Raw genomic sequence first — 72,089 nt, forward strand, 5'->3', positions numbered from 1 at the left:
CCCAAACTTTTGAGCATAAAATGACTGTAAAAATATAATGGAAAGGGCTAGAGGACTGCAAATGGCATCAAAATTTGGTTAAGAGCATGGCAAGTGCTCTGCAAACAAATGTGTATAGGGAAATGACTTTAAATAACATAAAATACGTAAAAATATAAAATAATAATCTAGGAGAACGAGGTCCATATGGAGTAGAAGGTTGAGGAGGCGGTGGATGTGGCGGTGTAGGTGGAAGCGGCTGTGGAGGAGGTAGCCTACACTGCTTTTTGGTTTCAATTTTTATTTTATTTTTTTAATTAGGGTACATCCAAAACATTGGGAAATATAACCTGTGATAACCACCTCCAGTTGTGCTAAACACACGTTCAGACAATACACTGGCTGCAGGGCAGGCCAGCACCTCCAAGGCGTAGAGGGCAAGCTCAGGCCATGTGCCCAATTTGGAGACCCAGAAGTTGAAGGGGACAGACCCATCATTCAGTACGTGTAGGCGTGTGCACCAATACTGCTCCAACATGTCGCACGTCACCTGTGTGAAGTTGGCACCCCATGTTCTTAAATTTTAAAAATAAATACACCATTCGTTTGTGCTGCGTTTGTGCTGGTTTGTGCCGCAAAAATGAACGTTTGTGCCGGTTCGGTTCCTGAGATATTGCGCGTTAGATTTTTATGAAGCCCCGCCCATTTTCCACCCCATGTTCTTAAATTTCAAAAAAAAATACACCATTCGTTTGTGCTGCGTTTGTGCTGGTTTGTGCTGCAAAAATGAACGTTTGCGCCGCTTTGGTTTCCGAGATATTGCGCACTTGATTTGCTGAAACCCCGCCCACTTTCCACCCCATGTTTTTAAATTTCAAAAAGAAATACACCATTCGTTTGTGCTGCGTTTGTGCTGGTTTGTGCCACAAAAATGAACGTTTGTGCCGGTTCGGTTCCTGAGATATTGCGCGTTAGATTTTTATGAAGCCCCGCCCATTTCCACCCCATGTTCTTACATTTCAAAAAAAAATACACCATTCGTTTGTGCTGCGTTTGTGCTGGTTTGTGCTGCAAAAATTAACGTTTGCGCCGCTTTGGTTTCCGAGATATTGCGCACTTGATTTGCTGAAACCCCGCCCACTTTCCACCCCATGTTTTTAAATTTCAAAAAGAAATACACCATTCGTTTGTGCTGCGTTTGTGCTGGTTTGTGCCACAAAAATGAACGTTTGTGCCGGTTCGGTTCCTGAGATATTGCGCGTTAGATTTTTATGAAGCCCCGCCCATTTTCCACCCCATGTTCTTAAATTTCAAAAAAAAATACACCATTCGTTTGTGCTGCGTTTGTGCTGGTTTGTGCTGCAAAAATGAACGTTTGCGCCGCTTTGGTTTCCGAGATATTGCGCTCGATTTGCTGAAACCCCGCCCACTTTCCACCCCATGTTCTTAAATTTCAAAAAGAAATACACCATTCTTTTGTGCTGCATTTGTGCTGGTTTGTGCTGCAAAAATTAACGTTTGCGCCGCTTTCGTTTCCGAGATATTGCGCGCTTGATTTGCTGAAACCCCGCCCACTTTCCACCCCATGTTTTTAAATTTCAAAAAGAAATACACCATTCGTTTGTGCTGCGTTTGTGCTGGTTTGTGCTGCAAAAATTAACGTTTGCGCCGCTTTGGTTTCCGAGATATTGCGCTCGATTTGCTGAAGCCCCGCCCACTTTCCACCCCATATTTTTAAATTTCAAAAATAAATACACCGTTCGTTTGTGCTGCATTTGTGCTGGTTTGTGCTGCAAAAATTAACGTTTGCGCCGCTTTCGTTTCCGAGATATTGCGCGCTTGATTTGCTGAAACCCCGCCCACTTTCCACCCCATGTTTTAAAATTTCTAAAATAAATACACCATTCGTTTGTGCTGCGTTTGTGCTGGTTTGTGCTGCAAAAATGAACGTTTGCGCCGCTTTGGTTTCCGAGATATTGCGCGCTTGATTTGCTGAAACCCCGCCCACTTTCCACCCCATGTTTTAAAATTTCAAAAAGAAATACACCATTCTTTTGTGCTGCATTTGTGCTGGTTTGTGCTGCAAAAATTAACGTTTGCACCGCTTTGGTTTCCGAGATATTGCGTGCTTGATTTGATAAAACCCCTCCCACTTTCCACCCCATGTTTTTAACCCTGACTCTAGACCCCCCAGGTGTGCTGCAGCTTGCCCCCCTCCCGCCCCCTTTCACAACTTTTTTTGGGGCACAAGCATATTATATTTTTTTTTCTGCGTACGCTGACTGTGGCCGGGACTCTTAGCGTCACTGTTAGCGCATCGCACGCCCCACCGCTGATCAACTTCGGATCCCCACACACACCAAATAAAGTTTATCACACACACACACTCCCCTATGGCCTGCCGGATGTTCTAGGCGGCATATGCCCAGCTTGCCTCCGAGTCCGAGAGCCCCAGTGAGGACGAGGATAACCCCACTTTCCTTTTGTCATCCGCGTCTTTCCTTTTGATGATGAGACCCCAAGGCGGCGGAGACGCCGCCAGGTGGAGCAAGGAGACCGCCATGCTAGGGACCCTGTGGCCCACACTAGTACGAGAAGGTCTGGGGCTCGTACTAGTTTTCCGGCCCACCAGTTAAGACCACCGGAGCCCCCTACCGGTGAACTTGTCTGGTATACCCCAGAGCGTTTTGAGCCCGTGATTCCTGATTTTGTAGGCCAACCAGGAATCCAGATTTCCACAGTGGGCTTCACTGAATGCGACTACTTTAGTCTTTTTTTCAGTGACCCCTTTGTGAATCTGATGTTGGAGCAGACGAACCTGTACGCCCCACAGTTCATTGCTCAACATCCGGGCTCCTTTTTGGCTAGGCCTGGTGGCTGGACTCCGGTCTGTGTAGCCAAGATGAGGACGTTTTGGGGCCTCGTGCTGCATATGGGCCTAGTCAAGAAACCTAGTGTCAGGCATTACTGGAGTGGGGACATCCTCTACCAGACCCCACTTTACAATTATGCAGATAATGCAGCATGTCCCCCCCAAGGTGATCCTGCCTATGACCGCCTGTACCAAATCAGGTCGGTCATCGATCACTTTGGGGCCAAATTTGTGCAGGTTTATGTACCTGGAAGGGAAGTCGCGGTTGATGAGTCTCTCATTGCTTTCAAGGGGAGACTCATTATCCGCCAGTATGTTCCCTCTAAGCGGGCGAGGTATGGCGTGAAGCTGTACAAACTTTGTGAGAGTACCTCAGGGTGCACTTACAAGTTTCGTGTGTACGAGGGGCGAGATTCCCGTATTTAACCCCCAGAAGGTTCCCCCAATCTGGGTGTTAGCGGGAAACTTGTGTGGGACCTTATGCACCCACTGCTAGATAAGGGTTACCACCTTTGTGTGGATAACTTTTATACTAGTATCCCCTTGTTCCAGTCTCTCGCCGCCAGATCCACGTTCGCTGAAAAATCAACGCGGCCTCCCTGCCCACCCCCTCCAGGTACCTATCCCTAGGGGTGCGACCCGTGCACTTACCAGTGGAAACCTGTTGCTGGTCAGGTATAAGGACAAGAGGAATGTCCTTGTACTGTCCACAATTCACGGTAACGGCATCACCCCTGTCCCTGTGCGAGGTACCGCAGCAACGGTCCTCAAGCCTGATTGCATCGTCGACTACAATCGATATATGGGAGGAGTTGATCTCCCTGATCAAGTCCTCAAGCCATATAACGCCATGCGCAAAACCCGGGCATGGTATAAAAAAGTTGCGGTCTACTTGGTACAGGTTGCCTTGTACAACTCTTTTGTGCTGTCCCGGAGCGCTGGCAACACAGGGACATTCCTTCAGTTCTATGAGGCAGTCCTCAAGGACCTGATCTTTTCTGACCGGGAAAGAGCAGGCCAGAGTACCTCGGGAACTGGAGGCGCCCAGATCGTCCCTGGCCAACACTTTCCAGGTGTGGTCCCCCATACTGGAAAGAAGGGCGGACCCAAAAAAGGTGCAGAGTGTGTCACAAGAGGGGGATACGGAAGGACACCACTACTCAATGTGACACGTGACCCGATCATCCGGGCCTCTGCGTTATTGGTTGCTTCAAGGAGTACCACACTTCCATGGAGTACTAAATTTATGTTCCCCTTCCCCATTTTAGCCACTGACAATCGGATATAAAACTATGGGGATACTAGTATAAAAGTTATCCACGTACAGGTGGTAACCCTTATCTAGCAGTGGGTGCATAAGGTCCCACACAAGTTTCCCGCTAACACCCAGATTGGGGGAACCTTCTGGGGGTTAAATACGGGAATCTCGCCCCTCGTACACACGAAACTTGTAAGTGCACCCTGAGGTACTCTCACAAAGTTTGTACAGCTTCATGCCATACCTCGCCCGCTTAGAGGGAACATACTGGCGGATAATGAGTCTCCCCTTGAAAGCAATGAGAGACTCATCAACCGCGACTTCCCTTCCAGGTACATAAACCTGCACAAATTTGGCCCCAAAGTGATCGATGACCGACCTGATTTGGTACAGGCGGTCATAGGCAGGATCACCTTGGGGGGGACATGCTGCATTATCTGCATAATTGTAAAGTGGGGTCTGGTAGAGGATGTCCCCACTCCAGTAATGCCTGACACTAGGTTTCTTGACTAGGCCCATATGCAGCACGAGGCCCCAAAACGTCCTCATCTTGGCTACACAGACCGGAGTTCAGCCACCGGGCCTAGCCAAAAAGGAGCCCGGATGTTGAGCAATGAACTGTGGGGCGTGCAGGTTCGTCTGCTCCAACATCAGATTCACAAAGGGGTCACTGAAAAAAAGACTAAAGTAGTCGCATTCAGTGAAGCCCACTGTGGAAATCTGGATTCCTGGTTGGCCTACAAAATCAGGAATCACGGGCTCAAAACGCTCTGGGGTATACCAGACAAGTTCACCGGTAGGGGGCTCCGGTGGTCTTAACTGGTGGGCCGGAAAACTAGTACGAGCCCCAGACCTTCTCGTACTAGTGTGGGCCACAGGGTCCCTAGCATGGCGGTCTCCTTGCTCCACCTGGCGGCGTCTCCGCCGCCTTGGGGTCTCATCATCAAAAGGAAAGACGCGGATGACAAAAGGAAAGTGGGGTTATCCTCGTCCTCACTGGGGCTCTCGGACTCGGAGGCAAGCTGGGCATATGCCGCCTAGAACATCCGGCAGGCCATAGGGGAGTGTGTGTGTGTGATAAACTTTATTTGGTGTGTGTGGGGACGGGTGTTCGGGAACTTACCCTAAACCTTACAGACAAAAAAATAAAAAAGGCCCAAAAATTAGATTTTTTTTTAAATTCAAACTCGCTGATCAACCATCCGAAGTTGATCAGCGGTGGGGCGTGCGATGCGCTAACAGTGACGCTAAGAGTCCCGGCCACAGTCAGCGTACGCAGAAAAAAAAATATAATATGCTTGTGCCCCAAAAAAAGTTGTGAAAGGGGGCGGGAGGGGGGCAAGCTGCAGCACACCTGGGGGGTCTAGAGTCAGGGTTAAAAACATGGGGTGGAAAGTGGGAGGGGTTTTATCAAATCAAGCACGCAATATCTCGGAAACCAAAGCGGTGCAAACGTTAATTTTTGCAGCACAAACCAGCACAAATGCAGCACAAAAGAATGGTGTATTTCTTTTTGAAATTTTAAAACATGGGGTGGAAAGTGGGCGGGGTTTCAGCAAATCAAGCGCGCAATATCTCGGAAACCAAAGCGGCGCAAACGTTCATTTTTGCAGCACAAACCAGCACAAACGCAGCACAAACGAATGGTGTATTTATTTTAGAAATTTTAAAACATGGGGTGGAAAGTGGGCGGGGTTTCAGCAAATCAAGCGCGCAATATCTCGGAAACGAAAGCGGCGCAAACGTTAATTTTTGCAGCACAAACCAGCACAAATGCAGCACAAACGAACGGTGTATTTATTTTTGAAATTTAAAAATATGGGGTGGAAAGTGGGCGGGGCTTCAGCAAATCGAGCGCAATATCTCGGAAACCAAAGCGGCGCAAACGTTAATTTTTGCAGCACAAACGCAGCACAAACGAATGGTGTATTTCTTTTTGAAATTTAAAAACATGGGGTGGAAAGTGGGCGGGGTTTCAGCAAATCAAGCGCGCAATATCTCGGAAATCAAAGCGGCGCAAACGTTCATTTTTGCAGCACAAACCAGCACAAACGCAGCACAAACGAATGGTGTATTTCTTTTTGAAATTTAAGAACATGGGGTGGAAAGTGGGCGGGGTTTCAGCAAAACAAGTGCGCAATATCTCGGAAACCAAAGTGGCGCAAACGTTCATTTTTGCAGCACAAACCAGCACAAACGCAGCACAAACGAATGGTGTATTTCTTTTTGAAATTTAAGAACATGGGGTGGAAAATGGGCGGGGTTTCAGAAAATCAAGCGCGTAATATCTCGGAAACCAAAGCGGCGCAAACGTTCATTTTTGCAGCACAAACCAGCACAAACGCAGCACAAACGAATGGTGTATTTATTTTTGAAATTTAAGAACATGGGGTGGAAAATGGGCGGGGCTTCATAAAAATCTAACGCGCAATATCTTAGGAACCGAACCGGCACAAACGTTCATTTTTGCGGCACAAACCAGCACAAACGCAGCACAAACGAATGGTGTATTTCTTTTTGAAATTTAAAAACATGGGGTGGAAAGTGGGCGGGGTTTCAGCAAATCAAGTGCGCAATATCTCGGAAACCAAAGTGGCGCAAACGTTCATTTTTGCAGCACAAACCAGCACAAACGCAGCACAAACGAATGGTGTATTTCTTTTTGAAATTTAAGAACATGGGGTGGAAAATGGGCGGGGTTTCAGAAAATCAAGCGCGCAATATCTCGGAAACGAAAGCGGCGCAAACGTTCATTTTTGCAGCACAAACCAGCACAAACGCAGCACAAACGAATGGTGTATTTTTTTTAGAAATTTAAGAACATGGGGTGGAAAATGGGCGGGGCTTCATAAAAATCTAACGCGCAATATCTCAGGAACCGAACCGGCACAAACGTTCATTTTTGCGGCACAAACCAGCACAAACGCAGCACAAACGAATGGTGTATTTATTTTTAAAATTTAAGAACATGGGGTGCCAACTTCACACAGGTTCGCACGTCCCCGTGATGTTCACGATCCAATTGGATATCTTCTCTTTCAACTTTCAATGTTATTTTATGCGCCTACCATGGTGATCACGGGTGGCGGGGAATAAGTGTTCCAGGCCGGAGAGGGAGCCTGAGAATGGGATACCACATCCAAGGGAGGTCAATGGATGAAATTGAATGTAATCGAGCGGAAATGTGGGACAAAGTATTGAAGCATAAGCTTCCATTACCAATTCCCAACTCTGGGAGGTAGTGACGATAAATAACAATACAGGCCTCTTAAGATGCCTTGTTATTGGAATGATTAATAGAAAAAATATAGGATTGTCACTGGGGTATTTGGGATTTGGAAACGTTAGCCACTTTGTTGACTCTAGATAACTTCTGCATGATCGCACATCCGTGTGACGTCCATCATCCATTTGGATATCTTCTCTATCAACTTTCAATGTTCTTTTCTGAGCCTACCATGTTGATCACGGTTATCGGCAAATCAGGGTTCCACGCTGTAGAGGGAGCGTGAGAAAGGGAGACCTCATCCAAGAGAGGTCAATGGCTGCAATGGGATGAAGCGGAAATGTGGGACAAGTTATTAAAGCAGAAGGATCGAAGGGCTAATTAAAGACGAATTTTAGAAATTTAAGTCCCTGTCACCTATGCAGAGCAGGGCTTTTTAATCGCCAGAAATGGGTTAATGTCACCCACCAATGGAACAGATTATTTTTAAAAATTTTGGTCCCTGTCACCTATGCAGAGCAGCGGTTTATTCACGGCAATAATTCTAAAATGCCAACCCAAGAATGTAACAGAAAAATTAGTGAAATTTATTAACCTGTCTACTAGGTAGAGCAGGGGTATATCAAAGCCCAAAAATTGGTGAATTTCACCCGAAAATGTAACAGAAAAATTAGTGATTTTATTTTAGCTGTCTACTAGGTATAGCAGTGGTATATCACACCCAAAAATTGGGGAATTTCACCATAAAATGTAACAGACAAATTAGTGATTTTTTTTACCTGTCTACTAGGTATAGCAGTGGTATATCACACCCAAAAATTGGTGTATTTCACCCAAAAATTTAACAGACAAATTAGTGAAATTACATAAAATAAAATACGTACAAAAATAAACTTTTTTTATATATATATTTTTTTTTAATCAGTAAACATGATCCCTCCCTGCTTCTAGCTTGTGGGCCAATAAGAAGGCTGCGATATACTTGACTTTAGGAGTAGTAGTGTTTGGGAATTTTGCTCTATATTTGTTTCTTTCAAATATTTGCTATATTGCTATATATTCTTGTTTTAGAATATTACGAATATTCGAAAAAACAAAGTTATAGCAATATAGTGAATGTTCAAAAAAAATCGAATATAGAGCAATTAGCTAATATAGTGCTATAGTCTTCTTTGTCTAATAGTTGTAATTTGAAAAATTTGCAATAAAAAATTAGAATTACGAAAATTAGAATTACAAAAATTTGCATATTACACAATCGTTACCTTGCCGATTTTTTGAGTAAAAAAAAATCGTAGAATAGAACGAATATTCGAATTTGCAAATATTCAACGAATATTCTACAAAATATTCGCGAAATATCGCAAATTCAATTATGACCCCTGCCGCTCATCACTAGTTCCGTATAAGAATAAAAGGTTAAGGAACAAAATCCATGTGGATAAATAGAACTGTAAAGAAAGCAATAAATGACAAAAAGAAAGCATATAAATCACTAAAACAGGAGGGTAGCACAGAAGCACTGAAAAACGATAAAGAAAAAAATAGAACATGTAAAAAACAAATAAAAGCGGCCAAACTAGAGATCGAGAGATTAATTGCCAAAGAGAGTAAAACTAACCCTAAAATGTTCTTCAATTATATAAATGTTAAAAAGTATAAATCTGAAGTTGTCGGCCCTTTAAAGAGTAATGAGGTGGGAGTCGTAGAGAGCAATGAGGAGAAATCAAAGCTGTTAAATATTTTTTTCTCCAATGTATTCACTGAGGAAAATAAACTGTCAGATGACATGCAGAATGTAAAAATAAATTCCCCATTAAAAGTGTCCTGTCTGACCCAGGAAGAAGTACATCAGCGACTTAAAAAGATTAAAATAGACAAATCGCAGGACCGGATGTCATACTCCCCCGTATCCTAAGGGAATTAAGTAATGTCATAGCCAGACCCTTATTTCTGTTATTTGCGGACTCTATACTGACAGGGAATGTCCCACAGGATTGGCGCAAAGCAAATGGGGTGCCAATATTCAAAAAGGGTCCAAAAACAGGACCCTGAGAGATGCTATCTTAGAGCATCTCAATGGAAATAAGCAAATAACGCCATATCAGCATGGCTTCGTGAGGGATCGGTCATGCCAAACTAATTTAATCAGTTTCTATGAGAAGGTAAGTTCTAGACTTGACAGCGGCGAATCACTGGATGTCGTATATCTGGACTTCTCCAAAGCATTTGACACTGTACCACATAAAAGGTTAGTATATAAAATGAGAATGCTCGGACTGGGAGAAAACGTCTGTATGTGGGTAGGTAACTGGCTCAATGATAGAAAACAAAGGGTGGTTATTAACGTACACACTCAGATTGTGTCACTGTCACTAGTGGGGTACCTCAGGGGTCAGTATTGGGCTCTATTCTCTTTAATATATTTTAGAAGGCTTGCATAGTAAAATATTAATAATTTTTGCAGATGACTAGGGATGAGCGAACTCGAACTGTATAGTTCGGGTTCGTACCGAATTTTGGGGTGTCCGTGACACGGACCCGAACCCGGACATTTTCGTAAAAGTCCGGGTTCGGGTTCGGTGTTCGTCGCTTTCTTCGCGCTTTTGTGACGCTTTCTTGGCGCTTTTTGAAAGGCTGCAAAGCAGCCAATCAACAAGCGTCATACTACTTGCCCCAAGAGGCCATCACAGCCATGCCTACTATTGGCATGGCTGTGATTGGCCAGAGCACCATGTGACCCAGCCTCTATTTAAGCTGGAGTCACATAGCGCCGCCCGTCACTCTGCTCTGATTAGCGTAGGGAGAGGTTGCGGCTGCGACAGTAGGGCGAGATTAGGCAGATTAACTCCTCCAAAGGACTTGATTAACTGATCGATCTGCAGCTGTGGATCATTGAGCTGCTGATCCTCAATTGCTCACTGTTTTTAGGCTGCACAGACCGTTTGTCAGTCTCATTTTTCTGGGGTGATCGGCGGCCATTTTGTGTCTTGTGGTGCGCCAGCACAAGCTGCGACCAAGTGCATTTAACCCTCAATGGTGTGGTTGTTTTTTGGCTAAAGCCTACATCAGGGTGAAGCTGTCACACCAAGTGCATTTAACCAGCAATAGTCTGTTCATTTTTTGGCCATATACAAAATCAGGGGCAAGCTGCGCCTGTCACCAAGTGCATTTAACCCTCAATGGTGTGGTTGTTTTTTGGCTAAAGCCTACATCAGGGTGAAGCTGTCACACCAAGTGCATTTAACCAGCAATAGTCTGTTCATTTTTTGGCCATATACAAAATCAGGGGCAAGCTGCGCCTGTCACCAAGTGCATTTAACCCTCAATGGTGTGGTTGTTTTTTGGCTAAAGCCTACATCAGGGTGAAGCTGTCACACCAAGTGCATTTAACCAGCAATAGTCTGTTCATTTTTTGGCCATATACAAAATCAGGGGCAAGCTGCGCCTGTCACCAAGTGCATTTAACCCTCAATGGTGTGGTTGTTTTTTGGCTAAAGCCTACATCAGGGTGAAGCTGTCACACCAAGTGCATTTAACCAGCAATAGTCTGTTCATTTTTTGGCCATATCCCAGTCTAATTCTGTCACTAAATCCATACCGGTCACCCAGCGCCTAAATACTAGGCCTCAAATTTATATCCAGCTAAATCTGTCCCTAGTGCTGTAGCTGGGCGAGTTATTTAGTGTCCGTTCAAGCACATTTCTTGTTCTGGGTTGAAATACAATTCCCAATTTAGCAATTTCATAATTTAGTGGTTCCTGCTATATCAGAGCTATTTGAAATCTATCCCAAAAAGGGTATATAATATTGAAGGTGCACATTGGGTCATTCAGAATAACTTCACACACACCCGCTACTGTGTATTTCCAAGTCTAATTCTGTCACTAAACCCATACCTGTCACCCAGCGCCTAAATACTAGGCCTCAAATTTAAATCCCTCTAAATCTCTCGTTACCCACCGCTGTACTGTTGTTGCTGGGCAAGATATTTAGTGTCCGTCAAAGCACATTTTTTGTTCTGGGTTGAAGTACAATTCCCAATTTAGCAATTTCATAATTTAGTGGTTTCTGCTATATCAGAGCTATTTGAAATCTATCCCTAAAAGGGTATATAATATTGAAGGTGCACATAGGGTCATTCAGAATAACTTCACACACACCGCTTACTGTGCATTTCCAAGTCTAATTCTGTCACTAAATCCATACCGGTGACCCAGCGCCTAAATACTAGGCCTCAAATTTAAATCCCTCTAAATCTCTCGTTACCCACCGCTGTACTGTTGTTGCTGGGCAAGATATTTAGTGTCCGTCAAAGCACATTTTTTGTTCTGGGTTGAAGTACAATTCCCAATTTAGCAATTTCATAATTTAGTGGTTTCTGCTATATCAGAGCTATTTGAAATCTATCCCTAAAAGGGTATATAATATTGAAGGTGCACATAGGGTCATTCAGAATAACTTCACACACACCGCTTCTGTGCATTTCCAAGTCTAATTCTGTCACTAAATCCATACCGGTGACCCAGCGCCTAAATACTAGGCCTCAAATTTAAATCCCTCTAAATCTCTCGTTACCCACCGCTGTACTGTTGTTGCTGGGCAAGATATTTAGTGTCCGTCAAAGCACATTTTTTGTTCTGGGTTGAAGTACAATTCCCAATTTAGCAATTTCATAATTTAGTGGTTTCTGCTATATCAGAGCTATTTGAAATCTATCCCTAAAAGGGTATATAATATTGAAGGTGCACATAGGGTCATTCAGAATAACTTCACACACACCCGCTACTGTGTATTTCCAAGTCTAATTCTGTCACTAAATCCATACCTGTCACCCAGCGCCTAAATACTAGGCCTCAAATTTAAATCCCTCTAAATCTCTCGTTACCCACCGCTGTACTGTTGTTGCTGGGCAAGATATTTAGTGTCCGTCAAAGCACATTTTTTGTTCTGGGTTGAAGTACAATTCCCAATTTAGCAATTTCATAATTTAGTGGTTTCTGCTATATCAGAGCTATTTGAAATCTATCCCTAAAAGGGTATATAATATTGAAGGTGCACATAGGGTCATTCAGAATAACTTCACACACACGCTTCTGTGCATTTCCAAGTCTAATTCTGTCACTAAATCCATACCGGTGACCCAGCGCCTAAATACTAGGCCTCAAATTTAAATCCCTCTAAATCTCTCGTTACCCACCGCTGTACTGTTGTTGCTGGGCAAGATATTTAGTGTCCGTCAAAGCACATTTTTTGTTCTGGGTTGAAGTACAATTCCCAATTTAGCAATTTCATAATTTAGTGGTTTCTGCTATATCAGAGCTATTTGAAATCTATCCCTAAAAGGGTATATAATATTGAAGGTGCACATAGGGTCATTCAGAATAACTTCACACACACCGCTTCTGTGCATTTCCAAGTCTAATTCTGTCACTAAATCCATACCGGTGACCCAGCGCCTAAATACTAGGCCTCAAATTTAAATCCCTCTAAATCTCTCGTTACCCACCGCTGTACTGTTGTTGCTGGGCAAGATATTTAGTGTCCGTCAAAGCACATTTTTTGTTCTGGGTTGAAGTACAATTCCCAATTTAGCAATTTCATAATTTAGTGGTTTCTGCTATATCAGAGCTATTTGAAATCTATCCCTAAAAGGGTATATAATATTGAAGGTGCACATAGGGTCATTCAGAATAACTTCACACACACGCTTCTGTGCATTTCCAAGTCTAATTCTGTCACTAAATCCATACCGGTGACCCAGCGCCTAAATACTAGGCCTCAAATTTAAATCCCTCTAAATCTCTCGTTACCCACCGCTGTACTGTTGTTGCTGGGCAAGATATTTAGTGTCCGTCAAAGCACATTTTTTGTTCTGGGTTGAAGTACAATTCCCAATTTAGCAATTTCATAATTTAGTGGTTCCTGCTATATCAGAGCTATTTGAAATCTATCCCTAAAAGGGTATATAATATTGAAGGTGCACATTGGGTCATTCAGAATAACTTCACACACACCCGCTACTGTGTATTTCCAAGTCTAATTCTGTCACTAAACCCATACCTGTCACCCAGCGCCTAAATACTAGGCCTCAAATTTAAATCCCTCTAAATCTCTCGTTACCCACCGCTGTACTGTTGTTGCTGGGCAAGATATTTAGTGTCCGTCAAAGCACATTTTTTGTTCTGGGTTGAAGTACAATTCCCAATTTAGCAATTTCATAATTTAGTGGTTTCTGCTATATCAGAGCTATTTGAAATCTATCCCTAAAAGGGTATATAATATTGAAGGTGCACATAGGGTCATTCAGAATAACTTCACACACACGCTTCTGTGCATTTCCAAGTCTAATTCTGTCACTAAATCCATACCGGTCACCCAGCGCCTAAATACTAGGCCTCAAATTTATATCCCGCTGAATTTGAATACAATACATTGGGCCAAATAATATATTTGTTGTTGTGGTGAACCATAACAATGAGAAAAACATCTAGTAAGGGACGCGGACGTGGACATGGTCGTGGTGGTGTTAGTGGACCCTCTGGTGCTGGGAGAGGACGTGGCCGTTCTGCCACATCCACACGTCCTAGTGTACCAACTACCTCAGGTCCCAGTAGCCGCCAGAATTTACAGCGATATATGGTGGGGCCCAATGCCGTTCTAAGGATGGTAAGGCCTGAGCAGGTACAGGCATTAGTCAATTGGGTGGCCGACAGTGGATCCAGCACGTTCACATTATCTCCCACCCAGTCTTCTGCAGAAAGCGCACAGATGGCGCCTGAAAACCAACCCCATCAGTCTGTCACATCACCCCCATGCATACCAGGGAAACTGTCTCAGCCTCAAGTTATGCAGCAGTCTCTTATGCTGTTTGAAGACTCCGCTGGCAGGGTTTCCCAAGGGCATCCACCTAGCCCTTCCCCAGCGGTGAAAGACATAGAATGCACTGACGCACAACCACTTATGTTTCCTGATGATGAGGACATGGGAATACCACCTCAGCATGTCTCTGATGATGACGAAACACAGGTGCCAACTGCTGCGTCTTTCTGCAGTGTGCAGACTGAACAGGAGGTCAGGGATCAAGACTGGGTGGAAGACGATGCAGGGGACGATGAGGTCCTAGACCCCACATGGAATGAAGGTCGTGCCACTGACTTTCACAGTTCGGAGGAAGAGGCAGTGGTGAGACCGAGCCAACAGCGTAGCAAAAGAGGGAGCAGTGGGCAAAAGCAGAACACCCGCCGCCAAGAGACTCCGCCTGCTACTGACCGCCGCCATCTGGGACCGAGCACCCCAAAGGCAGCTTCAAGGAGTTCCCTGGCATGGCACTTCTTCAAACAATGTGCTGACGACAAGACCCGAGTGGTTTGCACGCTGTGCCATCAGAGCCTGAAGCGAGGCATTAACGTTCTGAACCTGAGCACAACCTGCATGACCAGGCACCTGCATGCAAAGCATGAACTGCAGTGGAGTAAACACCTTAAAACCAAGGAAGTCACTCAGGCTCCCCCTGCTACCTCTTCTGCTGCTGCCGCCTCGGCCTATTCTGCTGCTGCCGCCTCGGCCTCTTCCTCCGCCTCTGGAGGAACGTTGGCACCTGCCGCCCAGCAAACAGGGGATGTACCACCAACACCACCACCACCACCTCCGTCACCAAGCGTCTCAACCATGTCACACGCCAGCGTTCAGCTCTCCATCTCACAAACATTTGATAGAAAGCGTAAATTCCCACCTAGCCACCCTCGATCCCTGGCCCTGAATGCCAGCATTTCTAAACTACTGGCCTATGAAATGCTGTCATTTAGGCTGGTGGACACAGACAGCTTCAAACAGCTCATGTCGCTTGCTGTCCCACAGTATGTTGTTCCCAGCCGGCACTACTTCTCCAAGAGAGCCGTGCCTTCCCTGCACAACCAAGTATCCGATAAAATCAAGTGTGCACTGCGCAACGCCATCTGTAGCAAGGTCCACCTAACCACAGATACGTGGACCAGTAAGCACGGCCAGGGACGCTATATCTCCCTAACTGCACACTGGGTAAATGTAGTGGCAGCTGGGCCCCAGGCGGAGAGCTGTTTGGCGCACGTCCTGCCGCCGCCAAGGATCGCAGGGCAACATTCTTTGCCTCCTGTTGCCACCTCCTCCTTCTCGGCTTCCTCCTCCTCTTCTTCCACCTGCTCATCCAGTCAGCCACACACCTTCACCACCAACTTCAGCACAGCCCGGGGTAAACGTCAGCAGGCCATTCTGAAACTCATATGTTTGGGGGACAGGCCCCACACCGCACAGGAGTTGTGGCGGGGTATTGAACAACAGACCGACGAGTGGTTGCTGCCGGTGAGCCTCAAGCCCGGCCTGGTGGTGTGTGATAATGGGCGAAATCTCGTTGCAGCTCTGGGACTAGCCAATTTGACGCACATCCCTTGCTTGGCGCATGTGCTGAATTTGGTGGTGCAGAAGTTCATTCACAACTACCCCGACATGTCAGAGCTGCTGCATAAAGTGCGGGCCGTCTGTTCGCGCTTCCGGCGTTCACATCCTGCCGCTGCTCGCCTGTCTGCGCTACAGCGTAACTTCGGCCTTCCCGCTCACCGCCTCATATGCGACGTGCCCACCAGGTGGAACTCCACCTTGCACATGCTGGACAGACTGTGCGAGCAGCAGCAGGCCATAGTGGAGTTTCAGCTGCAGCACGCACGGGTCAGTCGCACTACAGAACAGCACCACTTCACCACCAATGACTGGGCCTCCATGCGAGACCTGTGTGCCCTGTTGCGCTGTTTCGAGTACTCCACCAACATGGCCAGTGGCGATGACACCGTTATCAGCGTTACAATACCACTTCTATGTCTCCTTGAGAAAACACTTAGGGCGATGATGGAACAGGAGGTGGCCCAGGAGGAGGAGGAGGAGGATGAGGAAGAGGGGTCATTTTTAGCACTTTCAGGCCAGTCTCTTCGAAGTGACTCAGAGGGAGGTTTTTTGCAACAGCAGAGGCCAGGTACAAATGTGGCCAGCCAGGGCCCACTACTGGAGGACGAGGAGGACGAGGATGAGGAGGAGGTGGAGGAGGATGAGGATGAAGCATGGTCACAGCGGGGTGGCACCCAACGCAGCTCGGGTCCATCACTGGTGCGTGGCTGGGGGGAAAGGCAGGACGATGACGATACGCCTCCCACAGAGGACAGCTTGTCCTTACCCCTGGGCAGCCTGGCACACATGAGCGACTACATGCTGCAGTGCCTGCGCAACGACAGCAGAGTTGCCCACATTTTAACCTGTGCGGACTACTGGGTTGCCACCCTGCTGGATCCACGCTACAAAGACAATGTGCCCACCTTACTTCCTGCACTGGAGCGTGATAGGAAGATGCGCGAGTACAAGCGCACGTTGGTAGACGCGCTACTGAGAGCATTCCCAAATGTCACAGGGGAACAAGTGGAAGCCCAAGGCCAAGGCAGAGGAGGAGCAAGAGGTCGCCAAGGCAGCTGTGTCACGGCCAGCTCCTCTGAGGGCAGGGTTAGCATGGCAGAGATGTGGAAAACTTTTGTCAACACGCCACAGCTAACTGCACCACCACCTGATACGCAACGTGTTAGCAGGAGGCAACATTTCACTAACATGGTGGAACAGTACGTGTGCACACCCCTCCACGTACTGACTGATGGTTCGGCCCCATTCAACTTCTGGGTCTCTAAATTGTCCACGTGGCCAGAGCTAGCCTTTTATGCCTTGGAGGTGCTGGCCTGCCCGGCAGCCAGCGTTTTGTCTGAACGTGTATTCAGCACGGCAGGGGGCGTCATTACAGACAAACGCAGCCGCCTGTCTACAGCCAATGTGGACAAGCTGACGTTCATAAAAATGAACCAGGCATGGATCCCACAGGACCTGTCCGTCCCTTGTCCAGATTAGACATTAACTACCTCCCCATAACCATATATTATTGGACTCCAGGGCACTTCCTCATTCAATCCTATTTTTATTTTCATTTTACCATTATATTGCGATGCTACCCAAAGTTGAATGAACCTCTCCTCTGCCTGTGTGCTAGGCCTAAATATATGCCAATGGACTGTTGCAGTGGTGGGTGACGTGAAGCCTCATTCTCTGCTATGACATGCAGACTAATTCTCTGCTGACATGAAGACAGATTCTCTGTTACGGGACCTCTCTCCTCTGCCTGGGTGCCGGGGCCTAAATATCTGAGAATGGACTGTTCCAGTGGTGGGTGACGGGAAGCCAGATTCTCTGCTATGGAACCTCTCTCCAATTGATTTTGGTTAATTTTTATTTATTTAATTTTTATTTTAATTAATTTCCCTATCCACATTTGTTTGCAGGGGATTTACCTACATGTTGCTGCCTTTTGCAGCCCTCTAGCTCTTTCCTGGGCTGTTTTACAGCCGTTTTAGTGCCGAAAAGTTCGGGTCCCCATTGACTTCAATGGGGTTCGGGTTCGGGACGAAGTTCGGATCGGGTTCGGATCCCGAACCCGAACATTTCCGGGATGTTCGGCCGAACTTCTCGAACCCGAACATCCAGGTGTTCGCTCAACTCTACAGATGACACTAAACTGTGTAAAGTAATTTACACTGAAGAGGACAGTATACTACTACAGAGGGATCTGGATAGATTGGAGGCTTGGGCAGATAAGTGGCAGATGAGGTTTAACACTGACAAATGTAAAGTTATGCACATGGGAAGGAAAAATGCAAGTCACCCCTACATACTAAATGGTAAAATACTCAGTAACACTGACATGGAAATGGATCTAGAAATTTTAATAAACAGCAAACTAAGCTGCAAAAGCCAGTGTCAGGCAGCTGCTGCCAAGGCCAATAAGATAATGGGTCGCATCAAAAGGGGCATAGATGCACGTGATAAGAAAATAGTCCTACCACTTTACAAATCGCTAGTCAGATCACACATGGAGTACTGTGTACAGTTCTGGGCTCCTGTAAACAAGGCAGACATAGCAGAGCTGGAGAAGGTCCAGAGGAGGGCATCTAAAGTAATAACTGGAATGGTGCAACTACAGTACCCTGAAAGATTATCAAAATTAGGGTTATTCACTTTAGAAAAAAGACGACTGAGGGGAGATCTAATTAATATGTATAAATAATATTTAATATATAATAACTGGAATGGGGCAACTACAGTAAATGGATTTCAGGATAAAACTTACCAGGAAAGATTAAAGGACCTTAACATGTATCGCTTGGAAGCAAGACGAGACAGAGGGGATATGATAGAAACTTTTAAATACATACAAGGAATCAATAAGGTAAAAGAGGAGAGAATATTTAAGAGAAGAAAAACTGCTACAAGAGGACATAGTTTTACATTAGAGGGGCAAGGGTTTAAAAGTAATATCAGGAAGTATTACTTTACTGAGAGAGTAGTGGATGCATGGAATATCCTTCCTGCAGAAGTGGTAGCTGCAAATACAGTGAATGAGTTTAAGCATGCATGGGATAGGCATAAGGCCATCCTTCATATAAGATAGGGCCAAGGGCTATTCATAGTATTCAGTATATTGGGCAGACTAGATGGGCCAAATGGTTCTTATCTGCCGACACATTTTATGTTTCTATGAAAGATTATCAAAATTAGGGTAATTCACTTTAGAAAAAAGAAGACTGAGGGGAGTTCTAATTAATATGTATAAATATATCAGGGGTCAGTACAGAGATCTATCCCATCATCTATTTATCCCCAGGACTGTGACTGTGAAGAGGGGACATCCTCTGCGTCTGGAGGAAAGAAGGTTGTACACAAACATAGAAAATGATTTATTACGGTAAGAGCAGTGAGACTATGGAACTCTCTGCCTGAGGAGGTGGTGATGGTGAGTACAATAAATTTATTCAAGAGGGGCCTGGATGTATTTCTGGAGCGTAATAATATTACAGGGTATAGCTACTAGAGAGCGGTCGTTGATCCAGGGAGTTAGTCCGATTGCCTGATTGGAGTCGGGAAGGAATTTTTTATTCCCCTAAAGTCGGGAAAATTATCTTCTATCTTACAGGGTTTTTTTTTTTTCCTTCCTCTGGATCAACTTGCAGGATGACAGGCCGAACTGGATGGACAAATGTCTTTTTTCTGCCTTATGCGCTATGTTACTATGTTAAAGGGTGTATCTCACACGTACAGATGCAGACAAAGCCGCAATTTAAGTATTTTGCCCAAAATGGGTGATTATTTAATACCAGAATAGCACAGCAGTATGTATAGGGTGTATCTCACAATGACAGATGCAGCGAAGGCTGCAAAATTAATTTTTTTGCCCTAAATGGGTGTTTTTTTTTAAATACCAGAATATGACAGCAGTATCTAAAGGGTGTATCTCACACGTACAGATGCAGACAAGGCTGCAAAATTAAGATTTTTGCCTTAATTGTGTTGTTTTTTTATTCCAGAATATGACATTTCACACGTACAGCTACAGCAAGGGCTGTAAAATGGTGTATTTTGCCCAAAAAAGGTGTTTTTTAAAACCAAGAAAATTAAAGCTGTATTTCTAGCTTAAATTGCACACTGACTAATGCGGCTGAGGCCCCAGATGGAGGTTATTGCCAAAAATGTGTGTTTTTTTAAAACCCAGAAAATTATTGAAGTTTTTAAAGCTTATTTTAAGAATAATAAATACAGCAAAGGCTGCAATATTAAGTACTTTGCACAAAAAGGGTGTTTTTTCAATAATAGAATATGACAGCAGTATATAACGCTTGAATTTCACATGTACAGATGCAGCAAGAGCTGTAAAATTTCGTATTTTGCCAAAAAGGGTGTTTTTTTAAAACCCAGAAAATTATTGCTGTATTTATAGCGTAAATTACACACTGACAAAGGCACCAGACGTAGGATATTGCCCAAAAATTTTGTTTTTTTAAACCCAGATTATTATTGCAGTATTTCAAGTTTGAATTTTAATGTCACAAAAGCACATATGCTGTGCTGGTGCACTGAGCTTGCATAAAGTGGCCGCCGCCGCCCACCTAACTTACAGATGGATAAAAGTTATTTTTCTCTGTCACAGGGCTCAAGGCCGGGTAAAAAGATTGTGTACTGCACCCACACAAGTTCAATTGCAGTTCTGATGAAAATTTCTTTCCTATTCTCTCCTTCACAGTAGCAGCATCCTCTCCTTACACTAGTAACAGCAGAATGACGTGCAGCGCTACGTGACTAAAGCTTATATAGAGGCTGGGTCACATGCTGCACTGGCCAATCACAGCCATGCCATTAGTAGGCATGGCTGTGATGCAGCCTTTCAAAAAGCGCCAATAAATCGCCGAACACCGAACCCGAACTATTACTGAAATGGTCGGGTTCGACTCCGGGGTCCAAAAATCCTGAAGTTTGGTACGAACTCGAACTATACAGTTCGGATTCACTCAACCCTACTTGTAACATCCCCAAAAAATAAGCGACATTCCCAAAATGATCCAAACATGAAGTAGACATATGGGGGATGTAAAGTAATAACTATTTTTGGAATTGTTACTATGTATTATAGAAGTAGAGAAATTGAAACTTTGAAATTTGCAAATTTTTAAAAAATTTTGGTAAATTTGGTATTTTTTATACATTTTTTTTACTCCATTTTACCAGTGTCATGAATTACAATAAGTGTCGAAAAAACATTCTCAGAATAGCCTGGATAAGTAAAAGCGTTTTAAAGTTATTCACACATAAATTGACACTAGTCAGATTTGCAAAAAATGGCCTGGTACTTAAGGTGAAATATGTCCGTGTCCTTAACCGCCACAGTCATGCACAGTCACGCATCTATGCGTCATCTCGCGAGACGCGAGATGACGCTCACAGCCGGCCCGCGCATGCGCATCGCGGGCCAGCAAAAGTTTCAGGACAATTTCGTCATCAGCCTGCCAGCCAATGACCGTCACTGGCAGACTGATGATTTTCAAAAAATTGAATCAGAAGCCATCTAACACATTATATTTATAAATATAATATGTTAATGGCTGCTGTGCTCCTCTGCTGGTTCTTTTTGTCGGTTGGTTCCAGCAGAGGAGCACAGTTCACAGTGAGTACACACCAACAGTACACTTAGCCCCAGATCACCCCCCATCACCCCAATTAACCCCTTGATCACCCCTTGATCGCCCCTGTCAATCACCTAGTGAAAGGGAAAAAAGTGATCAGTGTAAACTGTCACTTTTTTTTCCCACTGGTATTGACTGATAGTTTTAGGATAGTTTAGGCCCCTTGGTTAGGCAGTTAGCGATCGTTTAGCGCCCAGCCCACCGCACCGCAGTCACTGAATCGCTGATTAGCGTATCGCTAATCAGCATTTGTACTGGTATAGTATCTGTAAGTGATCAGAACTGATCACAGTCAGATCTATAATAGTATTAGTGTCACCTTAGCTCGCCCTCCACCTAAAACGCAGTGTTTGCCCGATCAGGCCTGATCAGTCGCCCACACGTGCTTTCACCCACGCCTGCCCCGCCGCAGTGACCAAAAAATATTAGTTTTTTTATCACTGCACAATCACTTTACAAGCGCTGCGGCGATAAAAAAAATCAGTTTTGATATTTTTTATCGATCGCAGCGGCCTCCGGTACTTCGCTAGCCTCCCATTTGTAAGACAGGCTTGCTTTTTTTCTTGGGTAGTCTCAGGGAATACCCCCTAAATTTAGTAGTCCAAATGGCAAATAAGGGGTATTCTTCTGAAGAGGCCTACAGGCTTCTGACCCAATCAGATGAGGAATGGGAACCCTCATCTGACAAATCTGTCAGAATATGAACCTGTAGAAAGCAGTGGCAGTCTGACCCAAAGTTCGGACGAGGAGGTGTAGGTCCCTGATACCACCAGGCTTACCCGGCCCCGTGTTGCTAGACCACAGGTTTCAGAGTCCCTGAGGTGCTGGCAAACCCTGATTGGCAGCCCCCAACTTCAGCCGCACCAGTAGTTCCCCCTTTCACCGCCCAGTCTGGAGTTCTGGTTGAGACAGCTCAGATCGGTTTGGCACTGGGATTTTTTGAGCTGTTCTTGACTGTGGAGCTCTTGGACTTAGTCGTGGCAGAAGCAAATCGATATGCCACTCAATTTATAGCCGCCAACCCGGAAAGCTTTTATGCCCAGTCTTTCCGGTGGAAACCCGTCCAAGTTTCCAAAATTAAAACTTTTCTGGGCCTTCTCCTCAACATAGGCCTAACCAAAAAGCATGAATTGCGGTCATATTGGTCCACGAACCCAAATCATCACATGCCCATGTTCTCTGTTGCCATGTCTAGGGCACGATTTGAGGCCATCCTGCGTTTCCTGCACTTTAGTGACAACAGCACCTCCCGTCCCAGAGGCCACCCAGCTTTTGACCGACTCCACAAAATTCGGCCCCTTATAGATCACCTTAACACTAAATTTGCAGATTTGTATACCCCTGAGCAAAACATCTGCGTAGACGAGTCCCTTATACATTTTACCGGGCTTCAAACAATACATCCCAAGCAAGCGCGCCCGGTATGGGGTCAAATTGTATAAGCTCTGTGAAAGGGCCACAGGCTACACCCACAAATTTTGGATCTATGAGGGTAAAGATCAGACCCTGGAGCCAATCGGTTGCCCTGACTACCTGGGGAGCAGTGGGAAGACAGTCTGGGACTTGGTGTCACCCTTATTTGGCAAGGGGTACCATCTTTATGTGGACAATTTTTACACAAGTGTGCCCCTCTGTGTCCACGACTATAATTCGCTCATGGGAGGGGTGGACTTCAATGACCAGATGTTGGCTCCTTATTTAGTGTCCCGCCGCACCAAACGCTGTTATAAGAAGGTGTCTGTATATTTGATTCAATTGGCTGTATATAATAGTTTTGTTCTCTACAGTAACATAGTAACATAGTAACATGTAACATAGTACATAATGCCGAAAAAAGACATATGTCCATCCAGTTCGGCCTGTTATCCTGCAAGTTGATCCAGAGGAAGGCAAAAAAAAAAACCCTGTGAGGTAGAAGCCAATTTTCTCCACTTTAGCCTGTAATAATATTAAGCTCCAGAAATACGTCCAGGCCCCTCTTGAATTCCTTTATTGTACTCACCAACACCACCTCCTCAGGCAGAGAGTTCCAGAGTCTCACTGCTCTTACCGTAAAGAATCCTTTTCTATGTTTGTGTACAAACCTTCTTTCCTCCAGACGCAGAGGATGTCCCCTCATCACAGTCACAGTCCTGGGGATAAATAGCTGATGGGATAGATCTCTGTACTGACCCCTGATATATTTATACATATTAATTAGATCTCCCCTCAGTCGTCTTTTTTCTAAAGTGAATAACCCTAATTTTGATAATCATTCAGGGTACTGTAGTTGCACCATTCCAGTTATTACTTTAGATGCCCTCCTCTGGACCTTCTCCAGCTCTGCTATGTCTGCCTTGTTTACAGGAGACCAGAACTGTACACAGTACTCCATGTGTGGTCTGACTAGCGATTTGTAAAGTGGTAGGACTATGTTCTTATCACGGGAATCTATGCCCCTTCTGATGCAACCCATTATCTTGGTGGCCTTTGGCAGCAGCTGCCTGACACTGGTTTTTGCAGCTTAGTTTGCTGTTTATTAAAATTCCTAGATCCTTTTCCATGTCAGTAAGTCTGGGAGAGCAAGATCCTTCCTCAAATTTCAGAAAGAGATCATCGAGAACCTCCTGTATCCAGGAGGTTCCATGGCCCCATCCACCAGTGTACTGTAGTGAGCCGTCTACATGAGCGACATTTCCCCAATGTTGTTTCTGGTACCTCAACCCAAGCGTCACCCCGAAAAAGATGTCATGTCTGTAGCAGGAGTGGAATAAGGCGTGACACCCGCTATTTCTGTCCTGACTGCCCTGACCACCCTGCCCTATGCTTAGGGGAGTGTTTCCGGAAGTACCACTCACAGGTACACTATTAGCATAGGGATTGCATCTCACAGGACAGGCACACAGGGCTATTAGGGCCCTTTCACACAGAGCTGCTGCAAACCTCTCCTTTCACCTGAGACAAAGTGCATAATGTACTTCGCCACATCTCTGGGCGATTTGCGCTTTGCACATTGTCCCATGGGGAAGGAGAGGTTTGTCCTATAAAAAAGATAAAAAAAACAAAACCCAAAAAAATCACCGGTAAGCAAAAAAGTTAATGTTCTGTTCAAAAAGTTAAATAAAGTTTATAAAAGTTAATGTTCCGTTCAAATGTTTTTATAATGTTAATAAATTCATTGTGTTGCAGCCTGTTTTTTTCTTTTTTTTTTTTACCTTCTAGGTGGACCAACCGATGAACCAGCTGCAGCACTGATGTGCATTCTGACAGAAGCATTGCGCTGCTGTCAGATTACACAAAAGTCGGTGTATGCGGTGCTGCAAGACGAGATTTCTCCTCTGCAGTAAAAGATACGTTTGCCGAGGCTTATGAGCTGAGGGGGTGGTGGTGTTCATATGCTTTGGCAAACACTTTGTATATAAAAAAAATCAAAAAAATCCCGGCAATAATTTATTCATCCACATCGATTGATGTGAATGGAGAAATTGGGTTTGCCAGGGCATACGAGCTAAGTGGGTATGGATGTTGGGCGGGAGCTCCTATGTCCTGGCAGACGCCTTTCCCCTTCCTTTTTTTTTTTGGGCAGAGATTTTTTCATCCACATTGATCGATGCGAATGAAGAAATCTGTGCCGTTCATTTTTTTCTTTGAGCCCAGAGGCTGAACGGAAAAAAAAAAATCTCATTACCCGTATGCTCAATATATGGAGAATAGCAGAAACTCCTAATGCTGGCCATACATGTAATGATTGCGGAGACCCTCAAATGCCAGGGCAGTACAAACACCCCACAAATGACCCCATTTTGGAAAGAAGACACCCCAAGGTATTCGCTGAGGGGCATATTGAGTCCATGAAAGATTTAAATTTTTGTCCCAAGTTAGCGGAAAGAGAGACTTTGTGAGAAAAAAACAAAAAAAAATCAATTTCCGCTAACTTGTGCCAAAAAAAAAAAAATCTTCTATGAACTCGCCATGCCCCTTATGGAATACCTTGGGGTGTCTTCTTTCCAAAATGGGGTCACATGTGGGGTATTTATACTGCCCTGGCATTTTAGGGGCCCTAAAGCGTGAGAAGAAGTCTGGAATCCAAATGTCTAAAAATGCCCTCCTAAAAGGAATTTGTGCCCCTTTGCGACCCTAGGCTGCGAAAAAGTGTCACAAATCTGGTATCACCGTACTCAGGAAAAGTTGGACAATGTGTTTTGGGGTGTCATTTTACATATACCCATGCTGGGTGAGATAAATAACTTGGTCAAATGCCAACTTTGTATAACAAAAATGGGAAAAGTTGTCTTTTAGAGAGATATTTCTCTCACCCAGCATGGGTATATGTAAAAAGACACCCCAAAACACATTGCCCAACTTCTCCTGAGTATGGCGATACCACATGTGTGACACTTTTTTACAGCCCAGGTGGGCAAAGGGGCACAAATTCCAAAGAGCACCTTTAGGATTTCACAGGGCATTTTGTACACATTTTGATTTCAAACTACTTCTCACGCATTATGGCCCCTAAAATGCGAGGGAAGTATAACTACCCCACAAGTGACCCCATTTTGGAAAGAAGACACCCCAAGGTATTCCGTGAGGAATATTTCCATTTTTCAAATGTAGAAACACAAGAAAAACAGAATGATAATGGCTGGACTGCTAACTAGATGGATTCTCTTGAGAATATAAAATTCTACTGGTCATCTTTAAGCTAATAATTTTCGTTAAAAAAATTTAATCAAAAGAAAAAAATGTTGCTAAAGGAAAAAATAATAGGCAAAGGTTACTTTAAAGAAAAAAAAAGTCTGTTTACCCATTTACATCCGTCGAGAAATTAAATTTATTTAGCTTGAAAATAGCTTTTTTTAATCAAGATAGAAAATTCCAGAAAACATTGCCAACTGTAATTGTGAGCATTCGGAATCTTTTGGCAGAGTTTGCTCTTTGTCAGCAAACCATCATAACTGCAGGATTCATAAATTGGAAGAAGGCACTATAGTAATTGCAGAAATAGGATGCTAACATTTCCCATACGTTTCCATGCTGTCAGATCATACAGGCACAAAGTTTGGCTATAACGAGGCACGGCTATCACGAGGCACAGCTGTCACAGCAGGTATCAAGTACAAATATGCTTGTGAAGAATGTTACCTTCAGTTCTAGCAAGTCTAATTGTATGAAAATTATTCTAAAAATATCAAGGAGCACATTTAACGCATATTCTCCAAAATAGGAAATTGATGCCATAGTATCCTCCTCAGCCCCTTAACTGGATGTAACACCCAGTGCCGTACATCAGACCCCCAAAAGTTGAAAGTCCAGAGTGGAACAAAAAAATAATGTGAAAAAAGCTAAAGAAATAAAGTTTCAAATAGAAAAAAAGTAATTTTCCCAAAATAATGTAAAAAAAAAATTGTTAAAAATAGGTAAAAAAAAGAAATGTAGACATATTAGGTATTGCCACATCTGTATAGACCGACTTTATAAAAATATCACATGACCTAACCCATCACTTTAACACCGTAAAAAATAAAAATAAAAACGGTGCTAAATAAACCATTTTTTTGTCACCTTACATCACTAAAAGTGCAACACCAAGCAATCAAAAATAGTACCCCCCAAAATAGTATCACTCTAACCTTCACCTCATCCTTCAAAAATTGAGCAATAACCTAAGAAAATCACCCAAAAAATAAAAATAAATATGGCTCAGAAAATGGAGACACTAAGGCCTCTTTTACACGGGCGTCAGTTTTTTTGCCCGGATAAGAGGCGGATGCGTTGCGGGAAAATGCGCAATTGTTTTTGCGCGAGTGCAAAACATTGTAATGCGTTTTGCACTCACGTGAGAAAAATCGCGCATGTTTGGTACCCAAACACGAACTTCTTCACAGAAGTTCGGGCTTGGGATTGATGTTCTGAAGATTGTATTATTTTCCCTTATAATATGGTTATAAGGGAAAATAATAGCATTCTGAATATCGAATGCATTGTATAATAGTGCTGGAGGGGTTAAAAACAATAAAAAAGTTAACTCACCTTATCCTCTTGATCGTATAGTTCCCGGTCTCTTATTTACTACTGATGAGCGGGAGGTGCCATATTCGATTTTGCGATATTTTGCGAATATTCGAATGAATATTCGTGTTATATTCGTCAAAATCGAATATTCGTAATTATTCCAATTATCGCGAATAATATATTTTTTTTTTTTTCGCGTATTGCGATTATTTATCTTGATAGTATAAGGCAACGTTCCTATGCTAATTGACTATGGCTAGGCTAATATGTGTATTTTACGAAATTTCGTGATTTGCTCTAACTTCGTCTCTTAGAATATTACGAATATTCTAAAAGACGAAGTTAGAGCAATATTACAAAATTTCGTAAAATACACATATAGATTGTAATTTAGCTAATATAGTGCTATAATTCCTTTCCTTTTTTTTCCTCTAATTTTTTTTTGCCTCTTCTGAACTTAAGTTTTGTAAAATATGTACACTATTAAAAAATATTACTATAGCAGTATATTAGCTTAAATACAATCTATGTGTATTTTACGAAATTTCGTAATATTGCTCTAACTTCATCTTTTAGAATATTCGTAATATTCTAAAAGACGAAGTTAGAGCAATATTACGAAATTTCTAAAAGACGAAGTTAGAGCAATATTACGAAATTTCGTAAAATACACATAGATTGTATTTAAGCTAATATACTGCTATAGTAATATTTTTTAATAGTGTACATATTTTACAAAACTTAAGTTCAGAAGAGGCAAAAAAAAATTAGAGAAAAAAAAGGGATTATAGCACTATATTAGCTAAATTACAATCTATATGTGTATTTTACGAAATTTTGTAATATTGCTCTAACTTCGTCTTTTAGAATATTCGTAATATTCTAAAAGACGAAGTTAGAGCAATATTAAGAACATTTGCAAAAGTCGAAATTGCGATGCGAGTAATATAACACGAAATAATCGCATGAAGATTTCAACTTAGCACTGCTATATTCCATATTCTAGCCTAGTATGGAATATAGCAGTGCTAACTTAGCACAGCTATATTCCATATTAGGCTAGAATATGGAATATAGCAGTGCTAAATTGAAATCTTCATGTGATTATTTCGTGTTATATTACTCGCATCGCAATTTGCGAAATTTCGTAAAATACACATATAGATTAGATTGTAATTTAGCTAATATGGAATATAGCAGTAAGTTGAAAACGCCACTGATTGGAGCAGCCAGGAAGCCAGGAATCCAAAGGACAGGTAAGAACAACTTTAGAGAAGTGGGAAAGAAAAAAATATAATAATAAAAAAATAAAAAAACGAATATTCGAATTCGCGAATATATAGAACGATATTCTAAATATTCGCGAAATCTCGAAATTGCGATATTCGAGAAAAAAATTCGCAATTCGAATATTCGCGCTCAACACTATTATTTACTAGCTGTGGGCTAAAGGACCTGTGGTGACGTCAGATCACATGCTCCAATCACATGGTCCATCCCGTGGTGATGGAGCATGTGATCTGATGTCATCAAAGGTCCTTTACCTGTATTTAATGCTCACCACAGGTCCTATTCAACAAAGGCTACAGAAGGAGATGCCGGGCTTCGCGATCAAGTAGACTAAGGTGAGTTAAATTTTTTTTTATTTTTTTTAACCCCTCCAGCGCTGTTTTACTATGCATTCTGTATTCAGAATGCTATTATTTTCCCTTATAACCATGTTATAAGGGAAAATAATAATGATCAGGTCTCCATCCCGATCGTCTCCTAACAACCGCACGTGAAAATCACACCGCATCCGCACTTGCTTGCGGATGCTATGCAATTTTAACGCACCCCATTCACTTCTATGGGACCTGCGTCGCGTGAAAATCGCACAATATAGAGCATGCTGCGATTTTCACTCAACGTACAAGTGATGCGTGAAAATCACCGCTCATGTGCACAGCCCCATAGAAATGAATGGATCCGGATTCAGTGCGGGTGAAATACGTTCACCTCACACATCGCACCCACACGGAAAACTCGCACGTGTGAAAGGGGCCTAAAACATTGATTTTTGGGTTTCAAAAATGCTGTTATTGTGTAAAACTTAATTAAATAAAAAAAGTAGACATATTAGGTATCACCGTGTTCCTAATAACCTGCTCTATAAAAAATACCACATGACCTAACCCCTCAGGTGAACACTAGGGATGAGCGAACTCGAACTGTATAGTTCGGGTTCGTACCGAATTTTGGGGTGTCCGTGACACGGACCCGAACCCGGACATTTTCGTAAAAGTCCGGGTTCGGGTTCGGTGTTCGTCGCTTTCTTCGCGCTTTTGTGACGCTTTCTTGGCGCTTTTTGAAAGGCTGCAAAGCAGCCAATCAACAAGCGTCATACTACTTGCCCCAAGAGGCCATCACAGCCATGCCTACTATTGGCATGGCTGTGATTGGCCAGAGCACCATGTGACCCAGCCTCTATTTAAGCTGGAGTCACATAGCGCCGCCCGTCACTCTGCTCTGATTAGCGTAGGGAGAGGTTGCGGCTGCGACAGTAGGGCGAGATTAGGCAGATTAACTCCTCCAAAGGACTTGATTAACTGATCGATCTGCAGCTGTGGATCATTGAGCTGCTGATCCTCAATTGCTCACAGTTTTTAGGCTGCACAGACCGTTTGTCAGTCTCATTTTTCTGGGGTGATCGGCGGCCATTTTGTGTCTTGTGGTGCGCCAGCACAAGCTGCGACCAAGTGCATTTAACCCTCAATGGTGTGGTTGTTTTTTGGCTAAAGCCTACATCAGGGTGAAGCTGTGACACCAAGTGCATTTAACCAGCAATAGTCTGTTCATTTTTTGGCCATATACAAAATCAGGGGCAAGCTGCGCCTGTCACCAAGTGCATTTAACCCTCAATGGTGTGGTTGTTTTTTGGCTAAAGCCTACATCAGGGTGAAGCTGTCACACCAAGTGCATTTAACCAGCAATAGTCTGTTCATTTTTTGGCCATATACAAAATCAGGGGCAAGCTGCGCCTGTCACCAAGTGCATTTAACCCTCAATGGTGTGGTTGTTTTTTGGCTAAAGCCTACATCAGGGTGAAGCTGTCACACCAAGTGCATTTAACCAGCAATAGTCTGTTCATTTTTTGGCCATATACAAAATCAGGGGCAAGCTGCGCCTGTCACCAAGTGCATTTAACCCTCAATGGTGTGGTTGTTTTTTGGCTAAAGCCTACATCAGGGTGAAGCTGTCACACCAAGTGCATTTAACCAGCAATAGTCTGTTCATTTTTTGGCCATATCCCAGTCTAATTCTGTCACTAAATCCATACCGGTCACCCAGCGCCTAAATACTAGGCCTCAAATTTATATCCAGCTAAATCTGTCCCTAGTGCTGTAGCTGGGCGAGTTATTTAGTGTCCGTTCAAGCACATTTCTTGTTCTGGGTTGAAATACAATTCCCAATTTAGCAATTTCATAATTTAGTGGTTCCTGCTATATCAGAGCTCTTTGAAATCTATCCCAAAAAGGGTATATAATATTGAAGGTGCACATAGGGTCATTCAGAGTAACTTCACACACACCCGCTACTGTGTATTTCCAAGTCTAATTCTGTCACTAAATCCATACCGGTGACCCAGCGCCTAAATACTAGGCCTCAAATTTAATTCCCTCTAAATCTCTCGTTACCCACCGCTGTACTGTTGTTGCTGGGCAAGATATTTAGTGTCCGTCAAAGCACATTTTTTGTTCTGGGTTGAAGTACAATTCCCAATTTAGCAATTTCATAATTTAGTGGTTTCTGCTATATCAGAGCTATTTGAAATCTATCCCAAAAAGGGTATATAATATTGAAGGTGCACATAGGGTCATTCAGAATAACTTCACACACACCCGCTACTGTGTATTTCCAAGTCTAATTCTGTCACTAAACCCATACCTGTCACCCAGCGCCTAAATACTAGGCCTCAAATTTAAATCCCTCTAAATCTCTCGTTACCGTTGTCCTGTTGTAGCTGGGAAAGTTATTTAGTGCCCGTCAAAGCACATTTTTTGTTCTGGGTTGAAGTACAATTCCCAATTTAGCAATTTCATAATTTAGTGGTTCCTGCTATATCAGAGCTATTTGAAATCTATCCCAAAAAGGGTATATAATATTGAAGGTGCACATAGGGTCATTCAGAATAACTTCACACACACCCGCTACTGTGTATTTCCAAGTCTAATTCTGTCACTAAATCCATACCGGTGACCCAGCGCCTAAATACTAGGCCTCAAATTTAATTCCCTCTAAATCTCTCGTTACCCACCGCTGTACTGTTGTTGCTGGGCAAGATATTTAGTGTCCGTCAAAGCACATTTTTTGTTCTGGGTTGAAGTACAATTCCCAATTTAGCAATTTCATAATTTAGTGGTTTCTGCTATATCAGAGCTATTTGAAATCTATCCCTAAAAGGGTATATAATATTGAAGGTGCACATAGGGTCATTCAGAATAACTTCACACACACCCGCTACTGTGTATTTCCAAGTCTAATTCTGTCACTAAACCCATACCTGTCACCCAGCGCCTAAATACTAGGCCTCAAATTTATATCCAGCTAAATCTGTCCCTAGTGCTGTAGCTGGGCGAGTTATTTAGTGTCCGTTCAAGCACATTTCTTGTTCTGGGTTGAAATACAATTCCCAATTTAGCAATTTCATAATTTAGTGGTTCCTGCTATATCAGAGCTCTTTGAAATCTATCCCAAAAAGGGTATATAATATTGAAGGTGCACATAGGGTCATTCAGAGTAACTTCACACACACCCGCTACTGTGTATTTCCAAGTCTAATTCTGTCACTAAATCCATACCGGTGACCCAGCGCCTAAATACTAGGCCTCAAATTTAATTCCCTCTAAATCTCTCGTTACCCACCGCTGTACTGTTGTTGCTGGGCAAGATATTTAGTGTCCGTCAAAGCACATTTTTTGTTCTGGGTTGAAGTACAATTCCCAATTTAGCAATTTCATAATTTAGTGGTTTCTGCTATATCAGAGCTATTTGAAATCTATCCCAAAAAGGGTATATAATATTGAAGGTGCACATAGGGTCATTCAGAATAACTTCACACACACCCGCTACTGTGTATTTCCAAGTCTAATTCTGTCACTAAACCCATACCTGTCACCCAGCGCCTAAATACTAGGCCTCAAATTTAAATCCCTCTAAATCTCTCGTTACCGTTGTCCTGTTGTAGCTGGGAAAGTTATTTAGTGCCCGTCAAAGCACATTTTTTGTTCTGGGTTGAAGTACAATTCCCAATTTAGCAATTTCATAATTTAGTGGTTCCTGCTATATCAGAGCTATTTGAAATCTATCCCAAAAAGGGTATATAATATTGAAGGTGCACATAGGGTCATTCAGAATAACTTCACACACACCCGCTACTGTGTATTTCCAAGTCTAATTCTGTCACTAAATCCATACCGGTGACCCAGCGCCTAAATACTAGGCCTCAAATTTAATTCCCTCTAAATCTCTCGTTACCCACCGCTGTACTGTTGTTGCTGGGCAAGATATTTAGTGTCCGTCAAAGCACATTTTTTGTTCTGGGTTGAAGTACAATTCCCAATTTAGCAATTTCATAATTTAGTGGTTTCTGCTATATCAGAGCTATTTGAAATCTATCCCTAAAAGGGTATATAATATTGAAGGTGCACATAGGGTCATTCAGAATAACTTCACACACACCCGCTACTGTGTATTTCCAAGTCTAATTCTGTCACTAAACCCATACCTGTCACCCAGCGCCTAAATACTAGGCCTCAAATTTAATTCCCTCTAAATCTCTCGTTACCCACCGCTGTACTGTTGTTGCTGGGCAAGATATTTAGTGTCCGTCAAAGCACATTTTTTGTTCTGGGTTGAAGTACAATTCCCAATTTAGCAATTTCATAATTTAGTGGTTTCTGCTATATCAGAGCTATTTGAAATCTATCCCTAAAAGGGTATATAATATTGAAGGTGCACATAGGGTCATTCAGAATAACTTCACACACACCCGCTACTGTGTATTTCCAAGTCTAATTCTGTCACTAAATCCATACCGGTGACCCAGCGCCTAAATACTAGGCCTCAAATTTAATTCCCTCTAAATCTCTCGTTACCCACCGTTGTACTGTTGTTGCTGGGCAAGATATTTAGTGTCCGTCAAAGCACATTTTTTGTTCTGGGTTGAAGTACAATTCCCAATTTAGCAATTTCATAATTTAGTGGTTTCTGCTATATCAGAGCTATTTGAAATCTATCCCTAAAAGGGTATATAATATTCAAGGTGCACATTGGGTCATTCAGAATAACTTCACACACACACGCTTCTGTGCATTTCCAAGTCTAATTCTGTCACTAAATCCATACCGGTCACCCAGCGCCTAAATACTAGGCCTCAAATTTATATCCCGCTGAATTTGAATACAATACATTGGGCCAAATAATATATTTGTTGTTGTGGTGAACCATAACAATGAGAAAAACATCTAGTAAGGGACGCGGACGTGGACATGGTCGTGGTGGTGTTAGTGGACCCTCTGGTGCTGGGAGAGGACGTGGCCGTTCTGCCACATCCACACGTCCTAGTGTACCAACTACCTCAGGTCCCAGTAGCCGCCAGAATTTACAGCGATATATGGTGGGGCCCAATGCCGTTCTAAGGATGGTAAGGCCTGAGCAGGTACAGGCATTAGTCAATTGGGTGGCCGACAGTGGATCCAGCACGTTCACATTATCTCCCACCCAGTCTTCTGCAGAAAGCGCACAGATGGCGCCTGAAAACCAACCCCATCAGTCTGTCACATCACCCCCATGCATACCAGGGAAACTGTCTCAGCCTCAAGTTATGCAGCAGTCTCTTATGCTGTTTGAAGACTCCGCTGGCAGGGTTTCCCAAGGGCATCCACCTAGCCCTTCCCCAGCGGTGAAAGACATAGAATGCACTGACGCACAACCACTTATGTTTCCTGATGATGAGGACATGGGAATACCACCTCAGCATGTCTCTGATGATGACGAAACACAGGTGCCAACTGCTGCGTCTTTCTGCAGTGTGCAGACTGAACAGGAGGTCAGGGATCAAGACTGGGTGGAAGACGATGCAGGGGACGATGAGGTCCTAGACCCCACATGGAATGAAGGTCGTGCCACTGACTTTCACAGTTCGGAGGAAGAGGCAGTGGTGAGACCGAGCCAACAGCGTAGCAAAAGAGGGAGCAGTGGGCAAAAGCAGAACACCCGCCGCCAAGAGACTCCGCCTGCTACTGACCGCCGCCATCTGGGACCGAGCACCCCAAAGGCAGCTTCAAGGAGTTCCCTGGCATGGCACTTCTTCAAACAATGTGCTGACGACAAGACCCGAGTGGTTTGCACGCTGTGCCATCAGAGCCTGAAGCGAGGCATTAACGTTCTGAACCTGAGCACAACCTGCATGACCAGGCACCTGCATGCAAAGCATGAACTGCAGTGGAGTAAACACCTTAAAACCAAGGAAGTCACTCAGGCTCCCCCTGCTACCTCTTCTGCTGCTGCCGCCTCGGCCTATTCTGCTGCTGCCGCCTCGGCCTCTTCCTCCGCCTCTGGAGGAACGTTGGCACCTGCCGCCCAGCAAACAGGGGATGTACCACCAACACCACCACCACCACCTCCGTCACCAAGCGTCTCAACCATGTCACACGCCAGCGTTCAGCTCTCCATCTCACAAACATTTGATAGAAAGCGTAAATTCCCACCTAGCCACCCTCGATCCCTGGCCCTGAATGCCAGCATTTCTAAACTACTGGCCTATGAAATGCTGTCATTTAGGCTGGTGGACACAGACAGCTTCAAACAGCTCATGTCGCTTGCTGTCCCACAGTATGTTGTTCCCAGCCGGCACTACTTCTCCAAGAGAGCCGTGCCTTCCCTGCACAACCAAGTATCCGATAAAATCAAGTGTGCACTGCGCAACGCCATCTGTAGCAAGGTCCACCTAACCACAGATACGTGGACCAGTAAGCACGGCCAGGGACGCTATATCTCCCTAACTGCACACTGGGTAAATGTAGTGGCAGCTGGGCCCCAGGCGGAGAGCTGTTTGGCGCACGTCCTTCCGCCGCCAAGGATCGCAGGGCAACATTCTTTGCCTCCTGTTGCCACCTCCTCCTTCTCGGCTTCCTCCTCCTCTTCTTCCACCTGCTCATCCAGTCAGCCACACACCTTCACCACCAACTTCAGCACAGCCCGGGGTAAACGTCAGCAGGCCATTCTGAAACTCATATGTTTGGGGGACAGGCCCCACACCGCACAGGAGTTGTGGCGGGGTATAGAACAACAGACCGACGAGTGGTTGCTGCCGGTGAGCCTCAAGCCCGGCCTGGTGGTGTGTGATAATGGGCGAAATCTCGTTGCAGCTCTGGGACTAGCCAATTTGACGCACATCCCTTGCTTGGCGCATGTGCTGAATTTGGTGGTGCAGAAGTTCATTCACAACTACCCCGACATGTCAGAGCTGCTGCATAAAGTGCGGGCCGTCTGTTCGCGCTTCCGGCGTTCACATCCTGCTGCTGCTCGCCTGTCTGCGCTACAGCGTAACTTCGGCCTTCCCGCTCACCGCCTCATATGCGACGTGCCCACCAGGTGGAACTCCACCTTGCACATGCTGGACAGACTGTGCGAGCAGCAGCAGGCCATAGTGGAGTTTCAGCTGCAGCACGCACGGGTCAGTCGCACTACAGAACAGCACCACTTCACCACCAATGACTGGGCCTCCATGCGAGACCTGTGTGCCCTGTTGCGCTGTTTCGAGTACTCCACCAACATGGCCAGTGGCGATGACACCGTTATCAGCGTTACAATACCACTTCTATGTCTCCTTGAGAAAACACTTAGGGCGATGATGGAAGAGGAGGTGGCCCAGGAGGAGGAGGAGGAGGAGGAGGAAGAGGGGTCATTTTTAGCACTTTCAGGCCAGTCTCTTCGAAGTGACTCAGAGGGAGGTTTTTGGCAACAGCAGAGGCCAGGTACAAATGTGGCCAGCCAGGGCCCACTACTGGAGGACGAGGAGGACGAGGATGAGGAGGAGGTGGAGGAGGATGAGGATGAAGCATGGTCACAGCGGGGTGGCACCCAACGCAGCTCGGGTCCATCACTGGTGCGTGGCTGGGGGGAAAGGCAGGACGATGACGATACGCCTCCCACAGAGGACAGCTTGTCCTTATCCCTGGGCAGCCTGGCACACATGAGCGACTACATGCTGCAGTGCCTGCGCAACGACAGCAGAGTTGCCCACATTTTAACCTGTGCGGACTACTGGGTTGCCACCCTGCTGGATCCACGCTACAAAGACAATGTGCCCACCTTACTTCCTGCACTGGAGCGTGATAGGAAGATGCGCGAGTACAAGCGCACGTTGGTAGACACGCTACTGAGAGCATTCCCAAATGTCACAGGGGAACAAGTGGAAGCCCAAGGCCAAGGCAGAGGAGGAGCAAGAGGTCGCCAAGGCAGCTGTGTCACGGCCAGCTCCTCTGAGGGCAGGGTTAGCATGGCAGAGATGTGGAAAACTTTTGTCAACACGCCACAGCTAACTGCACCACCACCTGATACGCAACGTGTTAGCAGGAGGCAACATTTCACTAACATGGTGGAACAGTACGTGTGCACACCCCTCCACGTACTGACTGATGGTTCGGCCCCATTCAACTTCTGGGTCTCTAAATTGTCCACGTGGCCAGAGCTAGCCTTTTATGCCTTGGAGGTGCTGGCCTGCCCGGCAGCCAGCGTTTTGTCTGAACGTGTATTCAGCACGGCAGGGGGCGTCATTACAGACAAACGCAGCCGCCTGTCTACAGCCAATGTGGACAAGCTGACGTTCATAAAAATGAACCAGGCATGGATCCCACAGGACCTGTCCGTCCCTTGTCCAGATTAGACATTAACTACCTCCCCATAACCATATATTATTGGACTCCAGGGCACTTCCTCATTCAATCCTATTTTTATTTTCATTTTACCATTATATTGCGAGGCTACCCAAAGTTGAATGAACCTCTCCTCTGCCTGTGTGCTAGGCCTAAATATATGCCAATGGACTGTTGCAGTGGTGGGTGACGTGAAGCCTGATTCTCTGCTATGATATGAAGACTGATTCTCTGCTGACATGAAGCCAGATTGTCTGTTACGGGACCTTTCTCCTCTGCCTGGGTTCTGGGCCTAAATTTATGAAAATTGACTCTTACAGTGGTGGGTGACGTGAAGCCTGATTCTCTGCTATGATATGAAGACTGATTCTCTGCTGACATGAAGCCAGATTCTCTGTTACGGGACCTCTCTCCTCTGCCTGGGTGCTGGGCCTAAATTTATGACAATGGACTGTTGCAGTGGTGGCTGACGTGAAGCCTGATTCTCTGCTATGACATGCAGACTGATTCTCTGCTGTCATGAAGCCAGATTGTCTGTTACGGGACCTCTCTGCTCTGCCTGTGTGCTAGGCCTAAATATATGCCAATGGACTGTTGCAGTGGTGGCTGACGTGAAGCCTCATTCTCTGCTATGACACGCAGACTGATTCTCTGCTGTCATGAAGCCAGATTGTCTGTTACGGGACCTCTCTGCTCTGCCTGTGTGCTAGGCCTAAATATATGCCAATGGACTGTTGCAGTGGTGGGTGACGTGAAGCCTCATTCTCTGCTATGACATGCAGACTGATTCTCTGCTGACATGAAGCCAGATTGTCTGTTACGGGACCTCTCTGCTCTGCCTGTGTGCTAGGCCTAAATATATGCCAATGGACTGTTGCAGTGGTGGGTGACGTGAAGCCTCATTCTCTGCTATGACATGCAGACTGATTCTCTGCTGACATGAAGCCAGATTGTCTGTTACGGGACCTCTCTGCTCTGCCTGTGTGCTAGGCCTAAATATATGCCAATGGACTGTTGCAGTGGTGGGTGACGTGAAGCCTCATTCTCTGCTATGACATGCAGACTGATTCTCTGCTGACATGAAGCCAGATTGTCTGTTACGGGACCTCTCTGCTCTGCCTGTGTGCTAGGCCTAAATATATGCCAATGGACTGTTGCAGTGGTGGGTGACGTGAAGCCTCATTCTCTGCTATGACATGCAGACTGATTCTCTGCTGACATGAAGCCAGATTGTCTGTTACGGGACCTCTCTGCTCTGCCTGTGTGCTAGGCCTAAATATATGCCAATGGACTGTTGCAGTGGTGGGTGACGTGAAGCCTCATTCTCTGCTATGACATGCAGACTGATTCTCTGCTGACATGAAGCCAGATCCTCTGTTACGGGAGCTCTCTCCTCTGCCTGGGTGCTGGGCCTAAATTTATGACAATTGACTGTTGCAGTGGTGGGTGACGTGAAGCCTGATTCTCTGCTATGATATGAAGACTGATTCTCTGCTGACATGAAGCCAGATTGTCTGTTACGGGACCTTTCTCCTCTGCCTGGGTTCTGGGCCTAAATTTATGAAAATTGACTCTTACAGTGGTGGGTGACGTGAAGCCTGATTCTCTGCTATGATATGAAGACTGATTCTCTGCTGACATGAAGCCAGATTCTCTGTTACGGGACCTCTCTCCTCTGCCTGGGTGCTGGGTAGTGTTGAGCGCGAATATTCGAAAAGCAAATTTTTTTCGCGAATATCGCAACTTTGCGATTTCGCGAATATTTCGAATATAGTGCTATATATTCGTAAAAACGAATATTCGTTTTTTGTTTCCCCCCCCCCCCCCCACAAAATTACAGTACACATATAATTGATTGTTTCCCAAAGGTCCAACAGCTCAGATCTTACTCACATTGCCTAGAAAGTGATTGAGGCGCGAATCTTCGTAAGGCGATTTTATTAGCGCACATGCGAATATCGGCACGTCCCAGAACAGAGGCAAAGGGCTTTGCATTCATACATTAGTGAATTGAGTTGCGAATCTTCGTAAGGCGATTTTATTAGCGCACATGCGAATATCTACACTTGTCCCAGAACAGAGGCAAAGGGCTTTGCATTCATACATTAGTGATTGAATTGAGCTGCGAATCTTCGTAAGGCGATTTTATTAACGCAAATGCAAATATCTACACTTGTCCCCAGAACAGAGAGGCAAAGGCCTGTGCATTCATATAGTATAGCACCATATTCGCGAATACGTAGAACTTCGTAAAAGTCGATTTACGAATATTCGTATTTTTTATTTTACTTTCCACCTTACAGATTACATTGATCTGTACTCTGTCAACTACTGTCATCACCCCCCACTGTATCTCGATTGATTCCCAAAAGTCTCACATTCCCTAGAAAGTGATTGAGGTGCGAATCTTCGTAAGGCGATTTTATTAGCGCACATGCGAATATCTACACTTGTCCCAGAACAGAGGCAAAGGGCATTGCATTCATACATTAGTGATTGAATTGAGTTGCGAATCTTCGTAAGGCGATTTCATTAGCGCACATGTGAATTTTGCATAGCATATGTATTATGCGATAATTCGAATTATCGCATATGCGAAATAATAACGAATTTGAATAATCGCGAATATTTTACGAATATTCTTTCGAATATTCACAAAATTTCGCGAATTCGAATATGGGACATGCCGCTCAACACTAGTGCTGGGCCTAAATTTATGACAATGGACTGTTGCAGTGGTGGGTGACGTGAAGCCTGATTCTCTGCTATGACATGCAGACTGATTCTCTGCTGACATGAAGCCAGATTGTCTGTTACGGGACCTCTCTCCTCTGCCTGGGTGCTGGGCCTAAATATATGCCAATGGACTGTTGCAGTGGTGGCTGACGTGAAGCCTCATTCTCTGCTATGACATGCAGACTAATTCTCTGCTGACATGAAGACAGATTCTCTGTTACGGGACCTCTCTCCTCTGCCTGGGTGCCGGGGCCTAAATATCTGAGAATGGACTGTTCCAGTGGTGGCTGACGTGAAGCCTCATTCTCTGCTATGACATGCAGACTAATTCTCTGCTGACATGAAGACAGATTCTCTGTTACGGGACCTCCCTCCTCTGCCTGGGTGCTGGGCCTAAATATATGCCAATGGACTGTTGCAGTGGTGGCTGACGTGAAGCCTCATTCTCTGCTATGACATGCAGACTAATTCTCTGCTGACATGAAGACAGATTCTCTGTTACGGGACCTCCCTCCTCTGCCTGGGTGCTGGGCCTAAATATATGCCAATGGACTGTTGCAGTGGTGGCTGACGTGAAGCCTCATTCTCTGCTATGACATGCAGACTGATTCTCTGCTGACATGAAGCCAGATTCTCTGTTACGGGACCTCTCTCCTCTGCCTGTGTGTGTGCTGGGCCTAAATATATGCCAATGGACTGTTGCAGTGGTGGCTGACGTGAAGCCTCATTCTCTGCTATGACATGCAGACTGATTCTCTGCTGACATGAAGCCAGATTCTCTGTTACGGGACCTCTCTCCTCTGCCTGTGTGTGTGCTGGGCCTAAATATATGCCAATGGACTGTTGCAGTGGTGGCTGACGTGAAGCCTCATTCTCTGCTATGACATGCAGACTAATTCTCTGCTGACATGAAGACAGATTCTCTGTTACGGGACCTCCCTCCTCTGCCTGGGTGCTGGGCCTAAATATATGCCAATGGACTGTTGCAGTGGTGGCTGACGTGAAGCCTCATTCTCTGCTATGACATGCAGACTGATTCTCTGCTGACATGAAGCCAGATTCTCTGTTACGGGACCTCTCTCCTCTGCCTGTGTGTGTGCTGGGCCTAAATATATGCCAATGGACTGTTGCAGTGGTGGCTGACGTGAAGCCTCATTCTCTGCTATGACATGCAGACTGATTCTCTGCTGACATGAAGCCAGATTCTCTGTTACGGGACCTCTCTCCTCTGCCTGTGTGTGTGCTGGGCCTAAATATATGCCAATGGACTGTTGCAGTGGTGGCTGACGTGAAGCCTGATTCTCTGCTATGACATGCAGACTAATTCTCTGCTGACATGAAGACAGATTCTCTGTTACGGGACCTCCCTCCTCTGCCTGGGTGCTGGGCCTAAATATATGCCAATGGACTGTTGCAGTGGTGGCTGACGTGAAGCCTCATTCTCTGCTATGACATGCAGACTAATTCTCTGCTGACATGAAGACAGATTCTCTGTTACGGGACCTCTCTCCTCTGCCTGGGTGCCGGGGCCTAAATATCTGAGAATGGACTGTTCCAGTGGTGGGTGACGGGAAGCCAGATTCTCTGCTATGGAACCTCTCTCCAATTGATTTTGGTTAATTTTTATTTATTTAATTTTTATTTTAATTCATTTCCCTATCCACATTTGTTTGCAGGGGATTTACCTACATGTTGCTGCCTTTTGCAGCCCTCTAGCTCTTTCCTGGGCTGTTTTACAGCCTTTTTAGTGCCGAAAAGTTCGGGTCCCCATTGACTTCAATGGGGTTCGGGTTCGGGACGAAGTTCGGATCGGGTTCGGATCCCGAACCCGAACATTTCCGGGATGTTCGGCCGAACTTCTCGAACCCGAACATCCAGGTGTTCGCTCAACTCTAGTGAACACTAGTGTTGAGCGCGAATATTCGAATAGCAAATTTTTATCGCGAATATCGCCACTTTGAGAATTCACGAATATTTAGAATATAGTGCTATGTATTGGTTATATAGAATATTCAGCTTTTTTTCCACATGATTCCTCTTTGCTTCTTGCTTGTGGGCCAATGAGAAGGAAGCAATGTCAAGTTCACAACAATACTTAGTGCACCAATCAGTAATCTGTAGTCAGACCTGCTTAAATGTGAAGTTGTACATAGTGCGAAAAAATATTCTAATCACTGACGATTAGCGCAATTGCGAATATATTGGAGGACTTGACTCTATCTGCATATAAAGCAATTGTAATGTTCTTCCGTGCCAACCAATTTCTCTAGTCTTAGAAGAAACTCATGAAACTTCTAGCAGCTTGAAAAATTTAGCCAAAGTGACCCATGCCTGTATTTAGATTTACGAATCCGCATTAGGTGACTTTTACATTGCCAATTTTACGCATTCAATAAAATAATCGCAAATTCTCAAATTTGTGAATATATGCTGAATATTCTACAAAATATTCATGAAATATCGCAAATTCGAATATAGCCCCTGCCGCTCATGACTAGTGAACACCGTAAAAAATAAAAACGGTATCAAAAAAGCTATTTTTGTCACCTTACATCACAAAAATTGTAATGGTAAGCAATAAAAAAGTCATATTCACCCAAAAATAGTGCCAATCAAACAATCATCTCATCCCGCAAAAACAATACCCTACCCTGGTCTTAGACTATAGAGACACTAAAACATAATATCATTGTGTAAAAATTACATAAATAAAAAAAGTATACATATTAGGTAATGCCATGTCCATAACGACCTGCTCTATAAAAATATCACAAGACCTAACCCCTCAGGTGAAAACCGTAAAAAAAAATTAAAAACTGCATAAAAAATGCAATTTTTTGTTCACCTTACATCACAAAACGTATAATAGTAAGCAATCAAAAAGTCATACACACCCCAAAATAGTGCCAATCAAACCGTCATCTCAGCGCGCAAAAATGATACCCAACTAAGACAATAGCCTAAAAACTATGGCTTTCAGACTATGGAGACACTAAAACATGATTTTTTTTGTTTCAAAAATGATATCATTGTTTAAACTTCCATAAATTAAAAAAAAGTATACATATTAGGTATTGCCACGTCTATAACGACCTGCTCTGTAAAAATATCGCATAAACTAACCCCTCAGGTGAACACCATAAAAAAATATATAAAACCGTGTCAAAAAATCAATTTTTTTGTCACCTTACATCACAAAAAGTATAATATTTTCTCAGGTGAACACATTAAAAAAAAAAAAAAAAAGCTGCTGAAAAACTACACCTTACATCACAAAAAGTGCAACACCAAGCGATAAAAAAGCATATGCCCCCAAAAATAGTACCAATCAAATCATCACCTCATCATGCAAAAATTGAGCCTCTACCTAAGACAATCGCCCAAAAAATGAAATAAAAATAGAAGACATTGAAACATGATTTTATTTTATTTAAAAATGCTGTTATTGTGTAAAACATAAATAAATCTAAAAAGTTTACATATTAGGTATCACTGCATCCGTATCAACCTGTTCTATAAAAATACCACATAATATAAACTGTCAGATAAACATTGTAAATAACAAAAAGTAAAAACGGTGCAAAAACAGCTATTTTTTATCTTGCCTTACAAAAAGTGTAATATAGAGCAACTAAAAATCATATGTACCCTAAAATAGTACCAACAAAACTGCCACCTTATCCTGTACTTTTTCCAAAATTGGGTCTTTTTTTGGAGTTTCTACTCTAGGAGTGCATCAGGGGGTCTTCAAATGTGATATAGTGTCACGGATGGTGTTGCAGAAAGCTGGAACTTATAAATAAACATCCGACTGGCTTGATCCAAAACTAAGGAGCATATGGGTGAGCCCTATAAAACCCCTAGAGCTCTCCCTGACTGCTATGCCCATGCAAAGGTCTTTATGGTAGAAGATTGCATGCCCACGTCCCTAATACTATGTGACATCTGAAAACCCTATAATAGTGAGGGTACACGACCGTCGTCTCCCTGCACTTAATACGGACGGAGTCAGGGTCACCTAGAATCAAGCCAGCAAGGAAACACAAATAAAGGAAACAGACTTATCTGAGGAATCAGCAGAAGCAGGCTCCAGCAGTGAACAACTCATCCAGGAAGAAGTATAAACCGCAAAGTGAGGCAGTATGGGAGGGAATATAAAGGGAGACAATTAGTGTAAATAGGTGACAGCTGGGAGAAGGAAAGGAGATGACAAAGTGAAACCAAAACAAAGAACGTCATGCAAGAGGTAGAGAAGAACGTCTAACAGACCTTCTCACAGACCTGGCGGTGACATATGGCAGCTTAAAATTATCACAATGAAATCTGCTTTCCAAAAATCACATGGCGTTCCTTTCTTTCTGCGCAATACCGTGTCCCCGTACAGCAGTTTACGACCACATATAGGGGGTTTCTGTAAACTACATAATCAGGGCAATAAATATTGAGATTTTTGGGCTGTTAACCCTTGCTTTGTTAGTGGAAAAAAATTATTAAAATGGAAAATCTGTCCAAAAAGTGACATTCTGAAATTTCATTTCCATTTTCCATTTCTTGTGGAACACCTAAAGGGTTAACAACGTTTGTAAATCAGTTTTGAACACCTTGAGGGGTGTAGTTTCAAAAATGGGGTCATTTTTGGGTGGTTTCTATTATGTAAGCCTCACAAAGTGACTTCAGACCTGAACTGATCCTCAAAAAGTGGGTTTTGGAAAATTTCTGAAAATTTCTAGATTTGCTTCTAAACTTCTAAGCCTTCTCACGTCCCCAAGAGATAAAATGGCATTTACAAAATGAAACTAACATAAAGTAGACATATTGGGAATGTAAAGTAATAACTATTTTGAAAGTTATTACTATCTAAAATAAAAGTAGAGAAATAGAAATTTTGAAATTTTTCAAAAGTTTTGGTAAATTAGTTATTTTTTTATAAATAAAATTGACCCTGTTTTGACTTATTTTTACCACTGTCATGAAGTACAATATGTGATGAGAAAACAATCTCAGAATGGCCTGGATAAGTAAAAGCGTTTTAAAGTTATTACTAGAGTTGAGCGGACACCTGGATGTTCGGGTTCGACGGGTTCGGACAAACTTCACAAAAATATTCAAGTTCGGAACCCGAACTTGACCCTGAACCCGAACCCCATTCAAGTCAATAGGGACCTGAACTTTTAAGCACTAAAATGGCAGTAAAAATGTCATGGAAAGGGCTAGAGGGCTGCAAATGGCATTGAAATGTGGTTAAGAGCATGGCAAGTGCTCTGCAAACAAATGTGGATAGGGAAATGATTGTAAAATAACATAAAATAAGTAAAAGTAATAATCTTGATCTTGGAGGACAAGGTCCATATGGAGTAGAAGGTTGAGGAGGCTTTGGATGTGGCAGTGTACGTGGAAGCGGCGGTGGAGGTAGCTAACACAGTTTTTTTGTTTAAATTTTTCAGTTTTTTGTTTAAAATATGGTACACCCCAAAACATTGGGAAATATAACCTGTTATAACCCCCTCCTGCCGTGCTAAAAAAAAAAAATGTTCAGACAATACACTGGCTGCAGGGCAGGCTAGCATGTCCAAGGCGTAAAGGGCAAGCTCAGGCCATATGCCCAATTTGTAGACCCAGAAGTTGAAGGGGGCAGAACCATCAGTCAGTATGTATAGGCGTGTGCACACATACTGCTCCACCATGTCGCAAGTCCCTGTGATGTCCACAATCCAATTGGATATCTGGTCTATAAATTTTCTATGTTCTTTTCTGCCCCTATTATGTTGATCACGGTTAGCGGGGAATCAGGGTTCCACACCGGAGAGGGAGCGTGAGAAAGGGAGACCTCATCTAAGGAAGGTCAATGGCTGCAATGTGATCGAGCTGAAATGTGGGACAAATTATTAAAGCAAAAGGATCGAATGAAAGGGCCAATTAAAGATGAAGTTTACAAATTTTATTCCCTGTCACCTATGCAGAGCAGGGGTTTTTCATCGCCAGAAATGGGTTAATGTCACCCACCAATGGAGCAGATGATTTTTAAAAATTTCGGTCCCTATGCAGAGCAGGGGTTTATTCATGGCAAAAATGGTAAAATGTCACCTAAGAATGTAACAGAAAAATTTGTGAAATTTATTAACCTGTCTAATATGTAGAGCAGGAATAAATCACAGCCAAATTTTTTTGAATTTAACCCAAATATGTAAGACAAATTAATGATTTTTTTTTTACCTGTCTACTAGTTGTATTAGTGGTTTATCACAGCCGAAAATTGGTGAAATTAACTTGATAATGTAACAGACACATTAGTGAAATGTTTTTACCTGTCTATTAGGTACAGCCGGGGCATATCACACCCAAAAATTGGTGAATTTTACCCAAATATATAACAGGCAAATTTGTGAAATGTTACCTGTCTACTAGTTAGAGCAGTGGTATATCACAATAAAAACTTGGTGAATTTTACCAGAAAATGTAACAGACAAATTATTGAAATATTTTTACCTGTGTACCAGGTACAGCCGGGGTATATCACACCCAAAAAGTGGTGAATTTCACCCGGATATGTAACAGACAAATTAGTGAAATGTTACCTGTCTACTAGGTAGAGTAGGGGTATATCACACCGAAAAATTTGTGAATTTCACCCGAATATGTAACTGACAAATTAGTGATTTTTTTTTTACCTGTCTACTAGGTATGGCAGTGGTATATAACACCCAAAAATCTGTGAATTTCATGAGAAAATGTAACATACAAATTTGTGAAATGACATAAAATAAAATAAAATATGTACAAATAAAAAAAATAACTTGATTTATGAGGTGGAGGTCCATATGGAGTAGGAGTTTAAGGAGGTGGTGGACGTAGCGGTGTAGGTGGATGTGGCGGTGGAGGAGGATGAGGTAGCCAACACTGGTTTTTGGTTTTAATTTATTTTTTATTATTATTATTTTTTATTAGGGTACACTGCAAAAGAGTGTGAAATATCCAAAATACAACAATGAGCAATTGCGCTGTAGTATAACAATAGCTGGTTTAGGCCGGTATACATGTCTATTCTGCACACGGTGCGGACAAGTCCTGTGGGATCCATGCTTGTCTGTGATAACGCCCCCTGCCATGCTAAGCACACGTTCAGACAATACACTGGCTGCAGGGCAGGCCAGCACCTCCAATGCGTAAATGGCAAGCTCAGGCCATGTCCCCAATTTGGAGAGAAGAGAGAAGTTGATGCACACATACTGCTCCACCATGTTGGTGAAATGCTGCCTCTTGCTAAGATGTTCCATATCAGCTGGTAGTGCTGGTTGTTGTGGCATGCTGACAAAGCTTTTCAACATTTCGGCCATGCTAACCCTGCCTGCTGAGGTTCTGGTGGTGCCCCAGCTGTATTGGCGACCTCTTCCTCCTTCTCTGCCTTCGCCTTGCGCTTCCACTGTGCCCCCGCTGTCAGGTGGGAATGCCACCAGCAGCATGTCTACCAGCGAGCGCTTGTACTCACGCATCTTATGATCAAGCTCCAGTGACGGAATTAAGGACGGTAAGTTGCCCTTGTAACGGGGATCCAGTAGCGTGGCCACCCAGTAATCAGCACAATTTAGAATGTCGGCAACTCGGCGGTCGTTGCGGAGACACTGCAGCATGCAATCGCTCATGTGTGCCAGGCTGCCCAGAGGCAATGAAAAGCTGTCCTCTGTGGGATGTGTATCATCTGTGTCCTCTGTATCCCCCTAGCCAAGCACCAGTGATAGTCATGAGCTGGTTTGGGTGCCAACATGCTGTGAACACGGTTCCTTCTACTCCATCTCCTCATCCTCCACCTTGTCATCCTCCAGAACTGTGCCCTGGCTGGACAATTGTGTACCTGGCGTTTGTGGGTGCAGGAACCCACCCTTGGAGCCACTTGTGAATGACTGGCCAGAGACCCTATGAAATGATCCCTCTTCCTCCTCCTCCTCCTCCTCCCCCTGTGCCACATCCTCTTCCATCATCGTCAGCAGAGTTTTTTCAAGGAGGCATAGAAGTGGAATTATAATGCTGAGAAGGGTGTTATCGGCACTGGCCATGTTGGTGGAGTACTAGAAACAGCGCAACAAGGAACACAGGTCTCGCATCGAGGCCCAGTCATTGGTGGTGAAGTGGTGCTGTTCCGCAGAGCGACTCACCCGTGCCTACTGCAGCTGAAACTCCACTATCGCCTGCTGCGGTCTGGCCAGCATGTGCAAGTTGGAGTTCCGTCTTGTGAGGCGGTGAGCGGGAAGGCCGAAGTTATGCTGCAGTGCTGAGAGGCGATCGGCAGTAGGGTGAGAACACCGAAAGTGGGCACAGACAGCCTGCACTTTATGCAGCAGCTCTTACATATCGGGCTAATTTTTAAGGAACTAACCTCCTGACGAAGCTGAGGCGAAACGCGCGTCGGGGTGTTTTCAGCCTGTCCTTGTGCCTGCTGTTCCTACCCTCCATCATGTCACACGGTATGTCATAATCTTCCATCAGATATCCACAGGCGAGTTTTAGCTTTAGCCTATATTAGATGGCCTGATGTATGGGGCTTTCTTTATTGAAGCACTTTAGATAGATATTGTTGCTGCTATTTGTGTATTATTGAGGATCCAACATAGCGATACTCGTCTAATGGCTATGTGGTGGAGTGATGAACAGATATTATTTTAGTGGTCAGGACCATATACCACTTTTCTGTGAAACACTCCACTACATAGAATATATATATACGACTGACATGTGTTCCAACTTTTTGGTGGGCTACAGAGACACTGGCCGGGGGACCACGGTATCCGGGTCCGTTGCTGATTTTTTCAAAACTTTTTTTGTGTCATTTTTCATATGTGTATAATCATGATCCATTTATGATGTAATACAATATATATTTTTGAATACATTGGGCATTCTTTGGTTGTTTGTATAGCAACACTTTTAGGTTTACACAGGTTTTTTCCGTCTGCCCTACCTTACAGTATTTTATTGAAGCTTTTCTTTTTTGGTTCTAATTTTTAAGGAACCTCTGCACCACCAAATTCAGCACATGCGCCAGGCAAGGGATCTGCGTTAAACCGGCTAGTCCCAGAGCTGCTACGAGATTTTTCTCATTATCACACACCACCAGACCAGGCTTGAGGCTCACTGGCACCAACCACTTATCGGTCTGCTGTTCAAGGCCCGTCCACAGCTCCTGTGCGGTTTGGGGTTTCTCCCCCAAACAGATAAGTTTTAAAACTGCCTGCTGTTATTTACCCCTGGCTGTGCTGAAGTTGGTGGTGAAGGTGTTACGCTGACCGAATGAGGAGCCGGTCGAGGATGAGGAAGCGGAGTAGGAGGACTAAGCAACAGGAGGCAAACTGAAGCGCCCTGCAATTCTCCGTGGTGGAAGGACATGCACCAAACTGCTATCCGCCTCAGGCCTAGCCACCACTGCATTTAACCAGTGTGCTGTTATGGAGATATAACGTCCCTGACCGTACTTACTGGTTCACGTATCCATAGTTAGGGGGACCTTGCCACAGATGGATTTTGTCCACCACTTTGTTGTGCAGGGTAGGGATGGCATGCCTAGAAAAGTAGTGGCGGCTGGGCACGATGTACTGTGGGACAGCCATAATGACATAATGACTAGACGGAATGACAGCATTTCAAAGGACAATAATTTTGAAATGCTGACATTCAGGGCCAGGGATCGCCGGTGGGTAGGGGGGCACTTCCTCTTCCTCTCCAGTGTTTGGGGGATGGAGAGCTGAACGCTTCCGTGGGACATTGTGGAGATGCTTGGTGACCCAGATGGTGGTGTTGCTGGCAGATTCTCTGTTTGCGGGGTGGCAGGTGGCAATGTCACTGCAGAGGTGGATGAAAAGGCCGAGACTGTAGCATAACAGGAAGCAGGAGGAGCCAGAGACCTTTCTTGGTTTTTGAGGTGTCTACTCCACTGCAGCTTGTGCTTTGCACTTAGATGCCTGGTCATAAAGGTTGTTCTCAGGTTGAGAACGTTTATGTCTCACTTCAGGCTCTGATTGCACAGTGGGCAAAACACTTGTGTCTTGTCATTAGCACATTGTCTGAAGAACTGCCATGTCAGGGAACTCCTTGGAGTTGGCTTTGGTGTGCTTGGTTCCTTGATGTGGTGAGCATTAGCAGGCGTACTGTCTAGGGGACGGCTGCTCCGCTTTTGCTCCCTGCTCCCTCTTCTGCTGTGCTTGTTGGTCTATGCGACCACCTTCTCTTCCTTCGAACTACAAAGGTCACTCGCATGACCTTGATTCCATGTGGGGTCAAGGACTTCATCGTCCTCCACATCATCTTCCACGCAGTCTTCACCCCTGCCCTCCTTGTCGGTCTGCACACTTTCGAAAGCCACAGAAGTTGCCACCTGTGTTTCATCATCATCTGAGACGTGCTGCAGTGGTCCTCCCATGTACTCATCTTGAAACATAAGTGGTTGGGCATTGGTGCACTCAATCTCTTCCACTTCTGGGGCAGGGCTAGGTGGATGGCCCTGGGAAACCCTGCTAGCAGAGTCATCAAAAAGCAGAAGAGACTGCTGCATGACTTGGGGCTCAGACTGCTTGGCTGATTTGCAAGGGGGTGAGGTGAAAGACTGATGGACATCGGCTGCAGGTGCCAACTCTGATATTTCAGCAGGAGACTTTGTGGGAGACAATGTAAAGGAACTGGAGGCACTGTCAGCAACCCAATCTACTATCACCTGTACTTGTTCTGGCCTCACCATTCGTAGAGCCGCATTAGGCCCGACCAAATACCGCTGAAGGTTCTGTCACCTACTCGCACCTGAGGAAGGTATTTCAATTGTGCGTGTAGCTGGCACAGATCGACCACGTCCTCTCCATGCAACAGGAGCTCCACCAGCAGCACCACGACCGGGCCACGTCCCTTATTTGACGCCCTCCTCATATCTCTTAAATTTAGGATCTTGCCCAAAATGGGTGTTTTTTTCATAGCAGAATAGAACAACAGTATCTAAAGGGTGTATCTCAAAATGACAGATTAAGCAAAAGCTGCAAAATTAAGATTATTGCCCTAAATAGGTGTTTTTTTTTAATAGCAGACTAGAACAACAGTATCTAAAGGGTATATCGCACAATGATAGATGCAGCAAAGACTGCAAAATTAAGATTTTTGCACTAAATGGGTGTTTTTTTAATAGCAGAATACAACAACAGTACAGTGCTGTCCATAATTATTCATACCCCTGGCAAATTTTGACTTAAAGTTACTTTTATTCAACAGCAAGTAATTTTTTCACGGGACATGACATAGGTGTCTCCCAAACGATAAAAAGACAATGTACAAGAGGCATTATTGTGTAAAAAAAAAAACATTTCTCAGTTTTTATTTACATTTGAGAAAACTTGCTGGTTGAATAAAAGTAACTTTAAGTCAAAATTTGCCAGGGGTTTGAATAATTATGGGCAGCACTGTATCTAAAGGGTTTATCTCACAATGACAGATGCACAGCGGCGTAGCTAAAGGCTCATGGGCCCTGGTACAAGACTTCAGCTTGAGCCCCTTCCCTCAGTGCTTTATGGCCTTGGAAGCACAAACAGCAACCCCCTCCAGCCAGAGGTGTAACTTGACCACCACGCACTTTCTATAATACCAGTGTCTTCTTATGTGGCATGAAGTTCCTTGGGCCCCCTCAGGTTCCTGGGCCCGGTAGCGACTGCTACCCCTGCAACCCTGAACGCAAGTGTGAAAGTAGCCTTATCAAGCAACGCAGAATTTTCTGAGAAATGTTATGGAATTTTTTATGGAATATTTTTATGGAACATTCTAACTCACTATTAACTAACTCCTTTATAAATTTTTGGGGACTGTTTATATTGTTCTTTATCAATTTTTAGGGATTGTCAATTATTTTTAGGGATTGTCTATATTGTGTTTGATTGTCTCGTATAATATATGGTGTTTTATTGAATGATTTTTAAACAAATAAATATGTTGTACCCAATATGTATGACCAGATATTGAGTGCCCACTATATCTCTATCCTTGTGATTCCTTAATTTGTGATTGGGGTGAATCACATAATAGCGAGAGCACCTGTCTGTGTTAACAGGAAGGGTGAGCCACTATCCATATACGTTTTCACAGATGCAGCAAGGGCTGTAAAATTGAGTATTTTGCCCAAATAGGGTGTTTTTTAAAACCCAGAAATTTAAGCTGTATTTCTAGCTTAAATTGCTCACTGACTAATGTGGCAGAGGCCCCAGATGGAGGGTATTGCCAAAATCGGATGTTTTTTAAATACCCAGAAAATTATTGAAGTATTTCAAGCTTGTTTTTAACAATCACAGATGCAGACAAGGCTGCAATATAAAGTACTTTGCCCAAAATCTGTGTTTTTTTTTACTAACAGAATATGACAGCAGTATATAACGCTTGAATTTCACACTGACAGATGCAGCAAGGGCTGTAAAATTTAGTATTTTGCTCAAAAAGGGTATTTTTTAAAACCCAGAAAATGATTGCTGTATTTATAGCTTCAAATTTTGGGGGTTTGATCTTCTTTACAATGCATGACAATACTTCTGTATTGTCATGCATTGTCTGTAAGTGTATTACACAACGTAATACACTTACAGCCTTCCTTCCTTTGAGATCCAGGGGGCTGGATCTCAGAGGCTCTCCCGGAAGGCAGCCACGATGCCTAAGGAAGGTGAGAACAAGAAAAGCTGGGAAATTAGGGTTTTGTTTTACACTACCGTTCAGGAATCTGCTTAATCATTTAAAAGGTAGTGTGAAGTAAGTGTTAGTCTAGTCTGTCTGTCAGTTAAGTGAGCTGACTCCAGTCAGTCCTGTCTGTCACTTAGTGGAGTCCAATGTGGCATTGCTCACAGGGCAGCACCACCAAATAGGCAAGATGAGGCAATCGCCTCAGGCAGCGTGGCCCTGAGCATTAGTGGGGGGTGGCGGCAGGGCAGTGGAAGCGCTCGTCTCTATATTCAGCTGTATCATCGTCCTGGGGACAGCGATACAGCTGAAGGCTGCAGTGGGGCACGAGAGTGTTGTCTGCTTCTGATTCGTGCCTGTAGCCTATCAGAGGCTGGCACAGGCGATGCAGGCACCATACAGGGCGGGGCAGAGGCCGGAAGAGGCCTGCATCACTGAAATTGCCATGGAGGTAAGTATATATGTATATATGTTAATTTGCTTATTTGACACCCTGCTGTTTGGTTAAATTAAGGAAGGAGGGAAAGGAGCAATTTTATTCTGGAACAGACTATGGGGGCACTATGTAGGGGGATTTTATTCTGGCACATATTATGGGGGCCCTATGGGGGAATTATATAGGGGAATTTTATTCTGGAAAATATTATGGGGGCACTTTATAGGGGGATTTTATTCTGGCACAGATTATGGGGGAATTTTATTTTATCACATACTATGGGAGTACTATATAGGGGGATTTTATTCGGAAACAAATGATGGGGGCATTATGGGTGCACTATATATGGGAATTTTATTCAGGCACAGACTATAGGGGCACTATATAGGGGATTTTTTTCAGGCACAGATTATGGGGGCACTATATAGGGGAATTTTATTCTGACACAGATTATGGGGGCACTACATAGGGGAATTTTATTCTGGCACAGATTATGTGGGCACTATATAGGGGAATGTTATTCTGGCATGGATTGTGGGGGGCAATATGGGGAAGGGTGGAGAGGAGCACAATAGGGGCATCTACTGGGGGCACTATATAATGGAATTTGATTCTGGCACAGATTACGGGGAGCACTATGAGGGCATCTACTTGGGGCACTATATAGGAGTATTTTTTTGTTATTAACAATTTTTATATATATTTTTTAAGTCATAAGACATAAGATGATAGTAAACAATAAGATACAATTATTAAGTGTACAATACTTCAGAGCAATGTTATGACAGTATCATATTGGTTACATTAAGACTTAAGTCAAATAGAAGACTACATAATTAAGATAAGCAAGTTGAGAAATCTAAAAATGTAGTAATGATGTCACATTGTAACTTTCCATAGTAAATAAAAATATAAAATGAACAAGCAAAAAGAACCAAAGGGGGCATGATTGAGGCATAATAAGCCATGTAGATACAAAAACGACCAAGAGGAGAGATTTATCGAGCATATACAGGGTATTTAGTAAATTAAGTTGTAATGTAAAAGGGTCTGTGAAAACCTATAAATTGTTTCCAGGGCGACCAGATAGCTAGGAAGGTAGACCAGAAGCGGAGTTCCCAGTGCAAGAGTTCTTCTAACCTATAGATCTGGTCTACTTTCTGGATCCATTTAGCCACATCAGGGACCTCAGGGGAAAGCCAACAAGACGCTACCAGAAGTCTAGCAGCAGCTAATAGCATGAGAAGTAAGGATCTCCGTCATTTGTTTGAACCCCGGAGGCCTAAATTTAGAAGGGTTAGGTCAGGAGAGCAAGAAAGAATGGTTTGACATATAAGGTTGCATTTTTTAACTATAATGTGCCACCAGTCATTAATGATTTGGCATTTCCACCAAATATGGAAAAAAGAACCCTTAGAGGACTGGCATCTCCAACATAAGCCAGAGCATTTAGAGGAGTAGAGAGAGATTGATTCAGGAGTCTTATACCATCTCGTCAGGATTTTGTAGCCATTTTCTTGGATGCGTATGCATCTAGATATTTTGTGAGGGGTTATAAGTGCTGTAGAAATTAGAGATGAGCGAACCCGAACTGTATAGTTCGGTTTCGTACCGAATTTTGGGGTGTCCGTGACACGGACCCGAACCCGAACATTTTAGTAAAAGTCCTGGTTCGGGTACGGTGTTCATCGCTTTCTTGGCGCTTTTTGAAAGGCTGCAAAGCAGCCAATCAACAAGCGTCATACTACTTGCCCAAAGAGGCCGTCACAGCCATGCCTACTATTGGCATGGCTGTAATTGGCCAGTGCAGCATGTGACCCAGCCTCTATTTAAGCTGGAGTCACGTAGCGCCGCACGTCACTCTGCTCTGATCAGTGTAGGGAGAGGTTGCAGCTGCGACATTAGGGCGAGATTAGGCAGTGATTAACTCATCCAAAAGACTTCATTCAGTGATCGATCTGCAGCTGTGGATCATTGAACGGCTGCTATTCAACTGCTCACTGTTTTTAGGCTGCCCTTTTTTCTGGGGTGATCGGCGGCCATATTGTGTCTTGTGGTGCGCGAGCACAAGCTGCCACCAAGTACATTTAACCCTCAATAGTGTGTTGTTTTTTGGCTAAATCCTACATCAGGGTCAAGCTGTCACACCAAGTGCATTTAACCATCAATAGTGTGGTTAATTTTTGGCCATATCCTACATCAGGGGCAAGCTGAGCCTGTCACCAAGTGCATTTAACTCTCAATAGTGTGGTTGGTCAAGCTGTCACACCAAGTGCATTTAACCATCAATAGTGTGGTTATTTTTTGGCCATATCACAGTCTAATTCTGTCTGTAAACCTATACCTGTCACCCAGCGCCTAAATAATAGGCCTCAAATTTATAGTCTGCTAAATCTGTGGTTATTGCTGTGGCTGGGCAAGTTATTTAGTGTCCGTCAAAGCACAGTTTTTGTTCTGGGTTGAAATACAATTCTCAATTTAGCAATTCTCTAAATTAGTGGTGTCTGCTGTATCAGGCCTACTTTAAATTTGTCCCTAAAAGGGTATATTAGATTCAAGGTGCTGATAGGGTCATTCTCAATAACGTCACACACACGCTACTGTGCATATACCAGTCTAATTCTGTCTGTAAACGTATACCTGTCACCCAGCGCCTAAATAATAGGCCTCAAATTTATAGTCAGCTAAATCTGCGGTTATTGCTGTGGCTGGGCAAGTTATTTAGTGTCCGTCAAAGCACAGCTTTTGTTTTGGGTTGAAATACAGTTCCCAATTTAGCAATTCTCTAAATTAGTGGTTTCTGCTGTATCAGGCCTACTTTAAATTTGTCCCTAAAAGGGTATATTAGATTCAAGGTGCTGATAGGGTCATTCTCAATAACGTCACACACACGCTACTGTGCATATACCAGTCTAATTCTGACCGTAAACGTATACCTGTCACCCAGCGCCTAAATAATAGGCCTCAAATTTATAGTCTGCTAAATCTGTGGTTATTGCTGTGGCTGGGCAAGTTATTTAGTGTCCGTCAAAGCACAGTTTTTGTTCTGGGTTGAAATACAATTCCCAATTTAGCAATTCTCTAAATTAGTGGTGTCTGCTGTATCAGGCCTACTTTAAATTTATCCCTAAAAGGGTATATTAGATTCAAGGTGCTGATAGGGTCATTCTCAATAACTTCACACACACGCTACTGTGCATATACCAGTCTAATTCTGTCTGTAAACGTATACCTGTCACCCAGCGCCTAAATAATAGGCCTCAAATTTATAGTCAGCTAAATCTGCGGTTATTGCTGTGGCTGGGCAAGTTATTTAGTGTCCGTCAAAGCACAGCTTTTGTTTTGGGTTGAAATACAATTCCCAATTTAGCAATTCTCTAAATTAGTGGTTTCTGCTGTATCAGGCCTACTTTAAATTTGTCCCTAAAAGGGTATATTAGATTCAAGGTGCTGATAGGGTCATTCTCAATAACGTCACACACACGCTACTGTGCATATACCAGTCTAATTCTGACCGTAAACGTATACCTGTCACCCAGCGCCTAAATAATAGGCCTCAAATTTATAGTCAGCTAAATCTGAGGTTACTGCTGTGCCTGTATTAGTGTAATACGGTACCTAAATAGATAGCCAGATAGTGTTAGGTGTCTGTAAAAAAAGGCCTGAATTTGAATTCAATACATTGGGCCAAATAATATTTTTGTTGTTGTGGTGAACGATAACAATGAGGAAAACATCTAGTAAAGGACGCGGACGCGGACATGGTCGTGGTGGTGTTAGTGGACCCTCTGGTGCTGGGAGAGGACGTGGCCGTTCTGCCACAGCCACACGTCCTAGTGTACCAACTACCTCAGGTCCCAGTAGCCGCTATAATTTACAGCGATATTTGGTGGGGCCCAATGCCGTTCTAAGGATGGTAAGGCCTGAGCAGGTACAGGCATTAGTCAATTGGGTGGCCGACAGTGGATCCAGCACGTTCACATTATCTCCCACCCAGTCTTCTGCAGAAAGCGCACAGATGGCGCCTGAAAACCAAGCCCATCAGTCTGTCACATCACCCCCATGCATACCAGGGAAACTGTCTGAGCCTCAAGTTATGCAGCAGTCTCTTATGCTGTTTGAAGACTCACTGGAAGGATTTCCCAAGGGCATCCACCTAGCCCTTCCCCAGCGGTGGAAGACATAGAATGCACTGACGCACAACCACTTATGTTTCCTGATGATGAGGACATGGGAATACCACGTATCTGATGATGACGAAACACAGGTGCCAACTGCTGCGTCTTTCTGCAGTGTGCAGACTGAACAGGAGGTCAGAGATCAAGACTGGGTGGAAGACGATGCAGGGGACGATGAGGTCCTAGACCCCACATGGAATGAAGGTCGTGCCACTGACTTTCACAGTTCGGAGGAAGAGGCAGTGGTGAGACCGAGCCAACAGTGTAGCAAAAGAGGGAGCAGTGGGCAAAAGCAGAACACCCGCCAAGAGACTCCGCCTGCTACTGACCGCCGCTATCTGGGACCGAGCACCCCAAAGGCAGCTTCAAGGAGTTCCCTGGCATGGCACTTCTTCAAACAATGTGCTGGTGACAAGACCCGAGTGGTTTGCACACTGTGCCATCAGAGCCTGAAGCGAGGCATTAACGTTCTGAACCTTAGCACAACCTGCATGACCAGGCACCTGCATGCAAAGCATGAATTGCAGTGGAGTAAACACCTTAAAAACAAGGAAGTCACTCAGGCTCCCCCTGCTACCTCTTCTGCTGCTGCCGTCTCGGCCTCTTCCTCCGCCTCTGGAGGAACGTTGGCACCTGCCGCCCAGCAAACAGGGGATGTACCACCAACACCACCACCTCCGTCACCAAGCATCTCAACCATGTCACACGGCAGCGTTCAGCTCTCCATCTCACAAACATTTGAGAGAAAGCGTAAATTCCCACCTAGCCACCCTCGATCCCTGGCCCTGAATGCCAGCATTTCTAAACTACTGGCCTATGAAATGCTGTCATTTAGGCTGGTGGACACAGACAGCTTCAAACAGCTCATGTCGCTTGATGTCCCACAGTATGTTGTTCCCAGCCGGCACTACTTCTCCAAGAGAGCCGTGCCTTCCCTGCACAACCAAGTATCCGATAAAATCAAGTGTGCACTGCGCAACGCCATCTGTGGCAAGGTCCACCTAACCACAGATACGTGAACCAGTAAGCACGGCCAGGGACGCTATATCTCCCTAACTGCACACTGGGTAAATGTAGTGGCGGCTGGGCCCCAGGCGGAGAGCTGTTTGGCGCACGTCCTTCCGCCGCCAAGGATCGCAGGGCAACATTCTTTGCCTCCTGTTGCCACCTCCTCCTACTCAGCTTCCTCCTCCTCTTCTTCCACCTGCTCATCCAGTCAGCCACACACCTTCACCATCAACTTCAGCACAGCCCGCGGAAAACGTCAGCAGGCCCTTCTGAAACTCATATGTTTGGGGGACAGGCCCCACACCGCACAGGAGTTGTGGCGGGGTATAGAACAACAGACCGACGAGTGGTTGCTGCCGGTAAGCCTCACGCCCGGGCTGGTGGTGTGCGATAATGGGCGAAATCTCGTTGCAGCTCTGGGACTAGTCGGTTTGACGCACATCCCTTGCTTGGCGCATGTGCTGAATTTGGTGGTGCAGAAGTTCATTCACAACTACCCCGACATGTCAGAGCTGCTGCATAAAGTGCGGGCCGTCTGTTCGCGCTTCAGGCGTTCACATCCTGCCGCTGCTCGCCTGTCTGCGCTACAGCGTAACTTCGGCCTTACCGCTCACCGCCTCATATGCGACGTGCCCACCAGGTGGAACTCCACCTTGCACATGCTGGACAGACTGTGCGAGCAGCAGCAGGCGATAGTGGAGTTTCAGCTGCAGCACGCACGGGTCAGTTTAGCACTGGGGAACAGCACCACTTCACCACCAATGACTGGGCCTCCATGCGAGACCTGTGTGCCCTGTTGCGCTGTTTCGAGTACTCCACCAACATGGCCAGTGGCGATGACGCCGTTATCAGCGTTACAATACCACTTCTATGTCTCCTTGAGAAAACACTTAGGGCGATGATGGAAGAGGAGGTGGCCAAGGAGGAGGAGGAGGAGGAAGAGGGGTCATTTTTAGCACTTTCAGGCCAGTCTCTTCGAAGTGACTCAGAGGGAGTTTTTTTGCAACAGCAGAGGCCAGGTACAAATGTGGCCAGCCAGGGCCCACTACTGGAGGACGAGGAGGACGAGAAGGAGGTGGAGGAGGATGAGGATGAAGCATGGTCACAGCGGGGTGGCACCCAACGCAGCTCGGGCCCATCACTGGTGCGTGGCTGGGGGGAAACGCAGGACTGATGACGATACGCCTCCCACAGAGGACAGCTTGTCCTTACCCCTGGGCAGCCTGGCACACATGAGCGACTACATGCTGCAGTGCCTGCACAACGACTGCAGAGTTGCCCACATTTTAACGTGTGCAGACTACTGGGTTGCCAGCCTGCTGGATCCACGGTACAAAGACAATGTGCCCACCTTACTTCCTGCACTGGAGCGTGATAGGAAGATGCGCAAGTGCAAGAGCACGTTGGTAGATGCGCTACTGAGAGCATTCCCAAATGTCACAGGGGAACAAGTGGAAGCCCAAGGCCAAGGCAGAGGAGGAGCAAGAGGTCGCCAAGGCAGCTGTGTCACGGCCAGCTCCTCTGAGGGCAGGGTTAGCATGGCTGAGATGTGGAAAAGTTTTGTCAACACGCCACAGCTAACTGCACCACCACCTGATACGCAACGTGTTAGCAGGAGGCAACATTTCACTAACATGGTGGAACAGTACGTGTGCACACCCCTCCACGTACTGACTGATGGTTCGGCCCCATTCAACTTCTGGGTCTCTAAATTGTCCACGTGGCCAGAGCTAGCCTTTTATGCCTTGGAGGTGCTGGCCTGCCTGGCGGCCAGCGTTTTGTCTGAACGTGTATTCAGCACGGCAGGGGGCGTCATTACAGACAAACGCAGCCGCCTGTTTACAGCCAATGTGGACAAGCTGACGTTCATAAAAATGAACCAGGCATGGATCCCACAGGACCTGTCCATCCATTGTGCAGATTAGACATTAACTACCTCCCCTTAACCATATATTATTGTACTCCAGGGCACTTCCTCATTCAATCCTATTTTATTTTATTTTACCATTATATTGCGAGGCAACCCAAAGTTGAATGAACCTCTCCTCTGTCTGGGTGCCGGGGCCTAAATATATGACAATGGACTGTTCCAATGTTGGGTGACGTGAAGCATAATTCTCTGCTATGACATGCAGACTAATTCTCTGCTGACATGAAGCCAGATTCTCTGTTACGGGACCTCTCTCCTCTGCCTGGGTGCCTGGGCCTAAATATCTGAATATGGACTGTTCCAGTGTTGGGTGACGTAAAGCATGATTCTCTGCTATGACATGCAGACTGATTCTCTGCTGACATGAAGCCAGATTCTCTGTTACGGGACCTCTCTCCTCTGCCTGGGAGCCTGGGCCTAAATGTATGACAATGGACTGTTACAGTGGTGGGTGACGAGAAGCCTGATTCTCTGCTATGACATGCAGACTGATTCTCTGCTGACATGAAGCCAGATTCTCTGTTACGGGACCTCTCTCCTCTGCCTGGGTGCCTGGGCCTAAATATATGACAATGGACTGTTATAGTGGTGGGTGACGTGAGGCCTGATTCTCTGCTATGACATGCAGACTGATTCTCTGCTGACATGAAGCCAGATTCTCTGTTATGGGACCTCTCTCCTCTGCCTGGGTGCCTGGGCCTAAATATATGACAATGGACTGTTCCAGTGTTGGGTGACGTAAAGCATGATTCTCTGCTATGACATGCAGACTGATTCTCTGCTGATATGAAGCCAGATTCTCTGTTACGGGACCTCTCTCCTCTACCTGGGTGCCTGGGCCTAAATATATGACAATGGACTGTTACAGTGGTGGGTGACGTGAAGCCTGATTCTCTGCTATGACATGAAGACTGATTCTCTGCTGACATGAAGCCAGATTCTCTGTTACGGGACCTCTCTCCTCTGCCTGGGTCTAAATATATGACAATGGACTGTTACAGTGGTGGGAGACGTGAAGCCTGATTCTCTGCTATGACATGCAGACTGATTCTCTGCTGACATGAAGCCAGATTCTCTGTTACGGGACCTCTCTCCTCTGCCTGGGTGCCTGGCCCTAAATATCTGACAATGGACTGTTCCAGTGTTGGGTGACGTAAAGGATAATTCTCTGCTATGACATGCAGACTGATTCTCTGCTGACATGAAGCCAGATTCTCTGTTACGGGACCTCTCTCCTCTGCCTGGGTGCCTGGGCCTAAATATATGACAATGGACTGTTACAGTGGTGGGTGACGTGAAGCCTGATTCTCTGCTATGACATGCAGACTGATTCTCTACTAAAATGAAGCCAGATCCTCTGTTACGGGGCCTCTCTCCTCTCCCTGGGTGCCTGGGCCTAAATATATGACAATGGACTGTTCCAGTGTTGGGTGACGTAAAGGATAATTCTCTGCTATGACATGCAGACTGATTCTCTGCTGACATGAAGCCAGATTCTCTGTTATGGGACCTCTCTCCTCTGCCTGGGTGCCTGGGCCTAAATATATGACAATGGACTGTTACAGTGGTGGCTGACGTGAAGCCTGATTCTCTGCTATGACATGCAGACTGATTCTCTGCTGATATGAAGCCAGATTCTCTGTTACGGGACCTCTCTCCTCTGCCTGGGTGCCTGGGCCTAAATATATGACAATGGACTGTTACAGTGGTGGGTGACGTGAAGCCTGATTCTCTGCTATGACATGCAGACTGATTCTTTGCTGACATGAAGCCAGATTCTCTGTTACGGGACCTCTCTCCTCTGCCTGGGTGCCTGGGCCTAAATATATGACAATGGACTGTTACAGTGGTGGCTGACGTGAAGCCTGATTCTCTGCTATGACATGCAGACTGATTCTCTGCTGACATGAAGCCAGATTCTCTGTTACGGGACCTCTCTCCTCTGCCTGGGTGCCTGGGCCTAAATATATGACAATGGACTGTTACAGTGGTGGGTGACGTGAAGCCTGATTCTCTGCTATGACATGCAGACTGATTCTCTGCTGACATGAAGCCAGATTCTCTGTTACGGGACCTCTCTCCTCTGCCTGGGTGCCTGGGCCTAAATATATGACAATGGACTGTTACAGTGGTGGGTGACGTGAAGCCTGATTCTCTGCTATGACATGCAGACTGATTCTCTGCTGACATGAAGCCAGATTCTCTGTTACTGGGACCTCTCTCCTCTGCCTGGGTGCCTGGGCCTAAATATATGACAATGGACTGTTACAGTGGTGGGTGACGTGAAGCCTGATTCTCTGCTATGACATGCAGACTGATTCTCTGCTGACATGAAGCCAGATTCTCTGTTACGGGACCTCTCTCCTCTGCCTGGGTGCCTGGGCCTAAATATATGACAATGGACTGTTACAGTGGTGGGTGACGTGAAGCCTGATTCTCTGCTATGACATGCAGACTGATTCTCTGCTGACATGAAGCCAGATTCTCTGTTACGGGACCTCTCTCCTCTGCCTGGGTGCCTGGGCCTAAATATATGACAATGGACTGTTACAGTGGTGGCTGACGTGAAGCCTGATTCTCTGCTATGACATGCAGACTGATTCTCTGCTGACATGAAGCCAGATTCTCTGTTACGGGACCTCTCTCCTCTGCCTGGGTGCCTGGGCCTAAATATATGACAATGGACTGTTACAGTGGTGGGTGACGTGAAGCCTGATTCTCTGCTATGACATGCAGACTGATTCTCTGCTGACATGAAGCCAGATTCTCTGTTATGGGACCTCTCTCCTCTGCCTGGGCGCCTGGGCCTAAATATATGACAATGGACTGTTACAGTGGTGGCTGACAGTGAAGCCTGATTCTCTGCTATGACATGCAGACTGATTCTCTGCTGACATGAAGCCAGATTCTCTGTTACGGGACCTCTCTCCTCTGCCTGGGTGCCTGGGCCTAAATATATGACAATGGACTGTTACAGTGGTGGGCTGACGTGAAGCCTGATTCTCTGCTATGACATGCAGACTGATTCTCTGCTGACATGAAGCCAGATTCTCTGTTACTGGGACCTCTCTCCTCTGCCTGGGTGCCTGGCCTAAATATCTGACAATGGACTGTTCCAGTGGTGGGTGACGATGAAGCCTGATTCTCTGCTATGACATGCAGACTGATTCTCTGCTGACATGAAGCCAGATTCTCTGTTACGGTACCTCTCTCCTCTGCATGGGTGCCTGGGCCTAAATATCTGACAATGGACTGTTCCAGTGTTGGGTGACGTAAAGCATGATTCTCTGCTATGACATGCAGACTGATTCTCTGCTGACATGAAGCCAGATTCTCTGTTACGGGACCTCTCTCCTCTGCCTGGGTGCCTGGGCCTAAATATATGACAATGGACTGTTACAGTGGTGGGTGACGGAAGCCTGATTCTCTGCTATGACATGCAGACTGATTCTCTGCTGACATGAAGCCAGATTCTCTGTTACGGGACCTCTCTCCTCTGCCTGGGTGCCTGGGCCTAAATATATGACAATGGACTGTTACAGTGGTGGGTGACGTGAAGCCTGATTCTCTGCTATGACATGCAGACTGATTCTCTGCTGACATGAAGCCAGATTCTCTGTTACGGGACCTCTCTCCTCTGCCTGGGTGCCTGGGCCTAAATATATGACAATGGACTGTTACAGTGGTGGGTGACGTGAAGCCTGATTCTCTGCTATGACATGCAGACTGATTCTCTGCTGACATGAAGCCAGATTCTCTGTTACGGGACCTCTCTCCTCTGCCTGGGTGCCTGGGCCTAAATATATGACAATGGACTGTTACAGTGGTGGGTGACGTGAAGCCTGATTCTCTGCTATGACATGCAGACTGATTCTCTGCTGACATGAAGCCAGATTCTCTGTTACGGGACCTCTCTCCTCTGCCTGGGTGCCTGGGCCTAAATATATGACAATGGACTGTTACAGTGGTGGGCTGACGTGAAGCCTGATTCTCTGCTATGACATGCAGACTGATTCTCTGCTGACATGAAGCCAGATTCTCTGTTACGGGACCTCTCTCCTCTGCCTGGGTGCCTGGGCCTAAATATATGACAATGGACTGTTACAGTGGTGGGTGACGATGAAGCCTGATTCTCTGCTATGACATGCAGACTGATTCTCTGCTGACATGAAGCCAGATTCTCTGTTACGGGACCTCTCTCCTCTGCCTGGGTGCCTGGGCCTAAATATATGACAATGGACTGTTACAGTGGTGGCTGACGTGAAGCCTGATTCTCTGCTATGACATGCAGACTGATTCTCTGCTGACATGAAGCCAGATTCTCTGTTACGGGACCTCTCTCCTCTGCCTGGGTGCCTGGGCCTAAATATATGACAATGGACTGTTACAGTGGTGGCTGACGTGAAGCCTGATTCTCTGCTATGACATGCAGACTGATTCTCTGCTGACATGAAGCCAGATTCTCTGTTACGGGACCTCTCTCCTCTGCCTGGGTGCCTGGGCCTAAATATATGACAATGGACTGTTACAGTGGTGGGTGACGTGAAGCCTGATTCTCTGCTATGACATGCAGACTGATTCTCTGCTGACATGAAGCCAGATTCTCTGTTACGGGACCTCTCTCCTCTGCCTGGGTGCCTGGGCCTAAATATATGACAATGGACTGTTACAGTGGTGGCTGACGTTAAGCCTGATTCTCTGCTATGACATGCAGACTGATTCTCTGCTGACATGAAGCCAGATTCTCTGTTACGGGACATCTCTCCTCTGCCTGGGTGCCTGGGTCTAAATATATGACAATGGACTGTTACAGTGGTGGTGACGTAAAGCATAATTCTCTGCTATGACATGCAGACTGATTCTCTGCTGACATGAAGCCAGATTATCTGTTACGGGACCTCTCTCCTCTGCCTGGGTGCCTGGGCCTAAATATATGACAATGGACTGTTACAGTGGTGGGTGACGTGAAGCCTGATTCTCTGCTATGACATGCAGACTGATTCTCTGCTGACATGAAGCCAGATTCATTGTTACGGGACCTCTCTCCTCTGCCTGGGTGCCTGGGCCTAAATATATGACAATGGACTGTTACAGTGGTAACTAACGTTAAGCCTGATTCTCTGCTATGACATGCAGACTGATTCTCTGCTGACATGAAGCCAGATTCATTGTTACGGGACCTCTCTCCTCTGCCTGGGTCTAAATATCGGACAATGGACTGTTCCAGTGGTGGGTAACGTGAAGCCTTATTCTCTGCTATGACATGCAGACTGATTCTCTACTGACATGAAGCCAGATTCTCTGTTACGGGACCTCTCTCCTCTGCCTGGGTGCCTGGGCCTAAATATATGACAATGGACTGTTACAGTGGTGACTAACGTTAAGCCTGATTCTCTGCTATGACATGCAGACTGATTCTCTGCTGACATGAAGCCAGATTCATTGTTACGGGACATCTTTCCTCTGCCTGGGTGCCTAGGTCTAAATATCTGACAATGGACTGTTCCAGTGTTGGGTGACGTAAAGCATAATTCTCTGCTATGACATGCAGACTGATTCTCTGCTGACATGAAGCCAGATTATCTGCCAGATCCTCTGCCTGGGTGCCTGGGCCTAAATATATGACAATGGACTGTTACAGTGGTGGGTGACGTGAAGCCTGATACTCTGCTATGACATGCAGACTGATTCTCTGCTGACATGAAGCCAGATTCATTGTTACGGGATCTCTCTCCTCTGCCTGAGTGCCTGGGCCTAAATATATGACAATGGACTGTTACAGTGGTGACTAACGTTAAGCCTGATTCTCTGCTGTGACATGCAGACTGATTCTCTGCTGACATGAAGCCAGATTCATTTGTTACGGGACCTCTCTCCTCTGCCTGGGTGCCTGGGCTAAATATCTGACAATGGACTGTTCCAGTGGTGGGTGACGTGAAGCCTTATTCTCTGCTATGACATGCAGACTGATTCTCTACTGACATGAAGCCAGATTCTCTGTTACGGGACCTCTCTCCTCTGCCTGGGTGCCTGGGCCTAAATATATGACAATGGACTGTTACAGTGGTGGGTGACGTGAAGCCTGATTCTCTGCTATGACATGCAGACTGATTCTCTGCTGACATGAAGCCAGATTCTCTGTTACGGGACCTCTCTCCTCTGCCTGGGTGCCTGGGCCTAAATATATGACAATGGACTGTTACAGTGGTGGCTGACGTGAAGCCTGATTCTCTGCTATGACATGCAGACTGATTCTCTGCTGACATGAAGCCAGATTCATCTGTTACGGGACCTCTCTCCTCTGCCTGGGTGCCTGGGCCTAAATATATGACAATGGACTGTTACAGTGGTGGGTGACGTGAAGCCTGATTCTCTGCTATGACATGCAGACTGATTCTCTGCTGACATGAAGCCAGATTCTCTGTTACGGGACCTCTCTCCTCTGCCTGGGTGCCTGGGCCTAAATATATGACAATGGACTGTTACAGTGGTGGGTGACGTGAAGCCTGATTCTCTGCTATGACATGCAGACTGATTCTCTGCTGACATGAAGCCAGATTCTCTGTTACGGGACCTCTCTCCTCTGCCTGGGTGCCTGGGCCTAAATATATGACAATGGACTGTTACAGTGGTGGGTGACGTGAAGCCTGATTCTCTGCTATGACATGCAGACTGATTCTCTGCTGACATGAAGCCAGATTCTCTGTTACGGGACCTCTCTCCTCTGCCTGGGTGCCTGGGCCTAAATATATGACAATGGACTGTTCCAGTGGTGGGTGACGTGAAGCCTGATTCTCTGCTATGACATGCAGACTGATTCTCTGCTGACATGAAGCCAGATTCTCTGTTACGGGACCTCTCTCCTCTGCCTGGGTGCCTGGGCCTAAATATATGACAATGGACTGTTCCAGTGGTGGGTGACGTGAAGCCTGATTCTCTGCTATGACATGCAGACTGATTCTCTGCTGACATGAAGCCAGATTCTCTGTTACGGGACCTCTCTCCTCTGCCTGGGTGCCTGGGCCTAAATATATGACAATGGACTGTTACAGTGGTGGGTGACGTGAAGCCTGATTCTCTGCTATGACATGCAGACTGATTCTCTGCTGACATGAAGCCAGATTCTCTGTTACGGGACCTCTCTCCTCTGCCTGGGTGCCTGGGCCTAAATATATGACAATGGAATGTTACAGTGGTGGGTGACGTGAAGCCTGATTCTCTGCTATGACATGCAGACTGATTCTCTGCTGACATGAAGCCAGATTCTCTGTTACGGGACCTCTCTCCTCTGCCTGGGTGCCTGGCCTAAATATATGACAATGGACTGTTACAGTGGTGGGCTGACGTGAAGCCTGATTCTCTGCTATGACATGCAGACTGATTCTCTGCTGACATGAAGCCAGATTCTCTGTTACGGGACCTCTCTCCTCTGCCTGGGTGCCTGGCCCTAAATATATGACAATGGACTGTTACAGTGGTGGGTGACGTGAAGCCTGATTCTTGCTATGACATGCAGACTGATTCTCTTGCTGACATGAAGCAGATTCTCTGTTACGGGACCTCTCTCCTCTGCCTGGGTGCCTGGGCCTAAATATCTGACAATGGACTGTTCCAGTGTTGGGTGACGTAAAGCATGAATTCTCTGCTATGACATGCAGACTGATTCTCTGCTGACATGAAGCCAGATTCTCTGTTACGGGGACCTCTCTCCTCTGCCTGGGTGCCTGGGCCTAAATATATGACAATGGACTGTTCCAGTGTTGGGTGACGTAAAGCATGATTCTCTGCTATGACATGCAGACTGATTCTCTGCTGACATGAAGCCAGATTCTCTGTTACGGGACCTCTCTCCTCTGCCTGGGTGCCTGGGCCTAAATATATTGACCAATGGACTGTTACAGTGGTGGCTGACGTGAAGCCTGATTCTCTGCTATGACATGCAGACTGATTCTCTGCTGACATGAAGCCAGATTTCCTGTTACGGGACCCTCTCTCCTCTGCCTGGGTGCCTGGGCCTAAATATATGACAATGGACTGTTAGCAGTGGTGGGTGACGATGAAGCCTGATCTCTGCTATGACATGCAGACTGATTCTCTACTGACATGAAGCCAGATTCTCTGTTACGGGACCTCTCTCCTCTGCCTGGGTGCCTGGGCCTAAATATATGACAATGGACTGTTACAGTGGTGGGTGACGTGAAGCCTGATTCTCTGCTATGACATGCAGACTGATTCTCTGCTGACATGAAGCCAGATTCTCTGTTACGGGACCTCTCTCCTCTGCCTGGGTGCCTGGGCCTAAAGTATATGACAATGGACTGTTACAGTGGTGGGGTGACGTGAAGCCTGATTCTCTGCTATGACATGCAGACTGATTCTCTGCTGACATGAAGCCAGATTCTCTGTTACTTGGACCTTCTCTCCTCTGCCTGGGTGCCTGGCCTAAATATATGACAATGGACTGTTACAGTGGTGGGTGACGTGAAGCCTGATTCTCTGCTATGACATGCAGACTGATTCTCTGCTGACATGAAGCCAGATTCTCTGTACGGGACCTCTCTCCTCTGCCTGGGTGCCTGGGCCTAAATATGACAATGGACTGTTACAGTGGTGGGTGACATGAAGCCTGATTCTCTGCTATGACAAGCAGACTGATTCTCTGCTGACATGAAGCCAGATTCTCAGTTACGGGACCTCCCTCCTCTGCCTGGGTGCCTGGGCCTAAATGTATGACAATGGACTGTTCCAGTGGTGGGTGACGAGAAGCCTGATTCTCTGCTATGACATGCAGACTGATTCTCTGCTGACATGAAGCCAGATTCTCTGTTACGGTACCTCTCTCCTCTGCCTGGGTGCCTGGGCCTAAATATATGACAATGGACTGTTACAGTGGTGGCTGACGTGAAGCCTGATTCTCTGCTATGACATACAGACTGATTCTCTGCTAACATGAAGCCAGATTCTCTGTTACGGGACCTCTCTCCTCTGCCTGGGTACCTGGGCCTAAATATATGACAATGGAATGTTACAGTGGTGGGTGACGTGAAGCCTGATTTTCTGCTATGACATGCAGACTGATTCTTTGCTGACATGCAGCCAGATTCTCTGTTATGGGACCTCTCTCCTCTGCCTGGGTGCCTGGGCCTAAATATATGACAATGGACTGTTACAGTGGTGGCTGACATGAAGCCTGATTTTCTGCTATGACATGCAGACTGATTCTCTGCTGATATGAAGCCAGATTCTCTGTTACGGGACCTCTCTCCTCTACCTGGGTGCCTGGGCCTAAATATATGACAATGGACTGTTACAGTGGTGGGTGACGTGAAGCCTGATTCTCTGCTATTACATGCAGACTGATTCTTTGCTGACATGAAGCCAGATTCTCTGTTATGGGACCTCTCTCCTCTGTCTGGGTGCCTGGCCCTAAATATCTGACAATGGACTGTTCCAGTGTTGGGTGACATAAAGCTTAATTCTCTGCTATGACATGCAGACTGATTCTCTGCTGACATGAAGCCAGATTCTCTGTTACGGTACCTCTCTCCTCTGCATGGGTGCCTGGGCCTAAATATCTGACAATGGACTGTTCCAGTGTTGGGTGACGTAAATCATGATTCTCTGCTATGACATGCAGACTGATTCTCTGCTGACATGAAGCCAGATTCTCTGTTACGGGACCTCTCTCCTCTGCCTGGGTGCCTGGGCCTAAATATATGACAATGGACTGTTCCAGTGGTGGTGACGTGAAGCCTGATTCTCTGCTATGACATGCAGACTGATTCTCTGCTGACATGAAGCCAGATGCCTCTGTTACGGGACCTCTCTCCTCTGCCTGGGTGTCCTGGGCCTAAATATATGACAATGGACTGTTACAGTGGTGGGTGACATGAAGCCTGATTACTCTGCTATGAGATGCAGACTGATTCTCTGCTGACATGAAGCCAGATTCTCTGTTATGGGACCTCTCTCCTCTGCCTGGGTGCCCTGGGCCTAAATATATGACAATGGACTGTTACAGTGGTGGGTGACGTGAAGCCTGATTCTCTGCTATGACATGACAGACTGATTCTCTGCTGACATGAAGCCAGATTCTCTGTTACGGGACCTCTCTCCTCTGCCTGGGTGCCTGAGCCTAAATATATGACAATGGACTGCTACAGTGGTGGGTGACATGAAGCCTGATTCTCTGCTATGACATGCAGACTGATTATCTGCTGACATGAAGCCAGATTCTCTGTTATGGGACCTCTCTCCTCTGCCTGGGTGCCTGGGCCTAAATGTATCACAATAGACTGTTACAGTGGTGGGTGACGAGAAGCCTGATTCTCTGCTATGACATGCAGACTGATTCTCTGCTGACATGAAGCTAGATTCTCTGTTACGGGACCTCTCTCCTCTGCCTGGGTGCCTGAGCCTAAATATATGACAATGGACTGTTACAGTGGTGGCTGACGTAAAGCCTGATTCTCTGCTATGACATGCAGACTGATTCTCTGCTGACATGAAGCCAGATTCTCTGTTACGGGACATTTCTCCTCTGCCTGGGTGCCTGAGCCTAAATATATGACAATGGACTGTTCCAGTGGTGGCTGACGTGAAGCTGATTCTCTGCTATGACATGCCGACTGATTCTCTGCTGACATGAAGCCAGATTCTCTGTTACGGGACCTCTCTCCTCTGCCTGGGTGCCTGGGCCTAAATATATGACATGGTCTGTTACAGTGTGGGTGCGTGAAGCCTGATTTCTCTGCTATGACATGCAGACTGATTATCTGCTGACATGAAGCCAGATTCTCTGTTACGGGGACCTCTCTCCTCTGCCTGGGTGCCTGGGCCTAAATATATGACAAGGACTGTTACAGTGGTGACTAACGTTAAGCCTGATTCTCTGCTATGACATGCAGACTGATTCTCTGCTGACATGAAGCCAGATTCATTGTTACGGGACATCTCTCCTCTGCCTGGGTGCCTGGGTCTAAATATCTAACAATGGACTGTTCCAGTGTTGGGTGACGTAAAGCATAATTCTCTGCTATGACATGCAGACTGATTCTCTGCTGACATGAAGCCAGATTATCTGTTACGGGCTCTCTCACTCTGCCTAGGTGCATGGGCCTAAATATATGACAATGGACTGGTACAGTGGTGGGTGACGTGAAGCCTGATATCTGCTATGACATGCAAGACTGATTCTCTGCTGACATGAAGCCAGATTCATTGTTACGGGACCTCTCTCCTCTGCCTGGTCGCCTGGGCCCTAAATATATGACAATGGACTGTTACAGTGTGGTGACTAACGTTAAGCTGATCTCTGCTATGACATGCAGACTGATTCTGGCCTGACATGAAGCCAGATTCATTGTTACGGGACCTCTCTCCTCTGCCTGGGTGCCTGGCTAAATATCTGACAATGGACTGTTCCGCTGTGGGTGACGTGAAGCCTATTCTCTGCTATGACATGCAGACTGATTCTCTACTGACTGAGCCAGATTCTCTGTTACGGGACCCTCTCTCCTCTGCCTGGGTGCCTGGGCCTAAATATATGACAATGGACTGTTACAGTGGGTGGCTGACGTGAAGCCTGATTCTCTGCTATGACATGCAGACTGATTCTCTGCTGACATGAAGCCAGATTCCTCTGTTAGGGGACCTCTCTCCTCTGCCTGGGTGCCTGGGCCTAAATATATGACAATGGACTGTTCATGTGGGTGACGTGAAGCCTGATTCTCTGCTATGACATGCAGACTGATTCTCTGCTGACATGAAGCCAGATTCTCTGTTACGGGACCTCTCTCC

This window comes from Bufo gargarizans, chromosome 1 (genome assembly GCF_014858855.1).
Source record: "Bufo gargarizans isolate SCDJY-AF-19 chromosome 1, ASM1485885v1, whole genome shotgun sequence".
NCBI classification, from domain to species: domain Eukaryota; kingdom Metazoa; phylum Chordata; class Amphibia; order Anura; family Bufonidae; genus Bufo; species Bufo gargarizans.